General features: G+C 36.3%; 6 protein-coding genes across 8 annotated transcripts in view; 1 reads left to right on the top strand and 5 right to left on the bottom strand.

The window, feature by feature from the left end:
• Nucleotides 1-11,965: 11,965 nt before the first annotated feature.
• On the bottom strand, nt 11,966-13,591 carry gadd45ga (growth arrest and DNA-damage-inducible, gamma a). Its single transcript, XM_051904281.1, has 4 exons — nt 13,441-13,591; nt 13,239-13,340; nt 12,805-13,015; nt 11,966-12,692 (listed from the first exon to the last, which is right to left on the bottom strand). Exons 1-4 carry the CDS (start codon nt 13,491-13,493, stop codon nt 12,579-12,581), a joined length of 480 nt encoding a protein of 159 aa, XP_051760241.1. The 5' UTR covers nt 13,494-13,591; the 3' UTR covers nt 11,966-12,578.
• Nucleotides 13,592-16,075: 2,484 nt separating this feature from the next.
• Nucleotides 16,076-21,994, bottom strand: creb3l3l (cAMP responsive element binding protein 3-like 3 like). The gene is made up of 10 exons (XM_051902765.1): nt 21,831-21,994; nt 21,026-21,157; nt 20,548-20,887; nt 20,338-20,435; nt 20,054-20,146; nt 19,842-19,948; nt 19,345-19,413; nt 19,155-19,239; nt 18,890-18,980; nt 16,076-17,297 (listed from the first exon to the last, which is right to left on the bottom strand). Exons 1-10 carry the CDS (start codon nt 21,954-21,956, stop codon nt 16,921-16,923), a joined length of 1,518 nt encoding a protein of 505 aa, XP_051758725.1. The 5' UTR covers nt 21,957-21,994; the 3' UTR covers nt 16,076-16,920.
• Nucleotides 21,995-22,766: 772 nt separating this feature from the next.
• Nucleotides 22,767-35,220, bottom strand: nim1ka (NIM1 serine/threonine protein kinase a). Its single transcript, XM_051902766.1, has 5 exons — nt 34,980-35,220; nt 27,855-28,425; nt 26,637-26,988; nt 24,737-25,005; nt 22,767-23,765 (listed from the first exon to the last, which is right to left on the bottom strand). Exons 3-5 carry the CDS (start codon nt 26,926-26,928, stop codon nt 23,010-23,012), a joined length of 1,317 nt encoding a protein of 438 aa, XP_051758726.1. The 5' UTR covers nt 26,929-26,988; nt 27,855-28,425; nt 34,980-35,220; the 3' UTR covers nt 22,767-23,009.
• A 395-nt stretch (nt 35,221-35,615) lies between these two features.
• Nucleotides 35,616-42,132, bottom strand: znf131 (zinc finger protein 131). 3 transcript variants are annotated; one of them, XM_051902762.1, is made up of 7 exons: nt 41,965-42,132; nt 41,128-41,281; nt 40,906-41,007; nt 39,052-39,196; nt 38,264-38,952; nt 38,038-38,168; nt 35,616-37,022 (listed from the first exon to the last, which is right to left on the bottom strand). In XM_051902762.1, the coding sequence occupies exons 2-7, from the start codon at nt 41,249-41,251 to the stop codon at nt 36,510-36,512; spliced, it is 1,704 nt and encodes a 567-aa protein (XP_051758722.1). In that variant the 5' UTR covers nt 41,252-41,281; nt 41,965-42,132; the 3' UTR covers nt 35,616-36,509. The 3 variants fall into 3 exon arrangements, with proteins under 3 accessions (XP_051758722.1, XP_051758724.1, XP_051758723.1); XM_051902764.1 differs by lacking the exon at nt 41,965-42,132 and adding an exon at nt 41,750-41,840; XM_051902763.1 differs by lacking the exon at nt 41,965-42,132 and adding an exon at nt 41,570-41,809.
• Nucleotides 42,133-46,515: 4,383 nt separating this feature from the next.
• Nucleotides 46,516-51,965, top strand: selenop (selenoprotein P). Its single transcript, XM_051903084.1, has 5 exons — nt 46,516-46,763; nt 47,910-48,137; nt 48,311-48,520; nt 48,606-48,723; nt 50,352-51,965. The coding sequence occupies exons 2-5, from the start codon at nt 47,935-47,937 to the stop codon at nt 50,946-50,948; spliced, it is 1,128 nt and encodes a 375-aa protein (XP_051759044.1). The 5' UTR covers nt 46,516-46,763; nt 47,910-47,934; the 3' UTR covers nt 50,949-51,965.
• Nucleotides 51,966-59,886: 7,921 nt separating this feature from the next.
• Nucleotides 59,887-62,634, bottom strand: part of ghra (growth hormone receptor a) — a 35,093-nt gene continuing 32,345 nt past the window's right edge. Inside the window, 2 exon segments of the mRNA XM_051904014.1 lie at nt 59,887-62,146; nt 62,149-62,634. The exon segment at nt 62,149-62,634 is cut by the window's right edge and continues 285 nt beyond it. Coding sequence (XP_051759974.1) covers nt 61,838-62,146; nt 62,149-62,634 — 795 coding nt within the window. The 3' untranslated portion in view covers nt 59,887-61,837.

Raw genomic sequence — 62,634 nt, 5'->3', positions numbered from 1 at the left:
ACACATTACAGCGATACATGACACCTTCAAATGCATCCATCAAGCAGGCCACTGATAGACCCAACCACACATAGTGTTATACTACTGCTGGGTTAAAGAGCACAGTGGGGCGTGTGGTTGGAAAATTGGTGTACTTTATCCATGTAATGATACTATTGTATGACACTAGATTGTCCCTTCTGCACAAGATCAACTTGCTATAGCAATAACTGCAATGATTATCTGTTGCATGACAACTATGTGCAAGTGTTTTCATAATTGATATGGAAGCTGGTTTCCGCCATGAAATAAAAATAAGAAAGGTAATTGCGATCTCACAATTCTGAATTTTATATAAAGTCAGAATAAAGAAGAAAAAGTCAGAATTGCGAGTTTATATCTCGCAATGTCTGACTTTTGAACTTGCAGTTGAGTTTATATCACAATTCTGAGAAAAAAGTCAGAATTGACTTTATAAAACGCAATTCTGACTTAAAAAAAAAAAAAATCAGAATTCTGAGATAAAAAGTCGTAATTACCTTTTTTATTTTTTTATTTAGTGGCAGAAATAAGCTTCCATACACTCCAGCTGGATATTATTACAGCAATCCCAAAAAAGAAAGACTGGACATGTTTCGACTGTCAAGGGAGATAAAAGCCTTTAAAGATGTCTGATTGGATGGATTTTATCAGCAATGTGAAACAAGCACTGGCACTGAAGCGTCTGTACTAAACTATACTTTGGGGACAAAATTGTCTTAATGAACTATAGAATCTGGAAAAAATTGAAAAGTGTTTGGATTTAGGTTAGTCGATGGATATTATAATGAGCTTTATATTAAAATAATAGAAGTGTACGACTTATATTCAAGATACAATGTATGAAAAGTTTTAGTATCTTAGTAAATGTCTTAACATCTTATGCAGTGCTACTATCAAGTGCATTCGTCTGTTTTTATGTTTCAAGAAGTTATTTCCCAGAAAACAATTCAATTAAATACTCATTAAAAGTCATGTTTTGTTGCAGTGTAAATCATGTGTATTGAGGTATAAAATCAGTCATTGTGCGTGTCTTGATCTCACAGCCAAAGATCAAGCCAAAACCATCAAATTCAGCATAGCTTTCAAGTGTGCGTGTGTGTTTAGGGTGAAAACAGGTGAAATGTATGTGGGTAGAGATATGGAGATATGCTCAGGAAGATGTGCCTCCTGGAGAACAAAAAGCTATGTTATGACTTTTTTTTTTTTTTTTTGAAGAGCCCTCGTTCATTGGAGACTGTCTGTGTGGGTCTGAATGGGGATTCTCTCCCTCGGGCTCCAGACTAACGTTAGTGGAACCACATCCCCATCTGCTTCTCCCGGGGACCCCCAAATGTCATGAAGGGAGGGAGGGAGGGAGGGAGGGAGGGAAGGGATGAAGGTGAATGAGTGCAAAGGGAGGAGGGTCCTTTAAGCCTGAGATGAAAAGAGTTGTGCAGAACAGAAGATATGAGTGCATTATGGCTGCATATAAAAAATGATTTTATATATATAAACATTATCAGAATAATGGGTGCATATCACTGAATACTATAACAATACTGTATAGGCCCTACTAGTTATGCAAAATGTCATCATACAAGAATATGTTGTGGGAAGGCAGTTAAAAAATCCTGAGGTTTCAAATAGTATGAATAATGAAGAGATAACTGTAACAAAACTGACTTTGTTTTTGTTCAGTTTCAGATGATAGAGCCTCTGCACAAAATGAGAGACTGTGGTCTACAGACACGTCCACAAACATTAACCATCCTCTAATACAGTTCGAAGATTCCTCTCAGCCCACCCCTCCATCACAGAGGCACTAGAGGCTCTTTAATTTGGAAGACATTACAGCCCACTGCAGACCCTCAGGCACAGGCAAAGCCTTTGTGCTCCTTCTATTAGGTTTGGAGGAAGGACTAGGGGAAGCCTGACCCACCCATGTCTGCTTCAAGAGCATATCCCCCCACTACAAGCTGTGTGCTGATGAAACACTTTCAGTTCTACCCGGCAACCAGGATGGCTATCTCATTACCACAATGCAGCTCGTTCACCTTTTCACTTCCTCTTAAACATTTTTTTTTTCACATTCTGTCTGCATTTACTCTCTTTTGTCTCTTTCTGTTGCATTAAATTGCACGGTGTTGCACAAGTTTTACCAGCTGCATCCTGTGTGTCTGAAAGCCTGGTGCTCTTAGCCATCTCATCGTTGTTTACACAGGCAGCATGTGTGGCCGCACATCTCCGTTCACACACACATGGCAGCACCTGCACCTATACAACATCATGCACTGCAGAGCAGCAGTAGTGTGTTTACAACACTGTTGTGTATCTTGACTGATACTGAAGGAATATTATATTTTTTGCAGCTTCTTTGTTGTTGTTGTTGGCATTATTGATATTATGACAGCCTGTAGTTTACTCAGTGTCAAGTACATTATCTAAGTGTAAGTGTAAGGAAAGTTATAAAATGATTTCCCACTTGTGGACTCCAGACTGTGAGTCACATGGCACTTTTCCTGTAAGGCTTTCATAATGCCACTTTGTAAACATGCTTCCAAGCTGAAGCTAATATAGCAGATGCCAAAAAAAAGAAAAAAAGTTTCAATTAGAAAGATATATAGAAAAAAATAGTTCTAGGTAGAAATCAGAAATATGTAATTTGCTATATATATATATATATATATATATATATATATACAGTATGTATACAGTGTGTGTGTGTGTGTGTGTGTGTATATATATATATATATATTATAGAAGTAGTATTTTGTATACAAAAGAAAATAGTATATTATATGTTTATATATAAAATATAATATATATATACATATATTATATACACTACTTATATATTACGTAATATACTGCTTACTTTTGTAAATATATATTATATATAATATATTAATATATGCAATATATTTTATATTTATATAAAAATCTATATATATTTATATAAAAATCTATATATATTTATATATCAATAAATTATATTGATATTATATATACAGTATATATACATACATTAAATATGTATGTATTCTATATAGAATGTATATAATGTTCCAATATATTTAATATGTATGGATTTTTATATAGAATAAAATCTATATAATGTATATTTTACAATAAAAACTTGTATGTGTATATATAAATAATATATTAATTATATTGATTATATATATATATACGTTTAAATATACAAAATACTAATATATATATATATATACACACACATATATATATATATACACACATATATATATACAATATTTTATATTTATATAAAAATCAATATATATTTATATAACAATGTATATAGAATAAATAGAATAAATAATAAATAAATAGAATAAAATGTATTTTACAATTTATATATATTCTGTATATATAAATTGTATTTTATCTCTATATTTACCAGAAATAAAGATAAAGATTGGTAAAATGTACAGTTTACTGTATAATTTCCTCTACTTATCTCTGCCTTTGTGATTTTTTTTTTTTAGAACACTGATAAATATGTTTACTACAGTACTGCAGGATCTGTTCTCGGAGGGGTACAATAAAAGTTGCAAAAGTCCTACAGTCAATCTCTGATTGGCTAACAGCTTAGCCTGTCTCCAAAGCAACAGTGTATCTCAGGACAAAGACATCCCATTCAAGCATCTTCAGAGTGTATTACCTCAGAGAAAACAAGACTATGTTTATATACTGAATGCCCTTGAACTTTGGCAGTTTTTCAACTATGTTGAACCGTGACAGGAGGACTGTTGTCATCTGTACGTTTTTGTGCCCTAAAGACACAATCAGTTACGCATTAATCTAAGTTAAATATTTTTAAAGTGAGAATTTTAGAGACACCTTTGAAGACTGAGAATGAGAAAGATATCCAAAATCAATATCGCAGTTTGACCTGTGGCACACGACCCTGTTTGTCCAGGATATCAAAGGCGATTCATCTGGCGTGGGATGTAGACCTGATCACTGGGATGCAAAAGGTAGATGATAAACACAAGTGACATCATCACAGGGGTTGTAAACTCTGCTCACCCATTTTGAGCCAAATAAAAACAAGCTTAATCAAAACACCTCTTTGATCAAAACAATAATAACTCTGTTCAAAACTCCTTCTCTTTGACACAGTTGAGCAATCCTGCAACAGCCAATCAGAGCTCTGTTACCACCAGCAACAATCCCTACAACAGCAAGGCAATGGATCCAGGCTTCTGATTGGTCAAAACTCCACAAGCCCTCAGCTGGTGGCCCCTCCCTCTACTCGTTCACATCCACACAGATTAAGCAACATCATCAAAACAAGGCAAGCTTAGTTTTGTTTTCCTGCAGTAGCATGGCTTCATATAAACAGTGGGCTGTGTTTTGCTATTTGGTGGAATGAGATTCTTGTGTAAAGGGAAGAGGAAAGTAATAGGGAGAATCCTTGTTGCCAGGGTTACAGCGTTCTTTGAGGAAGCAGGAATGATGAGATCGGGTGAAATATAATATGTACTACTGAAGGCAGGGTGTTGCATCAGATACGTTATGATTCAACCATACTGGAAAAAAGTATTTGGCTGCAGGTGCATATTAAATTTGTGTAAATCGTGTGAATGTTCCACCAAATTTCATCCTGTGCACTTGATGGTGCAATATATAATGAATATACTTTGTAATAAAATTGTATTTCATGAAAACAGATATTGTGTTTTTTAAACAGAATATATATATATATATATATATATATATATAACATTTTATTTTAATGTATTGTATTTTATTTTATATGCAAACAAATATTATTACTTTTTTTAATATTTAAATAATTTTTTATTTTATTTATTCATATTATTTTAGACCAGCTGGGTACTTTTATTATTTAAATGCAATTTATTTATTTATTATTTATTTTTATTTTATTTTTTTGTGTGTGTGTTTTTGGACAAACTGGGAATTCCTCATCAAAATGGCCATGGCAAAATGTTACATTAAAATATTAATAATGCTAATATTTGCGAACATATAGCCTTGTAAGTTGTTTAACATTACCTGTTGTACAGCATATAATATCTCTATAATGTTAATATCTCTATAATGTTATTAAATATGACCCTAGTCAAAGGATGTCAAATATAACCTACTAACTAAAGGGAGGGGAATCTCTCCACACTAGATCAATGTCAATATCAGACTGATGTTTGTTGGGAAGGCATTTGAGTGAGAGAGAACATGCTTTGAGTGTCTCGCTGTTTACTATTGCTTGTTTGGACATGTCAAGGGCATCAGTTGGTGACCCTGACCTTTCAGATCCATCTGTCAGGAAAGCAAAACCTTTTCCATCCCACACTGAGCAGCTTCAAAATGTCATTTTCCCTTTTAAGTTTCTCTGCAACCTATTTTAGTTCATTTGTTTGCATTTTACTCTGTACACCTGGCAGTGTGCAAAAGGTACAGAATAAAATCAAGAGAATGTAACTCACCTGTAAGTCTTTTCGTTTTGATCTATTAATCAAGTCATTTGGCTGATCACACCAGAATGGCCTAGCTGTTAAAAGGTTTCTCTGTGTTTGTCTTTCTATTGTCTCTTTGTTATGTAGCAAATGTCTTTGATGACAAGCAGGTGCATTTATGGAGCTTAGACCATCATAAAGATCTCTGGAGTCAGTGAGGCTTCTAGACTCCTTTGATACCCTTGTGTAATCCTGTTAAACTCTAGGGCTTCTTGTACTGAGACAGTTCTATCTCATCCTTTTGGATTAGGGAACTATCCATAGTGAATTGGAGAGGCCCTTTAATCTGTTTCGCTGAATCAAGCAGACTAGAAATCAGTTAGTGATACTGTAATATTGTTCATGTTAAACATTCCCTTTATCAGACAGACTGGGCTTGTTCCTGTGTGTGTGCCGACAATTTTGTCTTAGTACTGTGGAACAATCAGAATACAGTGCTTCAGCCTGGATGGAGATGCTATCACTGTGAAAAATGTGACTCAAACATCCAAAAATGATGTTATCAGGAAACTTTTTATTTTAAATTTAGAGTAGGACATTTTCGGAAAGGCTAGCAATAGCGAGCTAGATTTGAAAGCATAAGATCCCACCCTCCCTTCAGAGCATCTCCAAAGCCACGCCTCCTCCAAAACACATGAACGCGTACAGCAGGGAGCAAACAAAAGAGTCAGGAGAGGCTGCGTTAAACTACCTTATGTCTCAAAGAACATGACATTACAAGAACAATGAACGTAAACAAGTTAAAGAGCACTGACCTGTACCACCTGACTGCTGCAGATTAATTTCGCCGTTGATAGTGTTGTCATTGAAATGCAATTCGAGTCACGAACTGCTCCGAGTATAACATCACAGGTTTACATCTTCTCCAAATTACAGTGGTTATGGCATTAACAGCATAAGCTCGTTGTTTTGGTTCAGGAGGAACTGTAAAACTTGGCTGCTGTTTTGATTGCGGTGCTCGTGACTGGCGCCTGTCTTAACTCTGCATAGCATTAAACGCGTTGATAGTGTGATGTCTGCGCGAAACAGGGTGCACGGGGGTATGCAAAAACATACGCTGACAGGCAGGTAGGACATCCTATCATATCCCTCGGACCGAGAAATATTTTTAGACGAACATATTATGGTCCTATGCCTTCCACATTACTTAGTGATTGCTATCGGGATGTGACGAGACTTTCAACCAGCGTAACAAAAAATGCTTTAGATGCAAATCACCTACCCTGCCTTTAAGTGAACTTATAAGCCCCAACTTGTAAGTTCCTCAAAGAACTGTCCTTTTTGAAAGGATGCCTAGAAGATCTCCAGAGAGTTCCTTGTGTATCTTTTGATTTTTAGTGTACTGCTGCTATGAGCTGAGTAAGACTGTTTTGGGTAGCACAGTTGCCTAAAACTCATGGCCTAAATTTATCCTGACACTTTCTCTTGCAGGATGTTGAGATATGTTTTTAAATATTGATCTTCTTTCGACTTGACACTGTGAATAAAAGTGACGACAGTGAAAAAGCAGCGCAGCCATGAAAGACACTTTCAAACACAACACATTTTTGAATTTGACATGACATGCTAAACTGACGCTTCACTCATACATGTATACGTCACAATAGAGAAGAAAATGGCGACTTTAAATGGGAATCTGCACATTCTGGAGTTTCGCATGAGGGCGAAAAAGTTCCCTATACGCAGGTTTTGCTTGTATTCAAGTTGGTCACACTAATTTGGTGCATTGACCAACAGAAAGTTGCTTAGTTTAAAAGTGAATTCTGTCACTTATTTTGTTGATCCTGGAACACCATTCCTGTCTGAAAATGTAATCCTATAACTGTATCCCTACCCTTAAACTTAACCCTACCCATAAGTTATCCCTAAAATCAGTGGCAAATGATAGGTGAATAACACTGATGTAGAAGCACCAAACCCTGGTTTTAAGCCTAAACTTGACATAAACTGTAAGCTTGTCTCTCAAATCTGATTGGTTGATTGGAATGTTGTTCCAGGATCAACAACGATGTTGATCCAGGATAATGTTACACTCGGCGAAATCAGTTTATGCCTCTAATAATACCTTGAGAATTTCACCTCATACTTCTCTTTCTTGGCCTCCGAATTATCCTGAAGACATTTCTTGCATTTCTGTATGAAAGCTTTGTGAGAGTTCTTTTCATTAACCTCCATATGGAGCTCACATTTGGCAATCTGCTGTACCTGCACTGGCATCTGCCACAGACTTTCAGAAATCTCAGGCATGTGGAGAGGCACATAGTGCCGATATCGCAACATACCTACTGCATTTCATGTCTGTACGGACAAATCGTGTCTGTACAGTTCTGCATTTGATACTGATATTTCATGAATGTCAGCTCTGCATTCTGAAATAGCTCACATACATGCTTATACTGACATATTTAGGCATCGTATTTGAACATTAGCAGAGCTGCCAAATTTGTCCCCATGCTTTTTCGACAATGACAGCATTGCACAGACACATGACTACAAAAGATAACCTAAAAATGTCAGGAATGCTGACGTTGTCTTCCACCCTGCAGTACTGCCTTAATAGTAGATCAATACGAAGGAATGCAGAACAATCTGAGCAGCATGTGACTCATGAATATCCTGGCGCTGCACTGCACTCATACCACACAGTTCTGGCCTGAATGTAGTGTCTGTACCCAGGCGCTACAATGCTATTCTGGGATTGTTAGTTCATGTACTCTAAGATCAGAACGGGTTACATAAAGAGCAGGCTATCGTAATCCAGGAGGTCACAGACTTCTGTGGAATGAAAAAGGTACTGCCTATTCAACAAGTACATTGAGTTTGTTTATCTGTTCCATAATACTGTTTAAGCATGCATTATTTGCTTCATGGGAAAGACTGATTTGCACAGCCAAGTTGAGCTCTAATCTTTACTATCAACTTTATATCTGGACGTATTTACATTTACATTTAATCATTTAGCAGATGCTTTTATCCAAAGCAACTTAAAAATGAGGAGGACAATAGAAGCAATCAAATTAACGATAGGGAAACAATATCTAAGTACTCTAACAAGTCCCAGTTATTCTAGCACAGTAATTAAATATAGGATAGAATATTAGAATAGAACACTTTCTTGAAAATGGCTAAAGATTTGGCTGCTTGGGTTGAGTTAGGCAGGTCATTCCACCAGCAGGAAACAGTGTTTGGGATGGCACCACAAGGCGCCCTTCACTTGCAGATTGCAAGCTTCTGGAGGGCACATAAGTCTGAAATAGTGAGTTTAGGTATAGGGGTGCAGATCCAATGTAGGCAAACATCATTGCCTTGAATTTGATGCGAGTGGCAATTGGCAACCAGTGCAAATTGATGAAAAAAGGTGCGAAGTGTGCTCTCTTTGACTCATTAAAGACCACTCACGTTACGTTCTGGATCATTTGCAGAGGTTTCACAGTGCATGCTGGAAGCCTGCCAAGAGAGCATTTCAATAGTCCAGTCTGGATAAAACAAGAGCTTGGACAAGGAGTTGTGTAGCATGCTTTGAGAGGAAAGGGCCTGATCTTCTTTTACTGTATGAAAAAGCTATTTCTCAACTGCTTAGTCCTGAAGAACTTGTGCACATGCACAAGCACTGAATTCATGGCATTAAGGTGCCATCATATTTACTGTTGCTTAGCGAATATTTACTGGCAAAATCCAATCATTTCAAAAGGAATCCACAAGATCTGGAATTTTGCATAAGGCTGAAAGAATTCCCTGTGCAAATTTCGCAATGGGTTAATGGGTTCAGGGTTATTATATTTATTTAAAACTAAAACTGCTTGGTTTGAAAGTGACTTTTGTGTGAGCTGTGCTTCATACATATACATCAGAGGTCTCCAAACTCTGTCCTGGAGGGCCACTGTCCTGCAAAGTTTAGCTCCAATCCCAGTTAAACACACCTGAACCAACTAATCAAGGTCTCACTAGGCGAAATTTTCAAGCAGGTGTATTGGAGCTAAACTCTGCAGGACAGTGGCCCTTCAGGACCGAGTTTGGAGACCCCTGATCTACACTATTGACTTTTTTTGCCCACAAAATTTTGCTAATGTGACTGCACATTTAGTCTTCCATCATAATATGTGTGAAAACACTGAAGAGCATCTATATACAGTCCAAGTAGTTTAAAACAGCACTTTCAGAAAAAGCTGATGTCAAACCCATAATCTACGCCCATATCTGCACATCTCATTGTTCCTGAGTCATTAGACCAGGGATGTCCAAACTCGGTCCTGGAGGGCCACTCTCCTGCAGAGTTTAGCTCCAACTTGCCTCAACACACCTGCCTGGAAGTTTCTAGTATGTATAATAAGAGCTTGATTAGCTAGTTCAGGTGTGTTTAATTGAGATTGGAGCTGAACTCTGCAGGACAGTGGCCCTCCAGGAGCAGGATTGGACACCCCTGCATTAGACCCAGAGAATGCTATGTCTGTGGCTTGTGATCAGAGCGAGCGTTAGTGCTAACAGATGCCAGTACTGTCTGGGTTGAGTCACTAGCTGCAGGGCTTACAAGGGATGGGCACATGTGTGCATTGCAGACATCAAGCCAGCTGCAAAGTGGTTTTCAGGGTAAAGTGTTTTTTTTCTTGGTGTTTTGAAGCCTTGTGCACCTGTGAACACAAATGAAAAGACACATAATGTTTTAATCAGAGGGGAGTAACAAGTCAGAGCAGTTTATGGTGAGTAGTGTAATGCTGAAACTGAAACACACAGGGAAGTTTGGTGACCTTTTTACTCACGTTTCCTGAATAGTACTCTGTGGAACTTCAGTTCACAGAAGGCCTTTTGGTCTCTGAGAAAAAAACTATGCATCGGGCGGAAATATGCTGAGAACTGTGTTTCGTATTGAGAGCATGTGAGGGCCGTCGCCAGTCACATGCAGTGCACTCTCCATTGAGCAGGTGACAGATGTGTGAGTTGCTCAAGTCATTCAGTGAATGCAATCTCACCGCGGGGGAAAAAATGACCAGACAGTGGAGGGCAGACATTACAACATTTATTTAAAAAAAAAAAAAAAAAGTGTGAAATCTGTATATTAGACACTGTCCTTTCCCCTAACAATGAAAGCAGTTCTGAAAAAGTGCTAACTGCGCCTTTATTTTCTTGAAATGGTCGTCTCTTTCTGCACAGACCTAGACAGCTGTGATGAAAAGACAGCAAGCCATTGTTTCTCTTTGTCTAGTCCTTGTGTTCTGCTTGTAGAGTGTCTGTCTGCCTGTCTAATTGGTTTTTAATTGCTCTCTGGTTTATGTATTTATACACACAGTGAACTGCCAACTCATATTTAAAATTCTCATTTGTCACAACTGAGATATCTGAAGTTGTTTTGGGCACGTGTGAATACTCCTTTCAAAGAAATGTCTGTAGGTGTTTGTTACTAGAATGACCTAAGGGGATCTCCATGGTACCTCCAATTGTAATTGACCCAGTTTCTTGACTTCAGTGCATTAGCTGAATTAAGTTAACTGCAAAGATCAATTATTATCTGAGGGAGTGTAAGATTCTTTTGGGAAGCGGCTGTCTACCGTTCTTTGTTTTCAAAAGCAGGTGTGTGTTGCTTTGTGCATGCATGTGCTTACCTTTCTTTTCAGTTGACTTTCAAGTCCACAAAGACTTTTCAGCCACTACCTGAAATGCTTTTTTAAGTTTTGATACACTTTGCTTTGGCCATTGGTACACAACACCTGGTGCAATTATTTGCTGTTAATTTTTTCAGAAAATTTCCAGTGATGTAACTTCTGAGTCTGTGAGATGCAAAGCTAAGTGGACAGCGTATCTAGATCAAACAAACCACAAATGAGTATCTGTCTTACTGGTAGTTTAGCACCCTTTCTCTTGTAAAACCGCAAACCATACGTACAAAATCATTGTGCTGAAATTGAGTGAATAAAGAGAGTCAGCAAGAAGTAGGATTTCCTTTAACTTTTGGTACTAATGTACTATAATTTATGCAAAATATTTTTACATTTAATTTAGTTTTATGTTTTGTAATTTGAATGCATAAAAATGCATATTAGATTTGAAATCCTTTGTTTCCATTTTAAATACTGAACATTGTCTTTATTTATGACCTTTACTGTGAAAACAGATGAATTTCTACTGTTGTGTTTGGTGAGTTCAGCTCAATTAGTCATCTAACAGATCTGGCTGTACACTGCCTCTGCTCCAAATGGATGGTGCAAAACCTACACATGACAGAAGTCAGTCCCCCATTTCAAAGGGGGCCCTTCAGTTGAGCAAGCGGTTTAAAGAAAGCAGCTGGTGCATGGGTGGTGAAAGGTCAGGCAGCACTTGGAGAGATGCCAGTTTCTCTAGTGCAATCGCAACCTCTCTTTCCCTCATGTAGACTGAACTGCCATGAACTCCCTTCCTCTGATGTAACTGGGTGAAAATAAAACACATTGCTGCAAGCCAACAGCTTTGAAAAGAAAAACATACCATAATTACATTTTTAAGGTATTTATTTCAAAAATTTATTGCAAAAAAATGTGGCTTTGCCACAATTTGACATTGCATTGTGAATATTTGACAAAATAAAGCACAACTTCAAAATACCACCAAATACTGTAGGAAAATCCATAATTTTCCCCCAGGATATCACAAAAGACAAGTTACACTAGTGTCCATGTAATATTTTTCAGATAACATCCCAAGTGCCCATTCTTCAAATTCTTCAAAATATCACTTAAACTTAGTTCCTCTTTAAAAATCCACATCACACCAATTCCATGGCTCTCCACCTCCGACAATCTCATAAACGTGCTCTCACAGTCCACCTGTCCTTTTCTCTTCTATTGTCTCCATGATGCCACCACAATAGACTTGAGTGGCACAGGAGCCTTGACTTTTCCATGCTCGTCCCAAAAAAAAATCTGAACTTCAGCTTTTCCAGGACGGCCAACCGTACGCTGGGTCAGTCCACTTATCTTCCCGTTTTGTGGGTAATCCAGACAATATCTCAAAGCTTTTTAGCTTTGCACCTGTGTACCCTTCAGGATGGATGTATTCAACTTGTTTCTGGTTTCATTCACGTGAACATGCCAAAGGCATCTCCCATCAACGTTCCGGCAGAGTAATAGTAGGCACCCATTCGTAGACATTGCGGCTCTCCTCACAGAACAAGCCCAATTTCTCAAGAGCAGAATCTTTCCAAGAATCAGAATTGGGGCTCTTTGGAAGGAAGAAAAGAAGCAATATTAATATCACATGCAGATGACTTTTAAACACAATTTGTTGACAAATTGTAGTTGTAGATGCAATGGAAAGGAGGTGATCTACTCACCGTTACAAGTATGCAGTGTGCATCCTTAGGTTCCTCATCCTGATCGCTGCCCACGATGTCAGCAAGACGTTCAATGTCATTCACACGAACAATGTTGATGTCGTTGTCAAAGCAGAAGGCTTGAATGAGAGTGAAGTGGATCTGCAAGGCGATGTCACATTCGTACTCTTCATCCGTAGCCAGGACGCAGAAAGCCACACTGTCTGGGTCACTAAGGTTGCACAAAGGATAAATATTGATTAGGGAACGGTTCAACATGTTCTGTTTGCATATATGCATAACCCGCTATTCATTATTGGGAGGACTAATTGAAAAACCCACTTTTATATGGCAAATAGATATTCTATATGTAAGTTAGTTATGGACCTAAAGAATACTAAAAATAGCATTTTAACTTAGAAAAAAAGATTTTCTGTAATAAAAAAGATACTTACACATTCATGACTTGTGCAGACTCGTATACACCAACGGTAAGACAGTCCTGCTTTTTAGCGGAGACCAGGAGCTCCTCTAGTGCTGTTCCTGCACTCTGCATTCTGGAGAACACAACCGGCTTGTTAGTCCATATACTTTACGTAGAATTTGATAGATAAAACGCAAATAACGATAACAACATCAACTGAACAAGACACTCACCTATCGCCAGTAGTAGCTGCGTTATCTTGTCCACTAAATTCTTCAAAAGTCATTGTTTAAATCCAAGTTAAGTCGCGTTTCGCGTATCTTTTCTCTGCTGCGAGCTGTGAGTTTGTGATGCCGTATCAGGCGCTCGCTGTGTTTTATACGGGATCAGCTGAATTTCTCGGCAGTGGGTGGACATTCCGCTCATACTCCATTCTGATTGGCTGGCGGCACGGGTGTATGGAAATCACTCTGATGCAAGTGCCTTGCCTGTAAACAGCCCACGTGGGTGTTCAAATATCACTCCATCAACAACACAAAGCAAGTACGGCTCGTGCTCTTTCTTACTAAGTACAAACGGTGTGAATTTGTTGAGTTAATTATATTCTTTAATCCTCCATCTCAGAAGATGGAATATGGCAGAATTAATGTGCCGAAACTCGAATCCCTCACGCACATTTGATTTTACGTTTATTTCTATTGTTTTATCATATTTTATTACTCCATTATCATAAGCCTAACACTCACTGCAGACATATTTAGATTTTCATATTACAAAGTAGGTGAATTCAGGTGTTGTGTTAGATTGTTGTTGCTGCTCCAGTTTAAACCAGCTAGCTTCAATGTTCCATGTATTCAGCAGGGTTACTGCCCTCCCTTGTGGGGGCATTTCCCCCCCACAATGTAAGCAACCCCCCCCCCCCACACACACACACACACACACACACACAAAGACTGGTGAGTGAGGCACACGCCGCTCTTTTGCATTTGTAAAGGAGTCATCCTAATTTATGTGTCTTTGTCGTGTGCCTATGACTGCTTGGCCGGCCCTAAAGCAGGAATAATAGCCCCATGTCCCACCTGCCCCTGGCTTTGTTACACCCTGCAGAAAGTGTGCCCAGTGAGATCAAGAGCCAAAACTTTTGTTCCTACAGTCGTGAGTCAGTTTAATGCATACATAAATACAAATAGCAGATAACTATCACTCCACCTGTAACCCGCATTAGCTCTTAATACCACATCTAAAACGGTGAGCAATGTTATTAGACTAACAATTAATCAATTATTCAGCAACATCTCGAAACAGCATCGCTGCACATCAGACTACAACATCAAGACTATTGAAAGCTCTTTGGTTTTAATTGGTCTCAGCCTGGTTTTAGAGGGGGTTTAGGCACTTTTGAGATAGTCAGGATTGTAGACTTGTAGACCATCATATGAGAACAACTAAGACCATTAAACCAGCATAGGCAGATTTAAACTGCAGCAGGGAAGAGCATGACTTGATCTATGTAACTTTTAAAGACGTCTCTCCTAATATAGCCTACCAAACGCTGTAATTACTAAAATATCTTTCATTAAATCATTGAGATTTGGGGCTTATGAGAGTTATTTCTTGCAGATTTGAAGCATGTAAAGTGTGTGTACGGCGGCATCTAGCGGTTGTGCTGTGCATATACCTTTCACGCAGTGTGGCCTAGTGAGTCACGCTATAAGAGACACATTTGTTCATCATCTTAAATAGCTCAAACACGAATTCATACATCTGAAATTAAACCTGCAGGGTATTGATACATGATACCTCGGTAAAACTGTACAAATGATGATCGAACGTGGAATAATATCAATAAATTTATTGTTACTTCTCTTCTAAACCACCCGTGCAGAGCTGATAGCACAGTGATGCGAGATGTTCTGGCGCCATCTGCAGGTACAACAAGGAAGTTACATCACCGATTTATCAACGTTTCAAAGATATTTCAGTTTCCCTTAAACTCTTCTAATTTACTCTTGCTCATGGATATTTGAGCGTTCTCATATTTTAGATTGTAAACAATGATATTTTGTTCTTTTTTTGTGTATGCTGAGGACACGTCTGGTTGTAATAACATGCTTGGACATGTACAGAAAATTGACCTAGTTTCAATGTAGACTTTTATAGATCACTTTCTAAGAATCTGTGGTGTTTTGAAATTTGTGGCATCATATGCAGGGCGGGATTTTTTTTTTTTTTTTACTTCATATTGTGACATACTGCCTCAAATAGGGCCGTGGCGTTCTTTTGAGTAAGTGCATCGATATTATACGTTTTTATCAACTTACAGGCTATAAAGTTTATTGTAGCTATGTGGGCAGTCATTTTTTCCCTTGGCATTTGGCCAAAATTGCATGATATAAAAAATGAAGAGCTTCGCACAAATGCTAGACTAAGACACTGCTCTCCTCAAATACATAAAGTATTAGCCGAGTAAAGAAAACGCTGTACTTATTCAAACCAGTTCTTTATTTACTCTTGAACTGCAAACAAGCAGAGATGGTCCAGACTGCGTGAAGCACTTCATTCACGATGGAGGCGGGTGTTATGAAACCGACCTTGTAAAGTTTTGTCACAAGCTCTTTTTAATACATTTCATTGGTTAAATAATTGCAAAACCCACAGACCGACAAAAGGTGACCAATTGTAATGCTTTATGGAAAAACTTAGTGTTTTATTATTAGAGTAAAATAATTTTCATTATTATTATAATTAATATTGTTTCCACACGCCAAGCATGCATCATATCTAGAATTATATACAATTCTTTATTGTTCATTAGTTGTCATTTCTTTGTATCAAATTTCATTGTGAAGAATGACAAAAATGCACATCTTTATAGTAAACTGATCATTTTTAATTAATAATAACATGATCAAGACAGAAATAAATTTTATGAACATTCCAAGTTTATAGACACATCAGTGCATCATATGACCAAAGACTGAAAGAAATCAATAAAAAAAGACTGCAATAAAATAAGTCTTTTAAGAGACGAAACAAAATATAAACATCAAAAATGACATAAAAATGCTTCTCTGACACAGCAGATCATGATATTTGTTTCATATGTATATACATATAGACATAAACACTTATTATTGTGTGGATATGTGCAACACTATACCCCCTCTAAAAGGTACATTTAAAGCTAAATTTACAGCAGTTTAACGGAAGGGGTTCTAAGCCACAAATAATACACAAGCAGAAAACAGCCTTTACAAAAAAACAAAACAAAAAAAATAGCTTTTCCCTTTTCTAAATACACTCCCATGTCACTATGACTGATCGTTTTTCAGTAGTGGAATCTCTTTAAGCATGTGGCTCCCTTACTAAAAAAGGGAAAATAATATTTTACTAAATGCCCAAACGTCCTAAAATGTCTCAAGTAATACAGACAAATGAATACATTTCCTAAATGTACTAAAACTCAATGGGGACGCAATGCAGAGTTCAATACAAAATAACTTCACGTTTCCATTGAAAAAGAATCATAATTTGTGCAGATGATAACAATAATGGCTGGATATCGAAAAAGTGCTATTATAGCATGACAGTAGATCCATGTAAAAAAATAAAAATAAAGGAAAAAATGGTCAGACTGTGATGCTACAATGAAGAGAAATGGCTATACTGGATTTTTTATCTAAAACAAAGCAAGGTTCGTTTTAGATGCTTTCCTACATTTCATCCGATCGGTGCTGTTGTATTATAACTGACGTGGGTTTCTGCTCCATCCAGCTCTCCTTGGTTTTGCTCTGCCCATCGTAGATCACCGGAGACGCTGCGGAGTTCCTGTGAGACTCTGAGAGAGCCCCGTCTGCTTTGAGATCTGACTGGGCAGCGGTGGGGAAGTCAGCGGAGGAGTTGCTGTTGACACCAGACTCAGAGTCAGACTGCTCCACCCGCTGGTAGTCAGGTGTGTGGTTCTGACCCCCGGACTGCAGCACCTGGTTATTCTCTATAGCGGGCAGTAGGAGGACATCCTGATCCGGCACTTCTTTAGCATAGTCCTCTTTCAAGATAGCTGGGAAAGACCGCAGGGCTCGGGACATCGCTAGAAAGCAGAGGAAACCCACATTATTAAATTACTTAGTTACAAAATTGATGCTAAAATAAAAATATTGTAACACCAATCATTTTCTGCATATAATAATGTAAATAGCTTTATATTTCTTTATTTATATATTTTTTTAACCTTATTTTGCTTCTAGATATCTAAGAAACATGAAGCTGTGTAATTAATTACATATTTATTTTATTATTCAGAATTACTAGAATATTTATTTTTAAAACTTTTAATCAGTGTTTATTTTTTTATGGGTATATGCTATTAATTTTAATCTATAATTTTAATGGGGGGGAATAAATTAATATTAAAGATATTAATATTATATATTAATATTTAAAGATTTATTATTTTATAAAGAAAATTTTTAATAAAGAAAATGCTTTTATTTAAAAAAATTTAATATTGCATATTTTTCATATTTTAATTTTTGTATTGAAAGTATGGTAAATACTGGTAAAAATGTACCAACATTTAAAAATAAACACTATTTGGCATACCATAAAAATTAGACTATCCATCTCATAGTGAAAACCACGTAGCCTACCAAAATTTCATTAACGGTAGAAGTGAAATCTTACTGTAGTTCTGAAATCTGGGTACCGCATTACATTTTAAAATTGCGTATGGGGAAATATGGTCCTGCCAGTGAGGCACGCAAACATGACAGTCACTCGGCTCTTTTAGACGGTAAGCTTTTCTTTGTCTGTTAGCGTTTTTAAGGCTGTCTTTGGTAACACTTTATTTTACAGTGTCCTTGTTACACGTTACATGTAGTTACTATAGTAATAACTAAAAATTATGTATAATTACACACAACTAATCTAAACCAAACTTAATCCTAGCCCTATAGTAAGTACATGTAGTTAATTAACATTACACTCTAACACACTGTATTTCTTGGCACACTTGTTTTAAATGTATTTGGCGCCACCTATTGTTGTGAGTGTATTAATGACATGTAAAAGTCTAGACCCTGAATATAAGACAAACTTTTTTTTTTTTCTTTTTTTTTTCAGATGTACTTCTAAAAAAAACATTGTTATATTTGGAACAATACGGTAATTCTTATTTTTATGGAATATTGCAGTATTTATTATAAATGATTTATTCATGCGCATTATTTTTTATTCATGTTCCTTCATAATCTTTAATCAAAATAACTTCTTCTCCCTCTTGCAGCGACATCTCTTCTCTGATGACGTGTTTATTGGCGTGAGGGCGGGACAACCTGTCACTTACATGAGATCACAGTAATAGCAAAACACCACCATCCAATCAATTCCTGATGGACAAAATCAAGTCCCGCCCTACATTTTTTCTTGTTTGAGAAGCTGTTTCACTCTGATATGTTACAACAGGGAAGAAAAGGCTATCACATCTTCTGTTTCACGCCGACTTTAAATAAATGTGTTATTGCTGTAGTGTTGAAATTGGTATTGAGAAATGTGAAACTGCACTGGTACACCTCTGATTACTGAAATGGCATTATTCTATAAGGAGAGAAAAACATAGCAGAACAACAAGCAGGACAACATTCCTCACTACCCTACAGGAACAATAACAAACATTGTGCTCACCTTTAGATGACGTATAGAGCTCTTTCTGATTGCTGCTGCCAAAAGGATTGACTGAGGGGAAGATGATCAGACAAAAAGAAAGCAGGAACACCTAGAAAAGTGACAACAGAGAAGGTCAAGAAACGCATCACACTGCCATTGTATTCATGTAAGACAGAACGCTCAGGTTACATGCTGGTGAAAGTTTACACTCATACATCATATTTCATTTAAGACAAACACAATACTACTGACAGATTAAAATGCCACAGTGGTGAATACTCACCATAATGCAAGTGCTAGTCGTGGTGGTTTTCATTGTGGACATTTTCACCATAGCTTGCAGTTTTCTTAGCTGTTCAATAAGGGACCTAAAGATACACAAATTCTAGTTAATCACATTTAGGTATTATTATAACCTTCACTAAGATTAATTAAATAGAAAATAATGTTTTGCTGATATGATGAACACTTACATGTTTTGTTTCTGCAGCATCTCAACTTTCTTTTGCAATTCCTGGTTGTGAGCAGTGCAGATCGCCACCCTATGGACATACAAAACATTTATTTCAATTACTTAATAAACAAAAAAGTAATTTAAGATATTCAAATATTTTATCTTTTGAACTTTCTATTTATTAAAGAATCCTTGAGCAGCAAATCAGAATATCAGAATGATTTCTAAAGAATCATGTGACACTGAAGACTGGCTGCTGAAAATTCAGCTTTGCCCTCACAGGAACAAATTATATTTTAAAATGTTAAAATAGAAAAAAGTTATTTTAAATTGTAATAATATTTTATAATATTACTATTTGTTTCTGTATCTTTGATCAAATAAGTGCAGCCTTGGTGAGCACAAGTAATAATTGTAATCAAATGTTTTAAATGCACAAAATATATCATTCATTCCTGAAACCTTATTAATGGAATTAATCATAAATCATGATACCAATTAAATCTCCACACTAACCTGTTTTCTAGACCATCAACATAAACTTTCTTCTTTTTGCGACTCTCCTGAGCAGACTGCTTGTTCCGGATCTTTCTCCTCACCCTCTTCAGGGTCCGTTCCTCTGCCTAAAAAAACAGCATTTTAACTAACACTATCATATTATATATCATTTTGCATTTCATATAAACTTCGATATGCAACCATCATAAATCAGAAACCATTTCTCTTACCTTTGTAAGAGGCATGTGAGTTGGAATGGTTGAACCTTCTTTCGCCAGAAGTCTCCTCTCCTCATCGGTCAAAACAATCTCCTTGAATTGGAACTGGAGACAAAATATATGCACATTATAGACTCATTCAGACTGATTTTTGTGCATATCTGATTGGAATCCGATCATATTTAGCAAGTGCGAACAGCCAAAAAAAAAAAAGACTTCTACAAATCGAATACACAAATAATCGGATTTGGACTGACAGTGTGAACACAGCCTTCGTCTGTTCATTTTGAATGTACCTGGTGGTCTGGTTTGTTATTCAGTGTGGAGTCTTCAATCGTAAATGAGCAGGGAGGCTCAGGGGAGAAGTCGTCTTCCATACTGACATCAAAATCATCTGACGGGAAGAAAATAAACTTAAGATGGGACACCTAAATAAGCCATCTGAACAAATAAACAAAACAAGAATATTTCATGCACCCATACACACCACCACAACATTATCTTACCAACATCTATTAAGACATCGGACTCAGGATTCTCTGAGCGGACACTCAGCAGGGCGTCTGTGTCCTGTGGGAGGGTGTAACAGTGGTCTGTCTGCACAACCTGGGCCTCGTAGCTCTCCGTCACACACTCGGAATAAAGCAGGGGTTCGAGGCCTGGACTAGGGATGGTGTCTGTCTCACTGCCATCATGTGGACTTTGGCAGTGTGGGGGGGTGGTGTCCTCAGAGATGCCACTGTCACTGCCATGAGGAGACTGAGACAAGTAGTTGACAGACAGACCATCTTCTCCCTCACCCAGAAGACTGCTGAGGAAGTCCTCTGTATCCATTCCATCCAGCATCTGCAACAATAAAAGTTAAACAATAAAACTATCTATCAGTTTAGCTCTATGACCGCTTATATTATAGCTTCTACATGAGAAAAACATGAAAATAGAAATTGTTTTTAGGTTTAGATCAATGACATGAAGGTTACGTACATCATGCCCTGAAAGCAAATCATCCAGCAAGTTATTCCCCTCTGTGAGGAACAGATCACCGGATCCTGGGTCTTCATCTGGGAATATTAGACCAAGCAGGTCTGTATTCTCCATATCCTCGCTTACTGACATCTAAAAGAGATTTAGAGAAGTAGAAATCAAATGAGATCATATAAAACAGGGTAGATCCGCAGTGACACTGCGCAGTGACAGGCAGCTCGATCAAGTTAAGACCCCGCCCACTCATCATGTGACTGTAATTCCGTCTTAAACGGAACAACACAAATTACAACTAACTACTTTACAGCATTGATAGTCCAGCGCATACGTCACAATCGCAAACATAAAACGGTTGTGTGTGATAAATAGTTTTAAACCCAATTAAAACCTGCAGGAAATGCTACTGTAACACGATGACAGCTCTTAGTGCAGATAATAAATAATAATAATTAGTTACTAGTGCCACGACAGATATTATTTGAATCTGATTTGGTTATATGACACCATTTTCTATATGTTCAACACAAAATGTGACGAAATATTTATTTTTATATTTATTTTTCAAATGTATTAATTAATAATAATAGAACAGAATATCATAGAACAACAGAATCCTTACTGTGAAAAATGTTATGATAGATGGAATACATTATATCACGTAAATAAAGTATCTGGTAAAGCATTTGGTGGGTCTGACATTTGACAGCTTTACCATAACTGAATTGTGAGGAAATGTGAATTTTGCTGAGGAAGGCAAAGTCGACATGACATATCCATCTAAAAATGCTGTAAAATAAACTCTTACCTCTGTTGATGTTGTACCGTAACAAGATACGTTGACATATACAACAAATAGGAAGTGCCTTCTCTCTTTGTGTTGAAACGCTGTTCCTGATGAAATCACCCTCCAACGAGGCAAAAATTGCGTCATCACGTAAGGGCGCGTTAACACGTTCACGTCTTCCTCGAAAGGCTTCTTGGGAGTTGTAGTGTAATAAATCATTCCAGCTTGTCCGTGTCCATTCTAGCTTACTATGCATTTTCCTATGCATATAATGTATATATTGCATATTTATAAATCGTGTTTTTTTTTTTTTTTTTGTATACACACGTTTTGTTTTTTGAGGATTCAAAATTGTCAATGATTTTTATACTGTACAAAATAAATTTACATTTTATGCCCTAAAACTATCAAGGAACATTCTGCATTTTTAAATGAAAAAAAAAATTTAAATAAAAATCATTTAGTATTATTTATAAGTTGTTTTCGTCATGCCATGGGGACTAAAATTTTGACATGGACATCTGGTCCCCAGACCGTAGGGAATACCTGGACCACACACATTCTTGTACATCTATCTTTGTGAGGACATTCATTGACACAGTGCAATCTCTAGCTCCTTACCCTACATATCACAACTAAGTACCTAACCCGAACCCTTAGCCTAAACCTATCCTAACCTAATTATAACCTTATTTCTAAAACCAAGTCTTGACCCTTAAAAAGGCCTTTAAAGGAGTCTCAGAAAGTGAGGACGGGCCAAAATGTCCTCACTTTACTCTCTTTGTCCTCACTCTGATGATCTAGAATCTAGAACATAAGGTGTAATATTAAAACATAAATGATTCATTGGTATGCATTAATTCACACAACAATAAAATGTTTTCCAACATTTGTGGTAAAATATTGTCTCTAAAATATATATGCTTTTCCACATCGCAAAGGATATGTTCAAAACAATGCAGTCTAAAGCACTTTATTACATTTATGACATGTGACATCCATGACATTAAGACAAAAGTCTTGCTTCACTCACCTGCAAACACTCATACTTTCCATTTATTCATATAGACTACTTTATTAGAGGCATTCACTAATCTCATGTTCAATGAAAAAAGATAGCAAAAGAGGTATATCAAATATAACTAGCTGAACTATAGTTCCCGTGAGCTGTCCATCATTTCTATACAAGTTTTCTGAGCATCACAGAATGATGCAGAGTTTGGACGTATGCCTCAGGCTCCTGTATGTCTTCAGACGCTCCTTTTTAGCATCGGTTCCATTTACTACATGAGTAACTACTGGCATGCTCTCCACTGCTTGTCGTTTATGTGAGCGGTGTAAGAGGATTCGATAGACTCCAGTGATGGAGCTCCTGCAGTCTTTGCCCTGGTTGTTACGAATGTGGTCTGCAGAGATGCCAAGAGCCTCCAGGGCGTTTCTCACCTCTATCTCATGCTCTTCGAGCTCCCCTGGCTTAGACTCTGCCAGATGGAGCGGGTCCAGTTTAAAGGGCTCCATGGCCTTGGGAAACTCCACCGGCAGCAGCCACTCACAGCCCATCATCTGTTCTACACTGTAGCGGTCAGACGGCTGGGGTTGCAGGATGCCCCGGATCAGTTTCTGGCAAGGTTCAGGCACCCAGGTAGGCACTGTGTACGTCCCATCCAGGATGTAACGCTTCAGCTTGGCCACCGTTTCGGCACGGAAGGGCATGGTGCCAGTCACCATGAAGAAGAGCATGACCCCCAGTGCCCAGATGTCCACACAAACACCTATGTAGTGTTCGTCTCTGAAGAGCTCAGGGGCGGCATAAGGGGGAGAACCGCAGAAGGTGTTGAGGGTCTCGTCGCGACGGCTGACGGTGCTGAAGCCAAAGTCTCCCACTTTAACACAGGTGCTACACGTGTAAAAAACATTCTCTGCTTTCAGGTCTCTGTGAATGATGTTATTGTCATGCTGCAAAATGACAAAGAGAAACTACTATTAACTACTAAATATATAGTTATTTTGAATAACAATGTTGATAAATTTATGTAACGGGGTATTAACTGGGTATTAGGTGTACATATGTGGGTGTATTTATTTGTTTAATATAATAATATTAGTATTATCATTATGCCAAACTATTCAATAAAGTTTTCTTTTCAAGAATTTCATTTGATTAGAGGCTTTTTCTTCATTATGATATCAGAACAGTTAAAGCAATTATTATTATCATATTGATTATATATTTTTAAATACTCCAAAAATTTAATATTTTAATATTCAAAATTCAAGTCTATTAAAACTTTAAAAATTTGACTTGTAATATACATAGTTTAGTTGTAATATAAAAAAGTAAACATAATAATAATTATGAATTACAGTATATTCAAAATATTTACTACTTTAAAATTAATAATAATGATAATAATTAACAATTATAATAATTTTTAAATATTTTATATATTTATGTAATATATAATAAAACTTTAGGTCAATGCAACTACAAACCAGGGATCTAATTATGTATTTCCAGGCACTTTACAGTGTCAGAAGGTTTAAGGATCTGACATATAAGAGAAAGTCAGTAGGCTGCTCAAAGATGAACATATCAATACTATGAATATATTAAAATGAATTTAAATTCAGACATTAAAAACATGTTTATCATAGAAGAGGTTTATTCAAGTCATTTTATGTATGAATTGCATTTTTAATGTATTGTATTTTTCAATAAAACTCAAACTATGTATCTTACAGCAAAACTGAAAAAGTAAACTAGCATGAAAATAATCTGCCAAATTTGAAAGGCCAGGAAAAACAAAAAAAGGAACTGCACTGAGAACATGAAGCTTGCAAAAGAGCATCACCATTTAAACATTAAGCCCACAATTATCATGAATTGCCTCCTTGAATTCTATTCCTTTGCTTCATGTACATCTCACCATATGCTTCACGGCTGAGAGAACTTGAGAGAAGACAATCTTGCTGTCGATGTCGGAGAGCTTTCCCTCTGTGCTGATCTTGGTGTAGAGCTCTCCTCCGCTTGCGTACTCCATGACCAGGTGCAGGCGGGTCAGTGTCTCCACCACCTCGTACAGACGGATGATATTTGGATGGTGCAGCTTTTCCATGCTTGATATCTCCCGGGAGAGCAGCCTTTGGGTCTTTTGATCGAGCTTGGTCTTGTCCAAGATCTTGATGGCTACTTTGTCTGTGGATGACAACATAAAGTTTCAGCCACAGGAGTTTCTCATTCAGAAAATATTCATATTCTTTTGTCTTTGGTATATACAGTATGAAATGTTTAGTCAAAACAGCAGTAAATGTCCATTGTAATAAAGTAAAGACCTTTGAGCAGTTTTGATATCAGATATGGTGTGCCATGCGATATGGAATGTCATTCTACACCCTCTCTTCAAGATCTGCTGCGACACTACAAATACACTGTGCATGTAATTCACATAGCTTTGTAACGGCACACCATGACCTCCTATCCCTTACACACACCAATCTTTGATGAGGCCTACAGCAATTCTAAAGGTCTCGACAGAAATGTGACACCTCAAATCGATTCATCTGTCTGAACCAGATAACTTGTCTCAGCTTGACTTTGACCGAGGACATGCTTCCCACATTATCAATGTAAACTTGACTGTCAGGACACATTTTCTCCATACAATAAAACTGACCATAAAGCACACAGCAAAATCACCTAAATAATAAATAAATAATACATATTTTTCACTAAATATGGATTAAAACTTACATAACAGCACTGTATCACAGCAATAAGTTCGGCAGGAAAATGTTCTTTGAATGTATATATATTGTATTATATAAATATTTATATTAATACAATATATAATATTTATATATAATATTTATTATATTATATTAAATATTTAAGTTATACAATATATATATATGCTTAGTGATGTGGCAACACTCAACAAGTAAATAAATAATAATGATTATTAATTATAATATAATAAACAAATGTAATACTTAAATGAACATTTTAATACTCAAAATATAAAAAAAAAACATTATATCTAATTCGTCTCAGCCTAATAATACTACTGATCAAAAGCTTGGGGTCAGTCAGTTAAAAATTTTAAAATTATTTTTATTATTAATTTTTTAAAATTTTGTTTTATTTAGAAGGACGCATTAAATTGACGAAAAGTGAAAGTAAAAACTTTTACATTGTTACAAAAAATTACTATTTCACAAAAAAAGTAGTAAAAATTGTAGTAATATTTCCCAATATTACAGTTTTTACTGTATTTTTGATGAAATATATGCAGTTTGGTGAGCAGAAGACACTTAACATTAACCCTTAACATTTAAGACACTTAAACATTTAAACATTTTACTAACCCTAAACTTTTGAACAGTGGTGTAGCAATCTTGAATTGCTATATTATGAATATTTGACTTGTAATATATATAATTTTATCACAATTCTTAACATGTTTAGTGATGTTGCAAGCAACATTAAAAAGGTAAATGAAATATTAATTATTCTATTATTAATTATATTAAAAATATTTAGTACTTAAAAAAAAGAACATTTTAGCATTCAAAAAGACTAAATATCTAAATCAACATAACCTAATAAGACTTTCTAAGATGTTCTGAGATAAAGACTTTTAAAGAGGTCAATGTAACTACAAAACAGGGCTCTAAATATGCATTTCCAGGCACTTCACATGTAACTTCAGTGTCAGTGGGCTGCTCTAAGATGAATATATCAGTATTTCAATCACCTACTGTAGCTTGTGGGAAAACTTCTCAAGAAAGAAAGTCAAAGCATATGTACCATTACACACAACTGCTTACCTTTCGTCAGAGCGTGGATGCCGAGCTTGACGTGAGAAAAGTTTCCGCAGCCGATCTCGCCGCGTATCTTGTAGAAGCCGATGCGGCGGCCCACGGTGAGCTCTCGCACCATCTTCTCATCTTGGCACATGTCCAGATTGAGCTTCTCCAGCGGGGTGAGGCGGCGCGGCTGGGTCCCCTCGTCGTCCGTGCAGATGTCGGAGCTGTCTTGCCGGCTCCATCGTGCATAACGCTGGGGACCCACAGCTGAGACCCCGACGGAGCCCCCCCCAGACGGATAGACGGCAGTCATCCTGCCACAGGCCACTGGGGGGCTTAGCTCATGGCAGGAGACCTGGAACTAAAGCACCACCTGAAGGTATGAAATGATACACAAGGAGGAAGATAAATTTGCTTATTTACCCCTTGAACTCTACCTATAAACTCAAGGATCTTATCAAGGAGCAAATAACAAGTTCAATTAAACCATTAAAATATGAGGATTTTTTTTCAGATTTCAAATAGGGAAGAACAAAACGATAAACTTGGTTAAGGTATTTATCTGAGAATTTTTTTTTGGCAAAACAGGTAAACTACAGCTACACAATTCATTTTACAACAACAACAACAACAGAGAAAAACAAAAACAACATAAGCAGTTAATATTTATATGGTTCTCTCTTGTTTTTGCATGTTCATAATTTCTTTGTATGACAGATTAACCAAAAATTATGCCAGCACAATCTGGTATGTTTCTGGCATGATTATTAATTATAACATAAACAAATTTAATACTTAAAATGAACATTTTAATATTCAAAATATATAAAAAAAACATTATATTATTATATGCTTCATGCAATCATTAACACATATTTAATCATTTAAATAAAGGGTGAAGATGTCAATTTTCCTAGGCCAGACATCACTTTTGGCCACTTCTATATACACACATATGTATATATGTATGGATATATATATATATATATATATATATATACACATATACATATGTGTGTATATATAGTGTATATATGTATTCTTACATAACTAAGTGTGCACAAATAATAACAATAATAAATATATAAAATATATTAATGTAATAAATAATGAATTAAAAATGTACACACACTAATAATATAAGTATATAAATACATTTTAATAAAATAAATGAACAATTCAAGGATTGTTTTTTAATTACAAAGCATCACCACACATTAATGAATAGTCCTTTCTTACCTTCACATGTTGTCCTGAATGTCTGTCTCAATTTCCAAAATTAGCTCATTATCGCTACATCTCAGCTGAAGGTTATACACATATCCAAGTATAAAGGAGTAGATGTTTAGGGTTGTCTGCTTCACCCAAGCAGCCAGGTGCACAACGCTGTTCCTTCCCCTCAGTCCTGCGTCTCCCTGAACCTCATCAGATATACCCGATTTAATTGGTGCGTTGTTTCAAAGATAAAAATAGACTGGGGATCAGCGTTGAGAACGATGAGGGCTGTGATTGTTGCCTGGCTGCTATAACAAGGCTCCACACTGCTCTCGGTGACCCTGGTTTCTTGTATGGCTCTTCCTCTCATTTAACATCTTTGGCTGGTTGGTCATTCAGAAATGGGGGCACCACATAGAAAACAGCCACTCCCTCTTCATTTGTTCATCTCGTGTGTTTTTTCTGTGCTTCTGACTCACTCTACAGTCTTCTTTCTGGGATTAGTGTGCTCAGAGATCCTAATCCGTGCCTTTTTTAGTGGTCCTTAAATCTCCAATGTAAACTGTAGGGACTAAACTAAAGAATTCCTGTTTACCTAGGAAGAGAGAGAGAGCGAGAGAGAGAGAGAGAGAGAGAGAGACAAAGAAAACATTAAGACCATGACACTGCCTTTACCCTGTCCTTAACTCACCTTTCCTTTAGCTAAACCCTTAGCTTATTAATTCATTAATTTATTTTATTTAGTTTGTCTAAACCAGTGTGATTTTTTTTTGCGGCAAAGTTTTTGAAGCTTTTACATTATTTATTAAATAACTGTAATTTTTTTTTACAATTAAATAATAAGTTTAAGAGAATGACAAAAATATAAAGAAACATATTTATAATTAAATTTGAAATAAATTAAATGTCTTACTACAAATGTGACTAAGATCAATGTGTGCATTTTGTGTGGTTCAGGATGCAATTAGGGTGAGTTTGCTGATGTGGTTCCTTTAACAACGTCCCTAAAGGGCAAAATATAAGTACACAGAGTGCCCTAGAGCCACTGAGCACTAACAGCACACATAAAACAAGCCCTACACACACATTACGCCACAAATATTATGATGTATAAGGCAATAAGAGTATATCAGTTCAGATTACACTTAATCTGATTGCATTGACAGCAAAATAGTTACAAAAGTAAACACCACTGTTCATTTTTTTAAATAAATTAATACTTTTCATTCAGCAAGGATGCATTAAATTGATCAAAAATGACAGTAACCTGAACCTTCTATTCATCAAAGGATCCTGAAAAAATCTATCACGCTTTTCACAAAAATATTAAGCAGCACAACTATTTAAAATTGATAATAATAAGAAATGTTTCTTCAGCAACAAATCAGCATATTAGAATGATTTCTGAAGGATCATGTGACACTGAAGACTGTAATTTAAAGGGTTAGTTCACCCAAAAATTCACTTTCAAGGCCCAGAAAGGTAGTAAAGACATCATTAAAATAGTCCATGTGACTGCAGTGGTTCACTGAACGCCGGCTCAGTATTGGACTGACAGGGAAGAGAAGAAATTGTTGAATAAAGTCATTATTTTTGTTTGTTTTTTTGCACACAAAAAGTATTCTTGTCGCTTCATAAAATTAAGGTTGAACCACTGTAGTCACATGAACTATTTTAAAAATGTTTTTACTACCTTTCTGGGCCTTGAAAGTGGTAATTAAATTGCTGTCTATGGACGAGTCATATACCTCTCAGATATAAATTAAGATAAAATATCTTAATTTGCGTTCCAAAGATGAACGAAGGTCTTACGAGTTTGGAACGACATGAGGGTGAGTAATTAATGACAGAATTTTCATTTTTGGGTGAACTAACCCTTTAAGTATTGAATCATTCATAATGTTGCTTGATATGCGATTGAACATATTATTTTCACTTGATAAATGATGGAGGGACCATATCTATCCATTTCCAGAAAGTGTACAATTGTAGTTCATAACATAATACTTCTATGGACACATGTTTTGCACATGCTCTTTAATCAAAGAACACCAGGTGTGTTGTTTCTCCTCACAGGACTATTGAGCATTGCACCTGCACAGACACCTTTAGGTGTGATAATGTGTTCTTTGCAGGTGGAGACGAGAGGTGATGCTGATTTAAGCTGCTGAGCTTGGTTTTCAACAGGGTTCTTTGACATAATAGACCCAAACTGTTTTCTTTTGTTCTAACTCCCTGAGCATCAGCATCTTAGAATTATAGCTAAACCAACCAGATCTGCAGAAAGTGCTTTGAAGCTGATCAGGTGTTAAAGTCATGTATCTTTATGTGTATGTGTATTGTATATCTCTCTAAGTACTTGTTTGTGTTACTGCCATAAATGATAAGTGATTTGACAATCGTATAAGAACCCAAACAGTCTTATACACAACCAGCAGGTCTTTCTAAGAAGTAGATTTAATCCCGCTTCATTCACGCACTCAAAACAGATTAATTCCATTGGCGTCAGCACCGAGCATTTAAAGAATAAGACCACAGGTTCATTCGCATAACAACATTTTGTTTATTTCAGCTACTCTGAGTGAGAAATACACTACTGCTTGAAAGTTTGAGGTTGGTGAGAAGTTTTTGAAAAATGTATCTTATGCTCACCAAGGCTGCATTTATTTGATCAAAATATAGTAAAAATAGTAATCTTGTGAAATATTATTAAAACCTTTATCTATTTTAATATATTTTAAAATGTAATGTATTCCTATGATGGCAAAGCTGAATTTTCAGCATCATTACTCCAGTCACATGATCCTTCAGAAATCATTCTGATGTGCTGATTTGCTGCTCAAGAAACATTTCTTATTATTATCAATATTGAAAACAGTTATGATTCTTAATATTTTTTTGTGTAAACGGTGATACTTTTTTCAGGATTCTTTGATGAATAGAAAGTTCATAAGAACAACATTTATTTGAAATATATATATATATATTACAATGTAAATGCCTTTAATCTATAAATGCATGAATGTTTCGGCAATCATTATTACATATTCGGGTCTTTAGCGACCCGTATCTATATCTAACATGGATGGATCTCTACCTGTCGCAAGAATATAAAACTCTCCTGATTATTAGAGTAACAATTACAAAAAAATAAAATAAAGCATATTTTGTTAACTTTTGGAACTTGGAAGGGTTCAGTTTGAGAAGATTTTTTATACCATCATCACTGTCCTAGTCAGAGCTCAGTTCCCAAGAACATTCAGCATCTGGCTCATATTTGTGATCTCAAACATATACTCAAAACTATTGTTTTTAACATTTTGATCGCTGACAGCTTTGTCACCAGATCCACCATCAAGTGACAGTGACTAATATGTGATTGTGTTCAGTACTTGCTCTGCAGTAAAACGCTGAGCCATTTCAAGTTTTGCTGATGATACTTCCTATTCTTTTGTTTTCTGCCTGCGGTAACTATGAGTGAAACGTCACTTCAACATTGTGTATCAGACATCATTTATCAGAAAAAAAGGTGAATTGCACTTATTCAGTCATCAAAGATTCAATTATTGTTGTGCAGATAATATATACTTACAGTTACACACCTCGGGTCGTTGCGACCCTATACAATTTTTTACAAAAAATGAATGGAAAAACAGGCATTCTTTTATAATTTTATTATTTTTTTCTTGTTATATTGTTTATAATGACTTGATTGGGGAATACTAAGAAGGTTGATGTCTAACTTTAAAAAATGAATGAAGAGGAGGGTAGTAAATGACGTCCTGGGTCACTAAAGACTCAAGGTGTGCGTTTAAAGGTTAATCTTTATGAATGAAAAGTGTATAAATATACATACATATACACACACACATAAACACATATACATATTAAATATATATACTAAAATTTTGAATGGTAGTGTACCTCAGTACTGATTGATAAACTGATCATTATATAAACAATGGGATGGTAGCATGTATAGCCAAATAGAAGGCTGTAAATCTACATCTAATGTAGATATTTGACCTTCCTTATTTTATATCATTGCCCTACTTCACACACTATTTATCAAGGCACAGCACACAAAATTGAAATGATGTTTCTCATGAATACTCAAATCCTCAGGCTTCAAACACCTTCCTGTGTGCGTGTGTGTGTGTGTGTGCTGCTGCTGTTGTTGCTGCTGAAGGGGCTGCAAAGATTCAACTGCTGACAGAATTGTCTTTTAAAGTCTAACGCAAGCAGGAATTCTAAAACGATCCTTTCAAGTGCATGGATGTGCATGTGTCTGCATTATGATCTCTGTCTCACCCTTTTCCACCCTCTATCTGACCCTTTATTTATTTATTTATTTATTTATTTATTATTTGCTGCTGTGCCTTTAAGACGTCTAAGTAAATGCTCTCTTGTCATGTGAAATGACATACAGTGCTTGCCGATGAGTTTACTGTCAGGTCCAATGTAGGTCTTAACTGCTTCACCCCTAAATAAATATTTTTGAAATTAATTTAATGTAATTACATTTGGAACAACATGAGCATGTGAATAAATGATGACATAATTTACATTTTTAGGTGAACTATCCCTTTTAAAGTGTGTATTTTCTATTGAAATTATTTTATTTGTATAATTTCTAAAACCTAAATTCAACATCAATTTGTCAAAAACGGCAAAAAGCTCATCATTTAGCTCCTCTCTGGAACACGGCACCATTAGCATGAGTCTCACAGCCAGGATTTAGAATGTGGTACTTACATCAACTGTGTGACTCCCTTTGCACTGACTATCCCTGAAGCATTGTCCACAGGGGCCATTTCTACCGATCCGGCCGTGATCTACACATAAGATAAACACTCCCCACATGGGATATCAGTGGCCCCTGAGCCTTGCTGCATGTACAGGGCTCAGCTAGTAAAATCTTTGGCTCAAATGCAGGCACTCATTCTACAGAAAGTAACATTATGTTAAACGTGTAGTATGTGCAAATTCATAGTATTCATAAAATAGAAGGCAAGAAGTCTATTCGTCGATTCAGAATGTTGATTCTGAATTGCACATCCAATGGATACTTTACTATCCTACGAGCTCATGTGGGAGGATTTGGGAATGGCAGTGAAGCGATGCAACTGACACCGCAAGTCACATGACATTGACAACATAGCAAACGTAGTACATTTCGTACTATACAGAAAACCCTTTTTTAACGGTCATGAAATTCCACATCAAATGTAGTACCTACTCAGTATGCGATTTCATTAGCAGCTTCTGCGTACACACTCATAGGCACCGCTACACAAAGCCCCCCTGTGTGTGTTTTGATTGAGACACATGGCCAGAGAGGGGAAAAAAAAGAGCTCAGTGGTGAAAAGAACAGGGACAATAGGGGGCCAGAGGTGGAAATCTGGAATTTCCATCACGTAGCTACAACCACCCAAATGTCAAATCATTTACTGAGAAATTAAGCACTCAAAAGCTATACTGGACCTAACATCAAACCCAAAACGAAGCACTGTATGTCATTTCACATGAGAAGAGGGCATTTAAGGCACATTCACACCAGGAACAATAACTATAAATGTAACTATAATGATAGCTATATTAGTGTCCACACCAGCGGACAATATTTTTCTGTTTATTCTAAATGTGCAATGCAGGTTTGTCCTCTGCCATTTTAAAAAAGCTCTTTAAAGCAGGATGGATTCTGATTGGCTGTCAATGTTTTTATCTTTCATCAGCTGGAAAAAAAAAAAAGTTCTAAAAGTGATACCAACAATATTGTTTCTCTGTGCTATTATCATTATACGTAGTTGTGGTGTGGACTCTGCTATTTTTCTCTGTGATTTTTAGAACTTTATTGTTATAGTTATCATCCTTGGTGTGAACGGGCCTTTACCTAGACGTCACAGCAGCAAAAACTTAATTTATAAAGACATTTTAAAAATAATAAAAATAAAACATAAGATCAGCCACAAAATGTTTGTGGATGATATTCATTAAATGTTATAAACAACATATTTCGAGGAGGCACTACTATACATGATGAAATGAACTGGTTACGTCCCTTTCTCAATAATGCTATTAATTCTAACCACAAGCATCACACATGCTTCAAGAACATGTATTCAGATTTTTATACATGTCTGAATATGTCCATTTTAATGAGTCCTTAAATAAGGAACATAATTAAGGAGTTCAATTGATGTTTGGACCTTTGAGGGAAAAAACATGCAGATTATGCGATGAAACCACAAGGCTGTTTCCGTTTCATTGTGCCCTGTTAATGTATTCCCAACCCATCAAAGCAGCTTTAATCTCAGACCTAAAACCATGTTTCATGTCATCCAACTAAGGAGTCATCAAAGGAGCCTGAACAAAAGTTGACATCAATCCGTGAGAAACTAGAAAGGATCATTCGATATCATAAATTACAATATTCTCAGTAAATTAATACTTCTATTCAGTAGCTATATGGGAACAGCTTTGTTCATTCAGGCCTGGAGATTCACACACCTGTACTGTTCAAACACTAATGCGGCTTTATTATTACCACCTGAGACCCTCTGTAGACCCCCACAAATTCCCAAAAGCAAGACTAAAATCATGTTAATCACAAACAGCATTTGATTAGAGGATTTTAAACCAGTTTGTCAGGCTTTGTAAATGTTCAGTCATAAGGGTTGGTAAAAACGTAAAAAAAAAAAAAAAAGCATATTTTTACACAAATAATAATAAATATAATATGACATATTAAATAAATATAATATAACTGGCAACAAAATTAAAATAAATCTTTTTATACTCTTCTCAAGACACTTAAGGTGACACCACGCATGTGTTAGTGTCAGATTTTGGTGACTAGTTGAGCTCTGTGCAATATGATAATAAGATATGACTAATAATAATTTGTTTAATAAAATGATGCTCGTATCTGAGCCAAAGATGAATTGTAGTACAAGTACACGCTTCCATAACAACTGCTGCTGGGTAGTAACAGCAGGTACATCAACATCAAGATTTGTCGATTGATATCTACACAAATATCATCTAGAAGCCTTGTAAACAGTTTGTAAGCATACATGAATTGATCATGCTTTTATGAATTTACTAATCTCTCATATAGTGAGAATGGATAAGGGTAAATATCCTTACCTTTCTGAAGCGTTGAATTATTGTGCGTATTCGTTGCGAGATCATTCAGTGTTTTTTTTTTTTTTTTTTTAACTCGGTGCTTGTCATAGCATTGGCCTGAATGTGATGCGCGAGGACTCCTGGCACCATCACAGCAACAGGGAGGCCAAGTGACGGACAGCTCTGTTAACCAATCACATCTTGGGGTGGGATTAAGGGGTTTCTTAAACCAATAGGCTATTAGGACATTCCTTAGAAAGACAAAAAAAAAAAAAATTACACTCTTTTAGTGTAATTTGGCACTATCATAATCAACGCGATCAACTGAATATCACTGATGGTGATCCTATAAACCATAGGTATATATATATATATATATATATATATATATATATATTTATAACGTTGTGAGAAAAACAATAATTGTGATATAAAGTCAATGTGATTTCAATATTTTTTTGCAGCGTTCCTTAAAAAAAAGCTTCCATGTTGGGTACTGTAATTAGGATGGCTTATATAAAGTAATAAAATCAATGCATTAAACATGTTTACTAAAACTAAATTTTGTCCCCACTGTCCAACACGATATTCAAAGGCTCACAACACAATATATATTAATATAACAGAAACTGGCAGTATCGATAAATTACGCATTCATTTCGCGAATTACAGAATATCAAGAACTGTATTTTCTTCAATAAAAACAATACAGAAACACACATATATGATTTTAGTTTACATCTTAATTATGTTTTTAAGCATCTTAAATTTGATTGTTTTAAAATATTAATATTAACATTCATTTTATTAATAATAATCATCATTTACAAAAAATAAGTCTTCCTGCACCCCTTTTAGAAGTTTGCTGATGGGTCACAGCCTCCTGGTTGAAAACCACTGATCTTGAGCTTCCCTGGCGGTCAATGCACCTCAGTTTGAAAAGACCTTTAAACCATGTCTGCATCAGCAGTAAATGTTGCTTCATGTCCCAATTAAATTTGAACTCATGTTCATATTAAATGCCACTACTCAAAAGAGGCTCAGGGTTACAAAGTGTGACAAACATTTCACAAGATTGCAGACATTCAGATTTCTCTCATCTCTACCATCTGCATGATCATTGTAATTCAGCATTAACTGAATGAGGAAAAAAGGTTAGAAACACAAGCCTGAACTGCATTTATGTTTCTCTGGATTATTTGGGGGACATATTTTGCCCTTTAATTGTTTTATGAAAATAAGCTTCTTACACACTCTAAACATACATCCAAAAAAAAAAAAAAAAAAAAAAAAAAAATTCCACCCCACAAACAGTCTTGGCGACGTGCACTATTCTTGAAATCACTTACATCTCTTGCTATTCTTATCCACAACATACATTAAAAGCATGACTGAACCTGTCATTAGATTTATAGAGACACTGCTTGACAAAGCTGAAAGAAATTAAGCAGAATGAGCATTACTGTATAATTTTGAGGGGTGGGAAAGGAGAAAAGGTCTAGATCATCTCCCCATTTCGTTCTTAAAGTGTCCATGCACAACAGAGGCCTTTCATACATTTGCAATCTTTTCTTCTTTCGAACTTTCCACGGCCTCTTGTTTAATGTCACAGTCTGCTGGTTGTGCAACAGTCACCTGTGCTAGTTGGATTCCCATTGCTTGTTCTTTCAATCTCTCAGCCTCTACTTGTAAAACCACTGTCTCTTCCACCCCACCTTCAGTCTGAGGCGTCTCTTCCTCCACCACAAGAGTCTCCTCAACAGCTACAACATCCGCCGGATCCACAGTAACATGCTCCACCCGCATGCCGTGCTCCAGTATCACCCTCTCCTCTCCCTCCTCAACCTCTGCCATAGTCAAAACTGTGGTTGGGTCAGAAATCATGACTTCCTCTGTGACAATAACCTTCTCCTGTAAGCCATGGTGTTCTTGCAGATGAGCATGGAGGTCTCTGGGTTGTGTGAACCACTGATCGCAGATGGTGCAATGGTTGGGTTTCTCGCCCGTGTGGGTCACCAAGTGGTCCTTGAACTGCTCCCAACTGTTGAAAACACTGCTACAGACCTGAGGTGTGAAAAAGATAAGTGAAAAGAAATAAGTGATTAGCGCTGCATGACAAATCGAAATAAAACAGAAATCGCGACACAGCTTAGTGCCATTATATAAAATGCATGTGTTGTGTACATCTTCACAAACTTGTAATAAGCGCTTATAAATCAGTTGTCATTAATAGAATAGATTTAATAACCTCACTAACCCTAAAATTTACATAAACCCTGCCCCCGGGAACAAGCAACAAAGGGGGCGAGGCTATGTTGGGCTGCTTTAGAGAAGAGGAAGAGTTGTTGTAGTACAGTCTTGTTGCCATGCCGTCATTTTACGCCGGACTGTTTCACAAACGAGGGTCAGTTCAACACTGAATTTGCACAAAAGATTAACATGACAGCACATACTAGTCGAGGAGTTGAATCAACTCCACAGCAACTACATAATTTTTCTTCTTCCTGAGTCTCTCCATCAGTGTCCGACTCCGGTTTGAACAATTTAAGGTTGAACAACATTACTGACAATCGTCATTTTGGCTGCATGAGATTCTCCAGCTTTGTTGTTGTTGAGCAACCTAAGCGTGAGCTGTTAAAGCTCCGGCCTCTTTTGGAAAGCGGGCCGGGAGCAGCAGCTCATTTGCATTTAAAAGGGACACACACAAAAACGCCGTGTTTTAGCTCACACCCAAATAGGGGCAAATTTGACAAGCTATAATAAAGGATGTGGGGTATTTTTAGCTGAAACTTCACAGACACATTCTGGGGACACCAGAGACTTATATTACACCTTGTAAAAGGAGCATTCCTTTTAAGACAGCCATAAATATTTAGTATTGTAATTTTACAGTTGTACTCAACTAAAATGATTATATTATCTTATATTTTACAATGTAATATTACAAAAGTTAAGCCCTACAAAATCATAAATTGCAATTTTTATTAGGGGAAAAATAAATAATTAGATTTTTAGTTTTTCAGAAAGTTTGGTATATTAAAATGCATGTTTGGATAGTGTGTTATTGGTAAAAACCAACCTGGCATTCATAGAGCTTCTTTCGCCCTTTTTTGGCTCCAGAGCCATTTTGACATGCTGACATGTGGCACTTCAGCGTACTGTTCCTGGCGAAACGTTCATGGCATTCTGGACACTCAAAAGGTTTCTCACCTATACATATATGGATAAGTGAAAAGCTGATTAAAGATTAAACTTGAATGCATTTGTTAAGATACATTTAACCTCATAATAGCTCACCCACACACCTGTGTGCTTCCTTAAATGCTCTTTGAAGTGTCCAAAATGATCGAACTGCTTTTCACAGTACTCGCAAACATGCACTTTCTTTTTCTGCCGTCGGGACTGTTCCTCCGCATCAAAATGATAATTGTTCAGGTGCTGTTTAAGGGCTCCTTCTCGAGCGTATACTTTGCTGCAGTGCCTGCAGACAAAGCCCCTATCCGGGGTTGCGGTGTGAGTCTTCATGTGCTGTTTGAGGTGGTAGTATAGTTTGAAGCAGCGGTCGCACTTGTCACAACGGAAAAGGTTGTCCAGCTGAGAGATCTGGACCTCCACCACTTCAATATTTTCCAAGGTCTTGGAGGCCATTACAGCCTCTTCCTGCACGACTACCGTCTCATCGTCCTTTTTCATCACATGGAGTGTCTGCTCTCCCTGCTGGTACTTGCTAGTGATGTCGGCCAGCAAGGCCAACGCAGAGTCATCCGAAGAAGGTTCGGTGGAACTCCTGGCAGCATCCACTACCTCCACCAGACCGCTTTCCTCCACCTCGATATGCTCCTCATCAACTTCCACCTCAATTTCAACGGATTCAGTCTCCACTGAAGGAAGAGTCTCAGTGATCACATTGAAGGTCTCTGCGATCTTCCTCTTCTTAGCCTTGCTCTTTCCAGCCAAGGCCTGGGAGGGGTTTAATGAGGTGGTACCATTTCTTCTACGTGGGAGAAGAAAAAAAAAAAAAAAAGTTTAAAAATTAGCTACAAGATAAAATCAGGAAGAAGAAAATGTTTGAGAAGTACAGTAGGCGAGTAACCTGTTGTTCAAGGCTTTGATTGCCTCCTGCATTTGAAGGTACTCTGCAGCTCTCCAGACATCACTGACTTCTTCCTCACCATTCACAGCTAATGTAGCCGTATAAGTGAACTCCATTAGGTGGCGGAAGGCAGTGTTGCCAACACCTGTTCATTGGAACAGAAATATTGAAGTAAAGTTTATTATTTAGAATACAACATTCTGGAGTTATTTTTAGATTTTCACTATCAGGGCTGGGGGTACATAACGTGCAACAGCAGAAATGTGCATGTTGTGACAACTAGTCCACTTGGAACCAAAAACATGAGGTTGATTCAGGTCTGATATTAGTAGTCTCTGGTTTCTGGTAAAACAAATGTGCTTTTATACAATGGACCCGAGAATATCTAAAAAATTTTTAAAATATGCCAACTTCATTTCAATTATTCATTTTATGGAAAATAAAATATGTTTCAAAATATTTCTGATGCATTTTTTTTTTTCTTGGGGGGTCAATACAATAAAAGTCACTGGGGTTCAGTGTGGTTTTGGACCTCTTTTACTTTCATTGTATGGAAAGAACTTTTTTAGTATTCTGCAGAAGAAGAAATTCATATAGGTTTGGAACAACATGAGGGGTTCAGTAAATGATGATAGAATTTTAATTTTTTTGTATTTGTACGATCCCTTTAATAACTCCTACATACCCTAACAGAGAATCTCAGTTTTTTCGGATTTATAAAATTTATCTGTAATTTTAAAACTTAAGTACTTTTAATATCAGTTACTTTAATACTTTTACTTAAAGGGGGGTATAATGCTATTTCATGCATTCTGACTTATTTACACTTTTAAAGAGTTGGATTCTCATGCTAAACATTTCAAAACATCCAACTCATGTTTTGAAATGTTTAGCATGAGAATCCAACTCTTTAATAGTATGACGGAGTATTTCTGTGCCAAAAATACTCTTCCAAATCCTCTTAAATTTCGGGATCTTTTTTTCGAGTATGTGCCTGTGTGACATCAAAAAGGTACTCAAGATTAACATGAGATTGGCAGAAACTGTGTGTGATACCCCCCCTTTAAGTATTTTTCTTATACGCAACTTTAACTTTTACTCGAGTCAATTTCCATAACGGAATCTGTACTTTTACTTGAGTATGACGATTGGTCAATTATACAGCACTGCTTTATATGGATGTGAGGATAATGCCATCAAAACTTTTCTGAAGACAGTCAATTCCCTTCAGAGATACATTCATATAAACCCCACCCCCCAAATCAGTATTTATATTTTTCTATAAGAGCTTGCAGTGCCTGGTACAGTATTTGCTCTGCTGGCACGTCTGGGTTCTCTTCTTTGCATCTTTCTTCACAGCACGTTCCATTTCTGGCCTGTGTTAACGTCCTGTTTACAGATTTCGTAGTGTCCACACAAATGACATTTTGGGAAATGATTGCACTGCAGTTTGTGTGCAAGTCCGGAATAGAGATCGGGCAATAAATAAATTAAAAAAAAAAAAAAAAAAACCCTGTCCGGTCGCCCCGTGCATCTCTAGTCCTGGTTCAGACTCAGGTTTTTCTTTTATAAAAAGTATTTATGCATGTGGTGTTTGGGTAAGAAGTCATTCGGGTCAGATTTTAGGACCCAAGAAGACCTCTACTGCAGTATATCGGTCTTCAATTAAAAAACCTGCCACCAAGCAGAAAACTATACTGTGTTACAGACAGGCGCTTCCAGATTAGACAGCTTTGCGGATTAAAACTAACATTATCCAGGAAATATAGGCCACATGTTAATAATATATTATTCATTATAGCAAGAATATATAACCACTTTTGGTTACATACAATTGTACATATTGTTAGGTACCTTCAATCTCCACTAGAGGCTCTTGAGTGAAGTCCTGGAAGAATTTGTGGAAAAACTGACTGCATGCAGCCAAAACAGCTTTGTGGGCCCTAAACTGATGTCCTGTTAAATAACCACAATTATCAGCACCACCGAATATGTGCAACTTTTATTTTACTGTATAATATTTTGCATAATTCAGAAAGTCATTGGATTAAGAGGTACAGAGACTGGAAACCTTACCATCCACAATGAGAGTGATGTCTGTGAACTGATCCAGCTGACGCTGCTCGTTCAGTTTGTCAAGCATCACTTTATAATGGGCTGGAAACTCATGCCCATAGTCAACATCTCCATCAACTGACATGGTTCAGCCCTTCCCCTGCGCATGCAAGTACTATGGGAAAAAAAACAAAAAACATGTTGGAATAAGAAAAATATGCATGTAAAGTATTTGTATAATAATAATAATAATAATAATAATAATAATAATAATGAAATAAAGATGCATGTGACCTCTTGGGAACAAAAAGCCGTTACAATTGCTTTTCTAAGTTGATAGACAGCTACAATAATAATCAGTTAAATGTCAAGGCGTTTATAAAGCTATGCTATTTGCCTACAATATTTAACATGCGTGTTTCATTTAACACTGATAATGCTTTTAGATAAATTAGGCACATACTTTGTAATGGCCCCTATGCCAACAGATCCATAGAGTAGCGGGCATATCTAAGCAGCATGCCGAATAAGCGCGCATTTCTACGGGAAGCTTCTCTACGCAAGACTGGCAGCTTTACACCCAGCAGGTTATATTGGTGCAAAAGCCAAGTACTTCAACAGCCCAACCGTATAGAGAACCTACAGAAATATACAAACGGCAAAAGAAGCGGTGTGTGCCAGTCAGTTTCATGTTACTCGCACGCTGGGCCTGTGGCTGCTAACGCATTCGCCATTTGTTTTCTGGACCATTGTCGTTACGTCATCAAATCGCGCATTAAAATGCTCTTTTAATCAGACAAATTCAATATCAGCTAAATAATGAGTGACGCAGGACCTCTAACGCTCCAGAGAACTTACCCTGGGTGACGCTCTGATGTTTACTGCGGTTGTTTATACGCGTTGGAGGCCTGAAGCTATCAATGTGCTGTTTTTCCTCCGCTCGTCGAAAAAGGGCGGTCGCTCATACTCTGGCCTCGAGTTCCCATAAGCCCTTGCGGATGAGTTTTATCGCGCGAGGCTGACAGGTGGTGGTTACCAAAGCAACGGTGCCCAACGACCCCGTTATCTTCAAGTATGGAAAAGCTAAATAAGAAAATAATATCGGCCGGACACTTGATTTGGATTAAAACAAAACACTAATTCTAAAAACCCTGTTATTTAGGCTGTAATGTAATCTTTATTTACATTTTACGATCTAGTAAAGCATTATATCAAAGCCTTGTACTGTAGGCTACATACCTACTCTTTCAGCCTCATATTTTATTAATTAATTTATTCTTTGTTAATTGTAGCTTACAACAACTAACAGCGTAAGACCAGGGTTTCTGCAGGTTTATGATGGTAATTTTTTTAAGACCATAGAAGATTTTAATTCATAACGTTTTAAAAATAAAAAAATAAAAAGCTTGAATCGCTCTGCTTCCAACAACTAGAATATGGAAATAACTTTTACTGTACATTCTGATCTGCAAAAATGTGATGTTCTTCCTCACAATTTTTGTCTTGTTTTCCACTGCAAATACACAGATTCCTAAATCAAGATGCATTTACTGGAGATACAAAATGACATAAAATATGAAGTCTTGCTCTCTGTGAAGCTGATCAAAATGAAGTGAGTTTATTAGAACAAGAACAAATATCTTCCATTGGGCTCAGAAAAATCAATTAATTCAAAGGGAAGTTTTCATAACTCGTTGACAGATATGTGTTCTTGTTTTAAGCATAAACTCACTTTATTTTGTTGTTTTTTCAAGACTTCAGTTTACATTTGCATCTCAAGTAAATGTATCTTGATTTAAATATGTTTAGATATTTGTTTTTGAAAACAGGACAAAAATACTGAGGAATATTTTTCTTCTTTTTTTTTTGCAATGCTTGCAACATTTAATGCCATGACTAATAGAAAAAGTATAGACAGTTTACTTATGCCATGAAATATATATTACTAATGGAGAGATATCCCTTCTTTAGTAGTGAAACTTTAAAACAAAGTAGGCACTTTTTTGGAGTGTGATTGTCATCCAACATAGCAATGTTGCTTCTGTTCAAAAACACAAATAAATAATTAGGCTATAATAATAAAAATCCACAAATTACTAGAAATAAATCAGAATTTTATAAAACCAAAAGAAAATATTTATTCTGATCAATTAATCTTTGAAAATTAATTGTAGCTATATATTGTAATGTAATTTGTGAGAGATTTTTCTCCCATGCATGCTCTGCATTATTGAAAAACAGACAAAGCTCTCCACTGCCCTCCTGAGGCTAGACTGAGATAGCACCTACAATGTACCACATTAAAAACTGATGCTATAAGCTAGCCTTGATTGCTGGAAGCAGTATAAAAAATAAAAAAAACAACTGTAAAATTAAATACAACATAATCTTTCCCTTTCACGCATAGAGGTCACCACAGTGGACAGCTATTCAAAAAGCAATTTCTTGCATAACAACATCACACACAGTGCTCATATTTTTCTCCTAAGAGGACTCTGAAGCTCTCACATTTGTCTGCTCTAAATAATCCGGAAGGATCTCAACAACATCACACACAGTGCTCATGCATGGGTTTTGATGGCATAGCTGCAGTGCATCATCCTATACATTGCCATTTGCCACCAAGTGGTAAGCCATTGTATTTTTTCTCCAAACCAAGATGGCCGACAGCCAGTCAGAAATGCCAATTTGTTCTGGAATATCCATCAATTCCATCTATCCTACTCTTGCAGGTAAAAAAATGTTGTAACATCTAAGTATTGATTTTAGATTGGGAGGATATTCTGATTAATCATCTGTCTACTAAATTGGACATCATGCATCACTAGTTATATTTGACCTACAATTCATACTATTACTGTGACTGTTGTTCTTGAAAATACTTAATCTGCAGTAACTTTTTTGGTTGTAAATAATGGATTTGTATTATTAGAATGTAATTTGCAGTTACATAAAAAAAGTAATCTGATTATGTAATGCACGTTACTTATAATGCCCCCAATGCTACTCATTTTAGATGAGATTGAAAACACCTGATCACTAGTTTTTTTTCCACAGTCTGAAAACATCAATAGATCAACGTAAATTTCAGTCTGAGGTTTTCTCAGAAAGGAGAGCTATAGTAGAAATTTGTCCATTTTGAACATAATCAGAATTATCAGCTAATAAGTAAATCAATGTACTCTGGTACAGTGGAAGGAGCATGAGTGTTTTTTAGTCTGAGTTGAGTTTCCACAGAGTTCACCAGATCTTTCATGGAATCACGTCCTTATGTTCTGATAAAAAAAAAAGAACATGCAACGACTTGTCTGAAGTTTTTCTCCGTCTGCTGGTCAAACAGGAACAAACTCAATTGACTGAGGTTGTCATAGTTCATGCACGAAAGTGTTAAAGTGGAAATGAAAGCAGTCAGTCAAGTTAACATTATTTAGTTAATGGATTTCCACTCTAATCAAGAATTATATAACAAACATGATAAATGTAACCATTTAAAAGAAAAAAAAAAAAAAGATGTTTTGTTATATGGTTATAGCTTTTATAACATATTTAACTGTTAAAGACAGACAGTGGAGGACAGATAGTGAAAGATGAAGACAGAGATTGTGAAAAATTGAAACTGTAAAGCCACATAGCAACAAAAGAAGAAAAGGGAAGCCACTACTGCATTGCTTCTGGATGTGAAAATTAGTTTTACAGTGTTAAAGCAAAGGACCAGTGCAACTGGCGCTGAAACAGAGAACACTTTGCTTCCTGATACACAGACACAAGATTTCCATAGTTATACTTGAATATATAATATGTTGTATATTACTGTCAGAAATTAAAATGAACCACAACCGTTATAAACCATCTGTCATTCCACAGCGTACGGAAATCAGAGCTGATGCAAACACCAAAATAAATATTTCTTACTGTGATTCCACGTTTACCAATCAGGCCTTCATACGTTGGATAATCTCCAAATGTCATCTTCCTTGCCATCATCTTTTTTCCTTTTTTTCTTTCTTTTTTTGATCTTTTTGCATTCCATGCAAATAAGGTTTTTAACCAACTTTTCCACAAAAAAAAAAAAAAAAAAAAAATGAATAATAATTATCAGCCCGCAATTGTCTTACAAATAACACTGAAGCCCTCTATTGATATATGAAATGTTTACATCAATTAAGGAGAAAAATCAAAGACCAAAATCGAACTGTAATAATCTTCATTAATTCAATGGAGCCAACCAACCCAGTGACACCACAGGTTGTTGTACTGCAATATGGCGGCGCCCTTGCTACAAAAGTTTTAACAAAACACTGTTTTTTCTTTTAAATTGTTGCATTTATCATGTTTGTTATATCATTTTTGATATGGAAATCCATTTACTAAATGTGTTAACTTGACTGCTTCATTTCCACTTTAAAATATGGACCAAACATCACCAGGTTCACACATAGTCTGAATTGGATCAACCATTGCAGGTTTTGATAGTTAAACATTAGGCTAACCTAAAAATGATTATCACAGGTTAAGAAAAATACCTAAAATTAAATATATCAGACAATTTCTGAAGATGCTATTCATTTAATGTCCAATTTATTTGTTGCACTATCCATTGATTTGGTTTATTCTTTGTTAAGACTAATGTATTGTTGTCTGACAATCAGTTCATCTTAATAAATGATTTCATAATACTTTCTTCAAGTTAACTATTAACTGTCAGTAATCAGTAGATCTGTTATAAATGCATCTAAAGTGCATTATAGGAGGTCAAACTATCCTCCAAATCATGAGACCTGATAACGAAGATTAACTAAATGAAATTGATTATAAACCAGTTCAGATACAGGACACAGACAATGTCAACCTAAAACTTTCTTTGAAATGTTTGAAACAGAGTTTGAGTGTTTATGTAAGTTTTTCCAGGAAATGTGTTTTATCATTGTTTTTTCTGTCTTACAGAATTTCTGCTGCGTGTTTATCAAAGTTCAGCAAAAAGACAGGAAGTTTCAAAGTTTCATCTCAGCAGGAAAAGTGCTGACACTAACCCAGCTGTGCACTGCTGCACAAACAAAAATTGCAGGATGTTAAGAGAACCATGCAAATAAATGCACATCGATCATTGATTCTCTCTGAATTAATGCTTTAATAACCATGTTTTCCACAGTCATCTGATGCTTAATTGGTTCAGTTCTTTTCAGTGTTGCACCCAACCCCCTCTTTCAGGCCTTAGGGAAAACAGAAGTATGGAATGCGGTTTTCTTTAACTGTTTCCTACCTGGACATTTTTAACTTTGCTATCACTTTTTTTTCTTCACAAAATGAAGAAATGAAACAGTTAGAAAATAAAAAAAAAAAATGAAAAAGACTTGGCAGAAACAAAACAAACAGCTAATGCACTTATAGGCATTCTTTTTTTTTTTTCAGCTCAAAGTTTTGATTTGTCCCTTCAAACACATGATGGAGGTTACAGATATATACTGCTGATGCGTGTAAACCCTGGGATGAATACGTGAGCTATTAAAGTTTTTGAAACAGGGACAGAGAGACCTTTGCCCCGCTTTTAGTCAGGAAAAACAAGAGGCGTATAAATAGGAGGAGCCGTGTGGGAGCGGGTTGTTTTTGTCAGAGCCAGCTCAGAAAGTATCGCTGCTGAAGACTCTCAAGTAAAACAAGTAAGCTCCTCACTTATGAGATATCTTATTCTTTTTGTTCTTTTAAGTTATTTTATAAAACAACATCTTTTTTAATTATTCAGATATGCTTAAAAATTAGATCCTCTAGGTTTTAATGTAGTTATGGTTAGTAATGCATTATTTGCACACCAGTTTGTGCACATTATTTTGGCTCTGATAACTACATGTTATACATTTGCAATGTCCTCCAATAGCATCTGGATGGACCTTGCCCCAAACTCACTTTTATTGACTTTAATCAGTAAATCTGGGTTAAAGCGATAGTTCACCCAAAAATGATAATTCTGTCATCATTTACTTACCCTCGAGTTGTCCCAAATCTGTATACATTTCTTTCTTCTGCTGAACACAAAAGAAGATATTTTGAAGAATGCTGGTAACCAAAACAGGGGCTCCATTGACTTCCATAGTATGGAAAAAAATACTATGGAAGTCAATGTGGCCCATTAACTGTTTGGTTACTGACATTCTTTAAAATATCTTCTTTTGTGTTCAGCAGAAGAAAGAAATTCATACAGAGGGCAACTCGAGGGTAAGTAAATGATGACAGAATTATCATTTTTGGGTGAACTATCTTTTTAATTACCATAATTACAGGTGCATGATTATTATATGGCCGATATAAGAATGATATGATTAGATATGCAGTTGCTGAGTGGGCAGTAATTTTAATGTGTGGACCAAAAGAGACTAAATGAAATATCAGTATTTTATCAGTATATTATACATTATATATCAGTATATTTTACTTATATAGCAGTATATTTATTTTATATTTTATATAGCTGTCAATTTTAATATAATAAATAAAATATAAAAAATAATAAAATATACATAAATACAAATATATACTTGTGTTATCGTATATTATATGTAAGTATATATTTTACATAGCTGACATTTTAATATAAAAAATGAATAAAATATAAAATAATTAAAAAAAAAAAAAAAAACAATAATACAATAATATAAAATATGCATCTTAAATGTCAGTTGCTGATTATAAGGTTGGAAGTTAATCCGCATTTTACAGTTCCAATGTCTGCTCTAGAGAATGCCAAAAAAATTATATATTTTTTTGTTTCTCTTTTATGTGAGACATAAACTGTTGATGTTTGTGTGTAGGTTAGTGGGTTTGTTGTTTGGAGTCATGTGGAAGGCGCTTAGCCTTACCTTGGCTCTCTGCCTGCTGGCGGGTTGCAGTGCAGAGAGCGAAACTGATGGAGCCCGCTGTAAACTTCCTCCTGCGTGGAAGGTTGGGGAGGTTGAGCCCATGAAGAACGCTCTTGGACATGTGACAGTGGTGGCTTACTTACAGGCCAGCTGACTGTTCTGCTTGGAGCAAGCGTCAAAGTGAGTGCAGACTTTTTTGTTGTTGCAGTGATTATACTGAAATTCAAACATAGCAAAGTTTGATGAGACCTTGTTTTTCAAAATCATATCTGGTCACATTCTTGAAAGTGTTCTCTCTGTACTGTTTACACAAGGTGCATTTATCTAATCCAACTTGTTGAATGTTCTTCAAGGCTCAATGACTTGCTCCTGAAAATGGAGAAACAAGGTTACGTAAATATAACCTACATGGTGGTAAACAACCGAGAAGAACAGTCCCAAAAACTGCACCACTTGCTCAATGAACGGCTGATAAATATCACCCTATACGCCCAAGACCTCAGCCAGCCGGATGTCTGGCAGACAGTGAATGCTGAGAAGGATGACATTTTGGTCTATGACAGGTTCGGCTCATCACTTATCCAGTTTAATTTACCCAATGAACACTATTACTTAATCAATATGCCACTAAATACACTTTTCTACCAGGTGTGGCCGACTCACTTACCATCTGTCTCTTCCCTACACCATCCTGAGCCACCCACATGTGGAGGAGGCTATAACACATACCTATTGTGATGGTATTTGTGGAGAGTGCAACATAGAGGTAAAAAAGCAGCGATATAATGTTATGACATTAAAACATTTTAATTTTACAAAAAGGAGTCTTGTAATGTTACAACATAAGTTAGATTTAAATATGTGCAAGTGAATGCTCAGGAAAGGGAAGTTACAATACTTCCTTCCGCCTTTAGGGGGCACACTACAGTTTCAGAACCACTAAAAACATAATTTTAAACATAAAGGTTCTTTATACGCAGCTCTCAGAAAAAATAGAGTATTTAGAAACACTATAATTTTTTTTAATATATATTACAACACAAATTCTCATATTTAACTTTTTTTGCAAATTTCATGGTTTCATATAAGTTGTTTGGCATGAATAAAAGCATTAATAAAGATTCTTTACTGGCATCTATGTTTCCACACAGAACCTTTAAAGGATTAGTTCACTTTCAAATGAAAATGACCCCAAGCTTTACTCACCCTCAAGCCATCCTAGGTGTATATGACTTTCTTCTTTCAGATGAACACAATCAGAGTTATATTAATAAATATCCTGACGCATCCAGGCTTTATAATGGCAGTGAGCGATACCAACGAGTTTGAAGCTGAAGAAAGTGGCTCCATCCATCATAAACGTGTTCCACACAGCTCAGAGGGGTTAATAATAGCCTTCTGAAGCGAAGCGATGCGTTTGTGTAAAAAAAAAAAATCCATATTTAACAAGTTATGAAGTAAAATATCTAGCTTTCGCCAGGCCGCCTTCCATATTCAACTTATGAAAAAACGAAACTTGCATCGCGTCAGTTAATCTTTTTAAAAGGCGTAGGACGTAGTGTAAGCTTTTTGAAGTGCGAGAGTTTTACACTTTCTCCGTAAGTTGAATACAGAAGGCGATCTGGCAAAAGCTAGATATTTTACTTTATAACTTGTTAAATATGGATATATATTTTTTTACACAAATGCATCGCTTCACTTCAGAAGGCCTTTATTAACCCCCCGTAGCTGTGTTGAGTACGTTTATGATGGATGGCTTTCTTCAGCTTCATACTCGTTGATCTCGCTCACTGCCATTATAAAGCTCGGATGTGTTAGGATATTTATTAATATAACTCCAATTGTGTTCATCTGAAAGAAGAAAGTCATATACACCTAGGATGGCTTGAGGGTGAGTAAAGCATGGGGTCATTTCCATTTGTAAGTGAACTAATCCTTTAATATCCATGGAACCTTTCCATTGCTCAAAATGTTCTTTATAGTGGTAAAAGGTTCTTCAGATTATTAAAATGTTCTTCGCACTAAGAGAAATGGTTATTTTAAGAACTGTTCTCTGAAGGGATCCTTCAATAAAAAAAAAACCTTTTGGAACCTTTATTTTTAAAGTCCCAGTGAACCGGAAGTTGCAACCGACTTCAGTTTTGCGACGTATTTTCAAACTGACGTCATTAGCGAAGGAACGCCATTCCAGAGCAGAAGCAAATTTTCAGATTTTGATTAAAGATTACCATGACAAACACATTTTTTTCGGTGTATTAACTTGAGCGAATTAATTGTTCACCACAAGACTAGTAATGTGCGCTAACAAAGTAAATAGGGTCAATTTTGATTTCATGACGACTTTAAGAGTGCATACAGTATTTTCAATTTGCCCTTTTCCTCTGGTCGTTACAGAGTTTACTGCAACTTGAAGAGTGCAAGAAATCCACAGATGTGAATACACCAACAGAGGAAGAACAGCATCACCATCACGAACATCATGGTCATCGTGAACATGGTCATCACGAACATGGTCATCACGAGCATCACCACGGCAGTGCAGAAAGGCATAGGCATGGTGGCTCCCACCATCATCACCACCACCACCACCACCACGGCCAACAACAGGTTGATGTGGGTCAGCAGATCCTGACCCAGATTGACTTTGGTCAGGTAGCCGTTGAACAACCAGCCATGAAACGGCCCTGAGCTAAGCACATTAGGTGAAAAGTCCAGTACAGCTGACAGCAGGGGGCAGATTCTTCTGTCACCAGCTGATGCTGACACTGACGACAGCTCTTTCACGGGGAGGGCAATGGGCGCGTGGCAGGCCTCTGACACTGTGAGGAGGCTCTTCCAGCCTCCTGACGATGACAAGGTCTGAAGGTGCAGGACAACAGCATCAGGGAGACCTGACAGTGACGTCCCGCCCCCTCAGCTGAATGAGAGCTGTCGCAAACAACCTGAGCCTGACCAGCAGGGGACACGAGTTGAGTATGACAAGAGAAGTAAACAGGGCCGTTGCCTTTGTTATAAAAGTGTATAGCTTCAAGTAAACATCTGTGAGTCCCGCACTGCTGGTCAGCGCTACCAACTAGTATTTACACCTCAGCATGTGGCAGCACTGGACCTTTACATCCCATTCTGAACAATTCGCAAATTGGTTAAGGAAGGTAAACAATTCAGGAAGATCTAAATGACCTAATTTCTGGTTAAATCTGTAATATAAAAAACAAAACAATCTGACTTTAATGGGTCCAGTGTCTGATTTCTTCTGAGAGTGTGTTAGGTTCATCATGTTAGTGTCTTTTCACCTCTAGAGGCTTTATGTGGCCTTTATGAAGGCAGGTGCGGAAACTATGCTCTAGTGGTGCCTGTCTGATGTTAGGCCATACAGAGCAGAGGGCAAAGATCATGTAACATCATGTAACCTTTGCTATACCCAATCGAAGCTACTATATGAAGGTCTGGAGTATTAAAATCTATTTTTTCTTTGTTCTGGTATTCAAAAAGATGTTTTAGTTTTGTTGTGTGGAGATAGAGGTGGTAGACGGAGAGATTCTGATCATGAGAGTTTTAAACACTGTTGAGTTATTTCATTTAAGGGTAATGGAGCACTAGATCTATATCTGTTTTATTGCAGTTACTAACACAAATGTTGTAAGGGGTTTGTAAAATGTATTTCACACTCGGCATTACAAAAAGGTTAATGGATAATAGGGAAATTTATAAAATGTAACTTTTACTACACATTTATTAGAGAAGAGTTTGTATCCAAGGGAATAACTGGAAAAAGGTTAGGTCATTGTTATCTTGGGAAGGATTGTTTGAAACATTTTACATACTTAATGAAGGTTTTCTGGAAAATCTATAGCATTACCTGGAAGACCCGAGAAATTGTATGAAAACAATGTTTGCTGTGGTGCCAATGACATGAATGTGAAAGCAAGTGAAATGTAAGAGGAAAAAAAAAACATGTTACTCAGATAAAATCAAATAAAGTAAAAAAAAAAAAAAAAAAAAAAAAAACTTGGTCACGGTACTTTGATTTTTATACTTAACATACATAGTTTAAACACTGCCTCGAAACATCTTATCAGAAATTTTAAATTATAAATTTTGATTGATAACCTTGATTAAGTAATTTATTAATTTATATTTTTTTATAATCTATTTTAATTTAATTTCATCATTTAAATTTTATGATTAGTTATAAATACATGTTATTATAAATGAATTTATATTATACAATGCATTATTAAATTATATTAATTTTGTTATATATTGTTACCATTGTTATTATTTAAATATTTTTATATAATCAATATTTAAATCAATATGTTATGTCATTGTTTTAATTGATGACCCCCCCATTAAAGAATATTGTATTACCATTATTTTTTTTATTGAAAAACTGCTATGTGCAGTACTTTTCTGCATTTTCATTCAGATATTATATATATATATATTTCTGATAGATAATGAACAAACATCTTTATTTACTGAAGTATTTTTGTAGGTATGATTATATTGTTATTTTCTTACTGTGTTTCGTACCTTCACCTTTAGGGGGCGCGTTACCGTTTGATTATATTCATACTTATAATCAATATTTAAATCAATATGTTATTTCATTGTTTTAATTGATGACCCCCCATTAAAGAATAACCCCCCTACATTACCATTTTTTTTTAATTGAAAAACTGCTATGTGCAGTACTTTTCTGCATTTTCATTCAGATATTATATATATATATATATATATATATATTTCTGATAAATAATGAACAAACATCTTTATTCACTGAAGTATTTTTGTAGGTAGGATTATATTCTGTTATTTTCTTACTGTGTTTCGTACCTTCACCTTTAGGGGGCGCGCTACCGTTTGATTATATTCATACTTATAATCAATATTTAAATCAATATGTTATTTCATTGTTTTAAAATTAATTTGATATTTTATAAAAAATTAATTAGATAATATTTTTATACAAAATATTATTAATCATTTAAATCATTATTAAATAAATATATTCGTTTAATTTAATTTAATTAATGACTATAAATACATATTATAATTTATAATACATAATTATTTGTTTTTTTATCATTTAAATTGATATTTATTCAATTATTTTCCATTTATAAAATGTTTTATTTAAATACAAGATTTATATATATGATATTTTAAGTATATATTTAATAATTTAAATCATTAATAAATTAATGTATTTGATTTAATGAATAACCTATAAATACATGTTATTATAAATTTAATATCTAATATACAATTATTAGTGTTTTTTTAATTTAAATAAATGTTTTATTTATTTTATTGAAATAATTAATTAATTAATTACTTTACATTAACTATATAAATATATTAAAGGGAATGAAAATATAACATCAAAACCTGTTGAAATTTGAAGCAGTTCATGTTATAAAATTTGTCATTCTGAAATGCACCTACAGAGGGCGCGCGCGCTCTGATTAATCTTTCGTCCACGTTGCTCTCCCTTTGAGAGCCTCTCCAACATTTTTCTCCCAGACCTTGACTCATGAGCTGTCTGCAGTGTTTCCTTCTAGACACACCGAAGTCTCTGTCCGTGGAACTTTACTGTCTCCTGGCAGAAAACACAGGTAAAGAGAAAGTGAAGGAGAGCTTTTCTACAATATCATTACTTGCAGTAAATAGCAAGACAGCGTATGAGCCACTCAGTTGCAGACTACGGGTTTCTTTGCAGGATCCCACATATAAATCTAAAGCAGCACATCCAAATGTATAATGCCTGTTGCACTGTAATATTCATCAGTGAGGTTTTCATCATCACTGGATAACTGTAGCTCTACCTTATTTGCTATAGTGAAAATTTGCAATAAATAGATGGCCTCAATTAATTTAGGATAGTAATCCGATCTATTTCATTGTTTTTAAATCAGTGAGGGTGGTCTAGGTTGTGTGGACAGGCAATCATTTGACCCGGAAACATTTGTAGCATAAGATCAAGAATCACATTTTCTCATTTCAACAGCCCTTGAGATGCCATGTAAACGCCAACTCCTTTAAGCACATCTCAAACCTCCAATCTAGAGTACGCAATGCAAAAGGTCAACAAGCAAGTATAGAGGCAATAAATGGTCAGGGTGGGTGGCTTTGATAGGCCTAATTGGCCTGAAGATCTAGTGCTGGGGAGCTGAGACTCATGGGCAATTACTTACAATGTCCTGAGAGGCGGACTGTGAGAGTGGGCTACACAGATTCAATCAACCTCACGCAGTGTTGCTAAGTACGCACCGCTCGCCAAATTGCCTGATTTGCTTTCCCCATCAGCCGAGGTCCTGCTGCTTCTGTATCCATTTAGAGGAGACCGGAGAGCTTCTATCTGGTACTTGCTGGACGCCTGCTCTTCCCCTCTTTCCCAGTACATTAAGGCTTCGGTGTGTTGACCTGGCCTTCATAATGCATCAGGCCTTCTCCACAGCATGGCTCTCAATGATGCAGTTAAGCTAGTCTGTCATACACATCACGCCAACATCATACTAATGGACCCCTTGTGCTGTTACGGTTTGTTCCCGTTTTCCATTACGACCCTATGAAATGAGAATGAAGACAGCTTCCTGTTGTGTTATAAACTGGATATTACCCCATGCCCAAGTGAGAGGATTCATTTATTCATTTCATAAACATCATGTCCAGACAGTGAAGTATTTATCATATAATACATATATTGTTGGGAGACGTTATTAATAAAGAAATTCCTGGAAATTGAAACAATTTTGAGAAATAGAGATAAATATATAATGCGATAATTTTAATACATTATTTTTTGTTTATGCAGTACCGTTTAAAAGTTTGGGGTCGGTGAGGTTTTTCTAATGTTTTTGAAAGAAGTCTCTTATATTTGCCAAAGCTACATTTTTTAAAATAACTGTTTTCTATTTGAATATATTTCAAAACGTAATTTATTCCTGTGATTGCAAAGCTGAATTTTCAGCATCATTACTCTAGTCTACAGTGTCACATGATCCTTCAGAAATCATAATATGATTGTATTTATATGTATATGTATAATATGATGATTTGCTCCTCAAGAAACATTTCCCATTATCTTTGCTGAAAACAGTTGTGCTATATATATTTGTGGAAACATTAATCTTTTTTATTCTTTGATGTAATGAAAGTTCAAAAGAACTGCATTTATTTGAATTAGATTTTTTTTGTAACATTTTAAATTTACTGTAACATTTAATCAATTTAATGCGTGGTAAAAATAAACGATGCGCACCAGAAAACATGGAGGGAGGCGCTTTTTGAGTACCAACATTTTTGAGGACCGGTTCACAGGGACACTTACCGGTTCACTTTACTTACTGGAGTAGGATTTTTCTCCATCTCTGGTAAAATAGCAATCATGATGATAAGTGTGTTCTTTAATTATTAGGTGTGCAACGGATCGCAGTTAATCCGTGATCCGTACGGATAAGGTCCAACGGTTCGGCACGCGAGAAGAGAGAGAGAGAGAGAGAGAGAGAGAGCGCTCGAACGCCAAATTAATTCCTCTTTCGCGTTTACTTGCGCTTGAACGGACACATACACACAAAATAATGTCAAAATACCTGTCTCGGCAAGTATTCTCTCGGTTATGTCATAAGTGAACAGTTAAGAAAGAAACCGGATGTGTGTCAGTTATTCGGTCCATGCTTTCCTTCTTAAAGTGACAGCAGCCTAATATTCTTGCTGTAGTCATTAATGTTAGTAAAATAAAAAAAAATCATTATCATCATCCACCATGTTCGAGAGAAAAGAAGATAGTGAGGAGAGCAGTGAAGAGGAAAGTGATGGGGACAGCTTTTAGGATAAGTATGTCACGTGAAGTGTGAGTACCAAGCAACATCTCCAGGTGCTCCCTTAAGAACCAGACCAAAAAAAGTTATGCGCACCCCTGTGTGTGTGTGTGTGTATATACACACACACACACACAATAATTTTAATATTTTTTATTTCTAAAAAAATCCTTTTTTTACTTTACATTGTAAAAAATTATTTTCACGATTTATCAAATTTTTTCTTTTGTCAAATCAGCTTAGATAATTAATGTGGTTCAGATAATATTTTGAGTTTCTGTTGATTAAACCAATCACCTTCATTGCATTAACTCAATTTTTTAATTTCAATGAACTCAAAATTTTAAGGCAACCAACTTACTTTTTTAAGTTAAACCAACAATTCTTTTTTTTTTTTTTTTTTTTTTTACAGTGTATTATTATTTTTACCCACAATTTGTCCTCCTGTTCACTACAAAGGTATTCAAAACATCTTTTCCTCTTCTGTAACAATATTGTGGACTATATGTTTACTAGAACTCATTTTTTAAGGTATATTGCTATATAACTGTACACCATGGGTGCCCATAATGCAAGTCTAACACTTTTTCCTTGTATTGCTTGGTAAAAAATGAATTCTGTTAACATGCTGGAGGGTTTTTTCCATTTGTTGTTCACAATCAATCTTATGTTCAGGGCTATTTCAGTTCATTTTTACCAGTCTGCACTCACCTTGAGGGAAATGATGCTTGAATAGCTGAAACATATATTTTCACATCAAACACACAGTAAACACATTCAGCCAGTACAATACACCGAGATTAAATTAACAGTCCGTGTCATTAAATAAAACAAGAAACAACCAACAGCATACGGCCACAGATAATCCAATTGTTTGAAGCTATCTTTATTAAATTGAAGAAAACAGAACAAAAGCAAGTGCTGCAAATTACGTTCATTTGAGGTATGACGAATTCAACCAATTCCAAAAGCAAACCGTACAAATGTTTCAATAACAAACCTGAATCAAGTTCTTTATAATGTCTCTAATAATGCTCAGCGGTGTGCATCCATAAGGCAAACACATCATTTGATGAAAAATTGGCACAAAACTGCTCCAAAAATATATAGCCACATACAGGACTAAACATACAGAAGATTAAATGTACTAGCATGTCTATATATCATGTGCATTTGTCAACTTGCGTGTTCAGACAGGCATTTAACAGCCTATGCATTTGAAGAATTTCACAAAAGACAGATATTCAGAAGAAAATGCTACATGAGAAGGAAAGAGAGAGGAGCAGCATAAGCTAAAATGCATATCGTACACCACATATCATGAGATCTTAAGACATTTCCAATAAAACATGAACATGCTGGTTTCACAGCAATGGCAGCAGCAGAGTTGTATAATACTTGATATTTCTCAATAAGGCAATATCTTTACATATAAAAGAATGGCATGTTGCTTAGCACAGTGTAAAGATTGACTACATTATGTATAGGCCCACTAGTAATCATATATATGTACATACACATATAATAATCATGTGCAGGACTTCACAAGTGAAATCATTACCCCTCATCTATGCTTTACTATTACTGATTTAGCTTATGTCCTGTTCTATGTGTATGGAGGCACGTAAAGTGTGGGCTGGGGGTTAGGGTTGCCATTAAAATCTCCATTATAAACCTGTATGTGTATATACCTGCATGTCATAATATAAAAGTAAATATCTGAACTATTTTTTTTTTCCCAGCTCAAGTTCAATATAAAAAAACAATACTTTCTCTTGTACCATACAATTTTTTTTTTACTACACCAGTATCTACACTACATATATCTCTAATCTGAGCTTCAGCATCAAGTCTTCCCCTCTGGCTCATTGTTCAACAATTTTTGGCTCCATTTGTCTCGGGCGTACCTGTGTGTTTGCACAATAACAAAGGCTTAGCATCATAATTATGCCACTTCATTCTACTGCGGTACTAGAACACTTGAGTTGTGCAAAATAAATTATTAAATCAAACAATACATTTGATTAGCCTGAGCTGTTATTATGAAAACACATACACTGCCCTCCAAAAGCAATTTAAAATCTTTCTCAGTAAACAAAACTATAGGTCTGAGACGATTAAATAACGTGTGGACTGTCAGCAACTTAAAGGGTTAGTTCACCCAAAATGAAATTTCTGTCATTAAGTCCTCACCCTCATGTTGTTCCAACTCGTAAGACCTTCGTTCATCTTCAGAACACAAATTAAGATATTTTTGATGAAATTTGAAGGTTTCTGATCCACACAGGCAGCAGCGTCATTGCACCTTTTGAGGTCCAGAAAGGTAGTAAAGACATCATTAATATAGTCCATGTGACTACAGTGGTTCAACCTTAATGTTATGAAGCAAGGAGAATACTTTTTGTGCTCAAAAACAAAACAAAAATAACAACTTTATTCAACAATTTCTCTTTCCTGTCATTCTCCTACGCAGTTTACATTGAAGACACATTGCAGAGCTTCTGTGTTCTACGTCAGAACACTGACTCATTATTGCCGACGCTGTTCACATGAGCACCACGATGCATGCGTGTGATGCTGGCGCAGGAGCCGGCCAATACTGAGCCTGCATTCTGATGTAGAACCCGGAAGCGCTGCACTGTGTTTACTACGTAAACTGCGTAGGAGAATGACAGGGTAGAGAAGAAATTGTATTCTCGAAAAGTCAAAAAGTATTCTCGTTGCTTCATAACATTAAGGTTGAACCACTGCAGTCACGTTGACTATTTTAACGATGTCTTTACTACTTTTCTGGACCTTAAAGGGATAGTTCACCCAAAAATGAAAATTTGATGTTTATCTGCTTACCCCCAGGGCATCCAAGATGTAGGTGACTTTGTTTCTTCAGTAGAACACAAATTATGATTTTTAACTCCAACCGTTGCGGTCTGTCAGTCGTATAATGCTTGTCAATGATAACTCCATCTATAAGAGTCAAAAAAACATGCACAGACAAATCCAAATTAAACCCTGCGGCTCGTGACGACACATTGATGTCCTAAGACACGAAACGATCGGTTTGTGCGAGAAACCGAACAGTATTTATATCATTTTTTTTACCTCTAATACACCACTATGTCTAACTGCCTTGCGCATCCGGTTGGTGAGGTCTGAACTCGCTCTGACAACGGAAGTGATGTCTCGCACTCATTCAAGCAAAAGCGCGAGACATCACTTCCGTCATCAGAACGCGGTTTCAGACCTCACCAACGGGATGCGCAAGGCAGTTAGACATAGTGGTGTTTTAAAGGTGAAAAATGATATAAATACTGTTCGGTTTCTCACATAAACCGATCGTTTCGTGTCTTAGGACATCAATGTGTTGTCACGAGCTGCAGGGTTTAATTTGGATTTGTCTGTGCGTGTTTTTTTGACTCTTATAGATGGAGTTACCATTGACAAGCATTATACGACTGACAGACCGCAACGGTTGGAGTTAAAAATCATCATTTGTGTTGTACTGAAGAAACAAAGTCACCTACATCTTGGATGCCCTGGGGGTAAGCAGATAAACATCAAATTTTCATTTTTGGGTGAACTATCCCTTTAAATGTGGTAATTTCATTGCTTTCTATGGGAGATAAAAAACCTCTTGGATTCAATCAAAAATATCTTAATTTGTGTTCTGAAGATGAACGAAGGTCTTGCGGGTTTGGAATGACATGAGGGTGCGTAATTAATGACAGAAATGTCATTTTTAAGGACACTTTAACCTATGTGCAGGTTGAAAATAACAGCACATTTTAGACCTTTAACATACTAAGGTGAAAAATTGACCACAAAGTCTGACCTAAACAAGCAGGTTCTGTTCATGGCATCTGTACAGATCTGGCAGAACATCAACTGGGAAGATCAGCTGTGTTCTGTGATGTTTGTAAATAGTCATTTACAGAGTCATTTACGAAGGTCAGTTCACCCAAAAATGAACATTGTGTCATTTTTATGTTCACAATAATCCTGTTCTTAACCTGTATGCTGTTATTTCTTTCTGTGGAACACCAAAAGAGAACTTTGAAAAATCTTCTCATAGCTCTTTCCTATACTACGACACTTCATAGTGACTAGCTCCGAAAATGAAACCAAAAAAAAAAGATCCATACGTGCCTTGGACTATATTCCCTAAAGCTGTTATTCAATGGAAATTTTCCTCTCCAATGAGCTGTCAACTCGAGAACTGCTGAATCAGTGAACCGGAAATTGTTCTTTTGAGTTTTTTGGATCAGAGTTCAACTCACTGACTTCATGACCCAGTCTGAATAGAGATAAAGTATCAGTGAACAACGGCTTCAATTTCGGTCTGTTCTTCTCACAAAGATATCGATTGACATCAGGTGACTTGGAATATAGCACATAGTCATACTGACCACCTTTATGGATCTTTTTTGGTAATTTTTTAAATCTTAAAATCACGGTCACTACTGTCTTTGCAAAAACTGCTTAACTATAGACAGAATTATCATTTCTGGATGAACTATTCCTTTAGCTTCTGTTGGCATATGCAATATTAAGTATTAAGAGCAAGGGTTTGTAAAAGAAAAAGAAACGTTTGTGGGACTGTCTGATATCTTTGGAGCCTGAAAAAATTTGGGTCACAATTCAACTTAATAGAAAATTAAGTGCTTTTGGAAGGCACTGCAACTTCAACAGACACCTAAAACATGTTAGGACCCAGTATTCAAGCATCATAGGCAAACCCAGGACCAATTAAGCCTGTAGTCCAAAGGCTCCTTCTTCACCATCATATACCTCCACTGTGTTTCTCTAAAAACAGAGAACATGTAAGAGTGACAAAGCGCTCAAAATAAGCTCATGTATACAACTTAACAAGCAACACTTTTTCTGTACAAACTTATCAACAGCATAGAATTACATTTGTGAGAAATCCACCGACTAAGTTTTCAATGTGGCTTGAGAACTCTTAACAGTCTATGATTGCAAATAAAAAAATCTCCAGTTATTATTTCTTATATTATAATGCATTATTTAATAAAATTGCTCTATTTAAAAGCAGCTTTGTCCCGTCATTGAGTAAATTATCCTGGCAAAAATTATATAGCTTCATTTAATGGCAAGTCTTCTTGTAATAAAACAAGTCCAAAATTGGCACTTTCCCAGCTATTCCATAATGTAACTCCCATTGTAAATGCATGTACACATTTATAGTGTCTTCATCAATATAAAACTGCTACATGTACAAAGGTAAAATATAAGAAAACCTGCCATTCGGTTTGCATTGCACAGCAAAGACTCTACAAGCGCTTCATTTTTGACATTTCCCCTGGATATATTAATACAAATATAGACGAATTCATTTCTCGCTCTTTGAACAAGGCAAGGTAACAGTTTGTTCAGTGGCCTAACATCATTACAAACACCTGTCTCAACATTTTCTAACAATAATCGCGAATATTACAGTCACATATAGTGGTGCTAAAATACACATCTGCACCACAGCCCTATTTTTTTTGTATTTTAGCATATTGGAAAAAGCTCATTTGCTAAGTTTATCCATATGGCTATGGCGAAGGATAAAACGTGCAGGATGGATGCAGCACACAAAATGGCTCCCATAAATTTGGGGAAGATAACAAGATCAGTGTTGTGGAGATTCGAGAAAAGCTATTGAGACAACAAAAACTAAATGTTTCAGTTACTGTGATGCAACGAAATATATTTAATTTTCCACATACGAGCAAATGTGGGTTGATGAATCACAGTAAAGCGATACGTCTTTTATCTGTGTGTAAACAATTTTGTATAAAGATATTTTTGATTTTATCTTATCGAATATATTTCATCCCAATGCCACTGTAGCTCTACACCTGTAACTTTGTAATAACATAAACACATTTTCAAAATGGTTCTCTGACACAGCAAGCGAGCATATTTCTGTAGTGATTTTTCTTTTTTGCATGTAACCAGCTGACGTTTCTGATTGTAAATCGATAACGCATTATAACTCTCTTGGCGAGCTAGCATAGCACTAATGCAACAGCTGCTAGAAAAGAAACGTTTTCAGCTTCGTCCATTTTGTAGCGTACAGCAGAGGAAATCCATGTGCAGAATTCCCAAACAAAATGGAATTTCCGTCCCGTGTTGTTCATGCAACTTTGGTTTCCAGCAGTGAGAAGGTACAACAAGACCATCAACTTTTGCGCTTCTTAGTCCCTTCATGGAGTCAGGTTTCCCAGAAGGTCTGGGGTGAGGTACCCCATTGGCATGGTTGGCAATGCAGGGAGGTGTTTGTTTGGGCTGTGCGAACAGACCGTGGGTTGCGAGGAAGGAGGATTCAGGAGGAGGCTGTGCTGGGCGTCCACTTCCTGCACTACAGTATAGTCTGACACTGGTGGCAGTATGGGGACTGGAGGAGCTTCGGGAAGCAGGTACGGTGTTTGGGAATCGCTGGCGGACACCAAGTACTCCCCATTCCAGAGGTTCCCCTCAACAGCCTGGGTTGGCAATGATTGGTACCCCTGCTCAGGACTAGGGCTGGGCGGTACGTCGCTGGAAAGCTGCCTGGCCATGTTCTCTGAGGTGTAGGCTCCGTCAGAAAGCAGCTGTAATTGTATCTTCTTCTTCTCATTCTCTTCCTCTTTCTTTTTCTCTGGAGAGTTGTTCAGCTGTCCAGGCGAGAGCACCACTCCTCCCGCTGGTGTGAAATCACTTACTTGGGCATAAAAGTCCATGTTAACCCAGCTGGGCACAGCAGGTTGCGTTTGAATGGGCGTCTCCACCACTTCTGATGTCTGCTGGACGCCAAGGTCAGGGATAGACGAGCTGCTTCTGGAAACCAGAGGGTGCTGCTCTCCCCG

This window comes from Ctenopharyngodon idella, chromosome 8, assembly GCF_019924925.1.
Source record: "Ctenopharyngodon idella isolate HZGC_01 chromosome 8, HZGC01, whole genome shotgun sequence".
NCBI lineage: Eukaryota > Metazoa > Chordata > Actinopteri > Cypriniformes > Xenocyprididae > Ctenopharyngodon > Ctenopharyngodon idella.
This window is presented reverse-complemented; position numbering and strand designations above follow the sequence as displayed.

What these genes read in the sequence shown, in the direction of transcription:
- gadd45ga (XM_051904281.1), bottom strand. Translation starts at nt 13,493, where the DNA reads ATGACTTTTGAAGAATTTAGTGGACAAGATAACGCAGCTACTACTGGC. An exon ending in GCAGCTACTACTGGCGATAG is followed by an intron (nt 13,341 to 13,440) that starts GTGAGTGTCTTG and finishes TGTGTTCTCCAG; the next exon opens with AATGCAGAGTGCAGGAACAG. An exon ending in TCTGCACAAGTCATGAATGT is followed by an intron (nt 13,016 to 13,238) that starts GTAAGTATCTTT and finishes GTGCAACCTTAG; the next exon opens with TGACCCAGACAGTGTGGCTT.
- creb3l3l (XM_051902765.1), bottom strand. Translation starts at nt 21,956, where the DNA reads ATGACGCAATTTTTGCCTCGTTGGAGGGTGATTTCATCAGGAACAGCG. An exon ending in ATGCTGCAGAAACAAAACAT is followed by an intron (nt 19,240 to 19,344) that starts GTAAGTGTTCAT and finishes GTGTATCTTTAG; the next exon opens with GTCCCTTATTGAACAGCTAA. An exon ending in CGACTAGCACTTGCATTATG is followed by an intron (nt 18,981 to 19,154) that starts GTGAGTATTCAC and finishes TCACTTTTCTAG; the next exon opens with GTGTTCCTGCTTTCTTTTTG.
- nim1ka (XM_051902766.1), bottom strand. Translation starts at nt 26,928, where the DNA reads ATGACTGCCGTCTATCCGTCTGGGGGGGGCTCCGTCGGGGTCTCAGCT. An exon ending in CATCCACGCTCTGACGAAAG is followed by an intron (nt 25,006 to 26,636) that starts GTAAGCAGTTGT and finishes TGTCATCCACAG; the next exon opens with ACAAAGTAGCCATCAAGATC. An exon ending in TCTCAGCCGTGAAGCATATG is followed by an intron (nt 23,766 to 24,736) that starts GTGAGATGTACA and finishes GTCATTTTGCAG; the next exon opens with CATGACAATAACATCATTCA.
- znf131 (XM_051902762.1), bottom strand. Translation starts at nt 41,251, where the DNA reads ATGTCAGTTGATGGAGATGTTGACTATGGGCATGAGTTTCCAGCCCAT. An exon ending in CATCACTCTCATTGTGGATG is followed by an intron (nt 41,008 to 41,127) that starts GTAAGGTTTCCA and finishes GTTATTTAACAG; the next exon opens with GACATCAGTTTAGGGCCCAC. An exon ending in AGAAGCTCTATGAATGCCAG is followed by an intron (nt 37,023 to 38,037) that starts GTTGGTTTTTAC and finishes TTCACACCTCAG; the next exon opens with GTCTGTAGCAGTGTTTTCAA.